The sequence below is a fragment of the Nuphar pumila genome, chromosome 3 (genome assembly GCF_984573655.1).
Source record: "Nuphar pumila chromosome 3, dmNupPumi1.hap1.1, whole genome shotgun sequence".
NCBI lineage: Eukaryota > Viridiplantae > Streptophyta > Magnoliopsida > Nymphaeales > Nymphaeaceae > Nuphar > Nuphar pumila.
The window spans coordinates 7,751,019-7,823,107 of NC_143251.1; the positions used below are offsets into that span (position 1 = coordinate 7,751,019).

The 72,089-nt window shown below is 38.5% G+C and overlaps 3 protein-coding genes across 4 annotated transcripts; 2 read left to right on the top strand and 1 right to left on the bottom strand.

Moving 5' to 3' along the window:
- Positions 1 to 10,056: 10,056 nt before the first annotated feature.
- Positions 10,057 to 15,181, top strand: LOC149841827 (O-fucosyltransferase 31-like). The gene is made up of 10 exons (XM_089998710.1): positions 10,057 to 10,369; positions 11,169 to 11,231; positions 11,470 to 11,551; positions 11,680 to 11,750; positions 11,876 to 11,964; positions 12,068 to 12,271; positions 12,636 to 12,900; positions 13,482 to 13,709; positions 13,778 to 13,975; positions 14,882 to 15,181. Exons 1-10 carry the CDS (start codon positions 10,247 to 10,249, stop codon positions 15,089 to 15,091), a joined length of 1,533 nt encoding a protein of 510 aa, XP_089854836.1. The 5' UTR covers positions 10,057 to 10,246; the 3' UTR covers positions 15,092 to 15,181.
- Positions 15,182 to 17,176: 1,995 nt separating this feature from the next.
- On the bottom strand, positions 17,177 to 28,179 carry LOC149841828 (mechanosensitive ion channel protein 2, chloroplastic-like). Of its 2 annotated transcripts, none has more exons than XM_089998711.1 (14): positions 27,735 to 28,179; positions 26,838 to 27,071; positions 26,674 to 26,733; positions 22,932 to 23,089; positions 22,135 to 22,258; positions 21,942 to 22,039; positions 21,728 to 21,841; positions 21,125 to 21,218; positions 20,534 to 20,683; positions 20,300 to 20,410; positions 19,439 to 19,606; positions 19,211 to 19,324; positions 18,268 to 18,324; positions 17,177 to 18,179 (listed from the first exon to the last, which is right to left on the bottom strand). In XM_089998711.1, exons 2-14 carry the CDS (start codon positions 26,916 to 26,918, stop codon positions 17,394 to 17,396), a joined length of 2,115 nt encoding a protein of 704 aa, XP_089854837.1. In that variant the 5' UTR covers positions 26,919 to 27,071; positions 27,735 to 28,179; the 3' UTR covers positions 17,177 to 17,393. The 2 variants fall into 2 exon arrangements, with proteins under 2 accessions (XP_089854837.1, XP_089854838.1); XM_089998712.1 differs by having other exon boundaries at positions 21,158 to 21,218; positions 27,860 to 28,178.
- A 23,693-nt stretch (positions 28,180 to 51,872) lies between these two features.
- Positions 51,873 to 66,204, top strand: LOC149841829 (putative disease resistance protein At5g47280). Its single transcript, XM_090000532.1, has 7 exons — positions 51,873 to 52,961; positions 55,766 to 56,466; positions 57,265 to 57,641; positions 59,105 to 59,457; positions 59,553 to 59,856; positions 60,137 to 60,847; positions 66,058 to 66,204. Exons 3-7 carry the CDS (start codon positions 57,516 to 57,518, stop codon positions 66,202 to 66,204), a joined length of 1,641 nt encoding a protein of 546 aa, XP_089856658.1. The 5' UTR covers positions 51,873 to 52,961; positions 55,766 to 56,466; positions 57,265 to 57,515.
- The last annotated feature ends 5,885 nt before the right edge of the window (positions 66,205 to 72,089 follow it).

Below are 72,089 nucleotides of genomic sequence, written 5' to 3' on the forward strand. Positions count from 1 at the left end.
GAAATAAGCACAAAAAGTTGGCATTACATGAAATTTTCTCTTTTTATTTTTAATATGTTAATTTGCCAACAAAAATGCTATAAAATAGGAAATTTAAATTTCTCTAAAAAATTTCGGTACCAGTTCTAAACTTTTGGCTCTTTTCCTTTAACCTGATCCGAAAAATTGACATGCAACTGCTTTCTATATATATTGTTGTCATTTTCAAATAACATGCAAGCTATATCCAGTACAGTACCTGTAACCCACTTGGGTTTGATGCGGCTTAAATTTGATCAACTTCCAAATCAGGCTGTCCAGTTTCAGTTAGGGGACCCTTTAGAGTGTGTTTGAATCACTGCGCCCGTCCACGTGATGCACTGAGCTTGGGCCTCACACACGTTCACGTGCCCACACAAACAAGTGATACGCTACCGTTTTGGCATCCATCACTGCACCCCATGAAACAGTTAAAGACAGATAGGCATGGATTAGGTGCCATCACATGGCACAAAATTTGTGCCTTAGGCACTTGATCGCCCTCCATCATGTCGTGGGCCCCACAACTGACAGGCCCTATCCCCAAGATGGAGGGTGATCAGGTGCGTAAGGCACAAATTTTTGTGCTATCATATAGGAACTAATCTTTTCATGACACAGATGAAAAAAATGAAAAATGATCGTACTATGCGACAAAAATGACGCATTTTCTGAAATGTCTTCAAAATTGTCAAATATGTCTGTTGTCCAAAATCATAAATACTATTATTTTTATAACCTTTTTAGCCCTCACACTTATCGTTTTCTGTGTGAATTTCCTTCATAAGCTATGTTTTGAGGTTTGAGTTTAAAAGAAATTTTGTAGTTGTTTTATGCGAAGTTATTACATTTTTTATGTGAAGTAACTCGAGTATTTGCACAGTTTGTCGGTTCGAGTTTGAAATAAATTTTGCATGTTTTTTATGCACATTTCTAAAATTTTTTATGTAAAGTAACTCAAGTATTTGCGAGGTTTTGATGTTCGAGTTTAAAAGAAATTTCATAATTTTTTTATGCGAAGTTATTAAATTTTTTATGAGAAGTAACTCAGGTATTTGTGCAATTTTTAGGTTTGAGTTTAAAAGAAATTGATGCAAGTTTTTATGTAAATTGATTCATTGACAAATTAATGAAATGAATGATTGTATGAGCAGGTTCATTTGTTAATGAATGAAATCAATTTGATTAATTGTAAATTTGATTGACTGTGAATTTTTTGATTCACTGTCATTTTTTGATTTATTGTAAATTTGATTCATTGTTAATTCGATCCATTTGTAAATTGGATTCACTGTCATTTTTTTATTCACATAAACTATTAAAAGCTAAAAATTGCAAACCTACGAAGTCTGTATAAACTCCGCAAATAAATTATTTACTTTGTAAATAAAATTAATGAAATTTTCATAAAAAATGTATGAACTTTCTTTTAAACTCAAACCTTTGCATAAAAAATGTAAGCACTTGCATAAAAAATAGCAAGCTTTGTTTTAAACTCGAACCTTCAAGTTGTGGCTGCACCAGCAGGTACAACAACTCTTTTGTTGGGGTTCTTCCAAGGAGAATGAAAGAGGAAGAAAGAGGAGAAGAAGAGGATAGAAAAGGAGAGAAAAAAAATGGAAATTGAGAGAAAGGTATGGGCGTATAAGGGCATTCTATATAGTGGACTTGACCCCACACCCAATAGAAAATAGAAACTTTCCTAATACCTTGGGCATGCTATCTTGACAAACCCATTTTATTTCAATTCTTTCCCTAACAATGTTAGAGAGAGGGAGAGAAGAAATTTAATTTCCGTCTTTGAATTCCTTCTCTAACTCCTCTCCAAAAACGTTAGAGAGGGAGAGAGGAAACCTCAAAGCTTCTCAACTTAGTTAGGATATATATATATATATATATATATATATATATATATATATATATATATATATATATATATATATCTTAATTTAGCTAGGGTCCTTAGCTAACTTTACTTAAATTACCTAATTAAGTAATTGAATTAATTAATTTTACAAAGAAGCAAGGTGGAGCTTCCCACCTTAGGGTGTCCCACACCAAGGGTCCAACTACTCAAATTTGTTCTAACTTAAGGTCCAATAAAAATCCAAATCTATGTTAACCTTGAAATTCAATTTCACTTTTTAATTGAAATTACATCTCTAAATTATATCCAAATTAACGCCAATTCCATATGCATATTTAATTAAGTTCAAATGTACAATCAATCAAATTCAAATGCACATTTATTCTGGAATTTAAATGTTTATTTATTCACACATAAATATTAAAACCAATATAAGACATAAAACTACATTTATATTTATGAGAAATTCTATGAAAAATTTATAGGTGCTACATCCTTCCCTTCTTAAAACGAATTTTGTTCCTGAAATTTGTTATACATGTTACTCAAATCACTGGGGGTACTTCTCTCGCATCGTTGTCTTGGGTTCCCAAGTACATTCTTCAAGACCGTGATGTTGACATCACACCTTCACAAGCGAAATGGTCTTGGTTTTTAACACATGTTTCCTGCAATCCATGATATTTACTGGATTTTCTTCTATGGTTAGGTCCTCCCGAATATTCACGGCCTCAAACTGGATCACGTGTGATGGGTCATGCATGTATTTTTTCAACATTAATACATGAAAGATATTATGAATCTACGCAAACTAAGGAGGCAACTCTATTTGTTATACTATTTCGTCGATCCACTTCAAGATCGCAAAATGGCCAACATATCTGAGACTTAGCTTACCCTTTTTACCGAATCCAAACACACTTTTAGTCGGAGATACCTTTACAAAGACAAAATCCCCCACCTTGAATGTAAGTTCTCTATGACGTTTATCTGCATAACTTTTTTGTCGATTCTGTGCAGTACGCAATATGTCTCGTGTCATTTGTACTTGCTGAGTATAATGTTGGAATACCATCAGTGATTCCACTGTTTGCTCACCAACCTCATCCTAGTATATTGGTGATCGGCAGGGTCATCCATACAAATCTTCGAAAGGAGCCATTCCAATGCCTGTATGGTAGTTGTTATTGTATGTAGGGGTGGCAATTTCTGACACGACTCGCCAACCTGCTTCTTAGGCGGGTTCGAGTTTGGCTTAAACGGGTTCATGTCGTAAATGGGTTGACCCGCCTAACCTGTTTATTAAACGGGTCGGGTTCGTGTTAGGGGTATGCCAACTCACCAACTCGGCTGACCCGTTTAATAAATGGGTTAGGCGGGCAGGTCAACCCGTTTACCCGACCCCGACCTGCCCGCCAACCCACCACCCGCCCGCTAACACGAAGCCGACCCGCCAACCCGTTTACCCGACCCGACCCATTTATTAAACGGGTTAACCGTGTCGTGTCGGGTTACCCATTTAATAAATGGGTCGGGTTAGTGTTTGCCATAGCAGACCCATTTAATAAACGGGTCGGGTTCGTGTTGAGGTATGCTGACCCGTCGACACGACTCGCCAACCCGACCTGATTGCCATCCCTAATTGTATGCAAACTCAGTTAGTACCACGTGTGTATCTCAATTATCCTTCTAATCCAATATGCAAGCTTGTAACATATCTTCTCAAGTTTGTATTGTTCTTTTCGGTTAACCGTCGGTTTGAGGGTGAAAAGTCATGCTAAACTTCAGTTTTGTGTCCAACGCCTTTTGCAATTGACCCCAAAATCGAGAGGTAAATCGTGGGTCTCGATCAGATATGGTCGAGGCAGAAACTCCGTGTAATCACACGATCTCTTTGATGTATAAATCTGCCAAACTTTTCATGGATTGTCCCTTTCGAATAGGCAAAAAGTGGGCCAATTTGGTAAGTCAGTCAACCACAACCCAGATATCATCGTGGTGTTTGCGGGTTTGAGGTAAACCCACCACAAAGTACATAGTAATATCCTCCCACTTTCATTGAGGAATCTCCATTAACTACATTGTTCCACTAGGTTTTTGGTGCTCGATCTTGATTTGTTGAGAAGTCAAGCATCTCAAGACATATCTGGTCATATAAATCAAATTTTATATTGTTATTTTAAGTCAAGAAAAAAATGAACTTGTTAATCACTAAATAATTAATCCAATATACATTCATCCTCTTTCACTTAAATACACATTTACACACCCTTTATATAAGGGAGTGAGAGAGAAAAAAGGAGAGGACTAGACTAATGGCTAGTTGGACCTCCTCCAACTAGCCATTAGACATAATCCTAATGGCTAGCTTGGTCAAAACAGTTTGACCAAAAATAAAATTTACAAAAATATTAGTCATTAAATAATGACTAACAAATAAACATTATCAATGCAAATTAAAAAAAAATTACTTATTCTAACCTTACAAATATACATTTAAGTATACTTAATCTAAAGATTAAATACCTAATAAATATACCAAAGGTATACCTAGAAAAAAAAAGGATACAAAGAAATACAAAAGAAGCACCGATAAGTATACCTTGGTAACTAAATCAAAATATTACATTTATCTTTACAGGGTGCCCCTCTCTTCCCTCCTTTGTTTTCTTCCCTTCTATTTCTTTCTTTCTAACAATAGCTATAAAAGGTTGACAACCCCAATATTGTATGAACTAGTAAGATCCCAACAAACCCCACAATTGATAATTTTTGATAGGATATCTGTTTAACTTTAACTTTTCCTAGCCATTATTCTTATTCCACATTTTGAAGAGGTTTTAAAATTTCTCTTTTTGAACTTATCTATTATCTAACAAATTTCTGTGTCATATGACTCTTATTTGAGAGTCAAGGCGCCCAGGACAAATTACCACTGAGAAATCTTTGAATTTTCACGACCACCTAATAGTCATGACTTCCACCATGATTCTATGCAAAATTTTGAATTTTCATCATATGTAATTGCCATTTAGACGAGCACTAACAATGCTTTGTTTTGAGATTAGTTACGTCTTTTCCCTTGTGGTGGTCTGTTTTCAGATTACTTGTGCATATTCAGCTTACTTATTGCTGGTCTTGTTTTCAGCTTAACAAGGGTTGGTTTCCCCCAGCAGAGACTTTTCTTAAGCGTCGTCTTATTCAGAAGCTAATCTATGAGCTTCATGAGGATCAGCCTGGGACACTTTCTCCTATGATTGCAACTGATTCTCATGAATCCACAGAGTTGCCTGAAGAGGTCTCTGAGAATGACCATACTGTGGAATTGATATTTGATATAAGTGGTCCAGTCCAGTGGGATCGTCTCTCGGACATCCATTTGGTTCTGAATTTGAAAAAGAGGTGTCTCTGAAACATTGGCATCCTCAACCTTTTCCTCTGGTCATGATAATAAAGAAGGTTCTGGTTACAGGGAATTTTTTGGAACAGGACCTAATGATTCATCTTCTGCAGACTTACAATTTCATCCTTTTCACCATAGTCTCCATGCAGCAATTGAGTCGTATCATGATGCAAATGGAGGTTAGTGGTACTGTTCCTTTATGTTCAGCAACGACTTTCTACTGGTTCATCTAGTGCTTGAAGGAACTGTGTTCATTGTGAAGTTGTGGCATGTTGCTGAAGATGATCTTTAAGCTAGAAAAGACTTCTTAATCACAAATTCTGCTGAACTTTTTCTCATTTTCTTATATATTTACTTGTTGGCAGAATTAAACCGATGGGGAATTATTTAGTACTTCATATTTATCCTCTGAAGAGGCTGACCATAAGCCAGAATCGTGTGCATTCTCTATTGAATCCAAAAACAGTTGCTTATTTGAAGAGCTGCAGGCTGATGAGCTCTGCAGTGTAAGAGGTCAGTGTTCAGTGCAACCTGAACATTGTAAAGATCGCTCTGCCTCTTGTGAGTCCTCACATTTCGGTTCCCAAAGGAAACTTCAATGATAAGCCACAAATCCATCAAGGCATTGATCCTTACTCACTTGGCCAGAGAGATGCGGACATGCCAGTTCGATCTCACCTGAGAATGGTGCCAGAGAGATGCGGACATGCGGACATGCCAGGCAAATGACACAATTCCTGAAAGCAAAGAGAGTGCAGATTCATTCTTCTCTTGCCCAGAGGCTGGGGAAAGGGAATGCATCTGTTGGAAAAGAACCTGAGTTCGAACCCCAAGAGAATGTAGTTTCTGCCAATATTCGTCGCCATCCAAACGTAGCTGCTGGGCAGGGTCAAGAAACCATTATTATTGCTGAAGAAGACCACACACACCAACTGCATCATAAACACATTAAGCTCATGCGCAAAGGTCGACAAGCACAGAATGTGAGATGTGTATCAGACATGTAAGATCTGTTTGTAGGTATTAGATTAGACCTGCTGATTTTGGCATGGAACTTTGGTTGTCAGGAGTATTAGGCCACCCGAGTCTGCAACAGATGGTCTTATGCCCACCTGGGTCGAGCACAAGATCTAGCCTACAAGATCGGGAGGTAATGAATATGATATTTCATTGTTAATTGTGGTTAAGGAAAAAGGACCCTCAGATGGTGGTGGCGACCTTTTCTCTTTCGTAGGTCAGGTTGGGCCTTATCACATTCAATCCTGACCGTTGATATCAAAGTTCAGATTCTGCCATGTGTCCACCAGGTTAGTGGAGTTTTGCCTTGTTGAAAATTTTCAGAATTGAAGATCATGTGGCGCAATCTGGACGACGGTATCAACAGTCAAGATTAGCAGATGATGGAGGCCCGTCATGTGCCATGTGACCTGATCTGCCATCTCTGCCCCATTCAGAGTGAGGATCAGGTCAGAGTCTCTCCGATGTCTTCAAACCACCATATCCGGGTTGCTCATGTCTCAGATGGAAGCCACAAAAAATTTCAGAGCCATTCATGCTCACGAAAAATATGGTATATAGCACGAATGAATGGTTGAAAAAACATGAAATTTTATGGTGGTTTGACGTCATTCACCACCATGGATGATTGGCAACAGAGGGACACCCAACAGTTTACCGTCAGGGGTACCCCTAACAATAGCTACAAATATCGGCTACTTTTTTAAAATCTTTCATTTTAGAGATGATCTACTGTCATCACTCGTTTTTTTTTATGAAGAACCTTCACAGAGAACTGGTCACTTAATGGGTCCGCTCCCTGCAAGGTAAACCCCGAGTGACATCACTGACACTCAAACCCTTATAGAGCCAATTAAAAAAACTCGCACACCATGGGAGTCGAACCTGAGACGAAGGGGTCAGTACCTTCTTCCCAAGCTCGCTGCCTGATCCCAGCGGGTGTCTTGTCATCACTACTTCTCATCTTTTTCCTGTTAAGAAAAAGTTCCTAGCCCTCAAATGAGGATGAACTTTGAAAAAACTTACCAACGGGGTCTCCGCTTGTTTGGTAGGAGCAGCTACCTTGTGTTGGGACGTTGCAGGTTCAAAACCCAATGGTATAGATGTATAACTGGTAGGGGTCTGCCTAACCCCACCTTGAAACAGAGCTTTGAATAAAACTATTGTTCTCTCTCAAAAAGAAAAAAAGAAAAAACTTCTGTTATTTCACATGTTGGCGCGATGCAACAGATGATCGTTCAGCGATACAACCTTTTTCTTTTCCTTTGTTTCTAAAGTCTTTTTTTCATCATGTCTAGGCCAAAGCTTCTTCTTTAGGTTGGCGCTTTTGTTTTTACCGGGTGGGAGGGAATTGTCTTTGGTATGAAAGAGAAGCATGTCGAGAATCAACCGTGCCTCATGTGGTTCCCACATTTTCTCGCGGGAAATTGCACCCCCCCCCCCAAGGGACCCCTATGAAAGGGATTTCGTACAAAAACCCTTCAGGGAGGGGAAAACCCTGATCCCTAGATCATGTTAGGTGGGGGACTTAAGTTCTAGTTGGGAGAAGGGGAATCAGTAAATGCCTAACACCCTTCCCTGTTTGGGGATCCAGATTCGGGGGACAGGAGGAAAAATGTCTAGTGGGATGCCAAAGGTTTAGATCAGAAACAGATATATTAAGATTCCGATCCAAATCAGTAAAAAAATTGCAAAACCTTCATCCTGGAGCTAAACCATTTGCATCCCTAATGCGTAGGCAGTTATTCTCTCTCCAAGTTCAACTACAACCCCACGAGGATGGCTTTGTTTGGGAGCCAGTGTTGGAGAGGAGACGAGAGAGGCGATGAAAGTGAAGAAAAAAATGAGTGATAAGAGTAAGTTGTCAACTACATCTTGTCACATGCAGTGGAAAAATGTCCTCCACTCCACCTTTCACATCTGCAAGCTCCTGGTTTGCAAACATCAATGAGGGTAAATTGGAGTCTTAATCGGGTGCAATATGATTGCATAAAAATAGGTGCATTAGGCACCCGATCGCCCTCCATCAGGTCTTGGGTCCCACACCTGATAGGCCCTGCCTCCGAGATGGAGGGTGGTCAGGTGCTTAATGAACAAATATTTGTGCAATCATATTGCACCTGATATTTTCAGCTAAATGGGATATAGGTAGCATTTATTAAGTCTCCATCTTTCCTCTCATCTTCAGCTCTCAAACTAGTTCACAAATGAACAATTGCGGGCATTTTAGTGTTTGGTCCACTAAAAAAATTGACAACTGAGTTAATTGGCATCTTTCAAACATAAATTATAAATGCACGTGGATGCTGAGATGAAAGCACCAGATCAAACCTCACTGGTGCACAGGTGTGCACAATAGACTTCATGCAATTCACTAGATCCCTTTTTATCTCCGGGTCGGTTCCCTTTCTCCCATTATACCACACGTCTATTCCAAAGTGAAAGAAAGAATGGAAAGCGTGGTCCTTACCCGAAATGGTGCTTTGGACAAACCCATATGGCCTCATAAATTGACTATTTATTTAAGATCTTAAAGGTTGCCTGCATGCCTTTGGGCTCGTGTACAAGGAGGTCTCTCACCCGAGTTTGAGTCACGGCATGAGTACTGTCTTCTGCACTTCCTTTAGGGTTGTCAGGAATACCATAAGACATGCAAAAGGTTTGGATCCAGAACAGCCAAAAGCATTGGGGATCCAATTCATAACAACTAAAATTTACAAAACCACCATTTAGGATTCGACCCGTTTACATCCCTAAACACCATAAGTACAGGAAGTTAAGACTAATCAAGTCTTCAATTTTGAGTATTTTTTTTCTCTCTCTCTCATATATATACCGTTTTTGTACCATGATACCTTGTGATAGTACACACTCTTGATTGTATGAATCTAGCCACCAAATGATAAATTTAACAGTATAGGTGTGTTTAGCATGGTTTATTTATTATCTTTGAATATTTTATCATGTCTATGTCTACTACGCTATAAGATTTATTTTTGAGATGGTGAGAAATTGATGGCTAGCAATTCATGAAAATAAGGTAATTTAAAAATTATATAAAACATCTTATTTGAGTCAACTTTAACATATAAAAAATAGCAAATAAAACATACTAAAAATCATTCAATGAATTTTGCTTTTGGAGCTTACAAGTGCATACCATCGTATGTTGGTGGTACAATAGCACTATAAAAGCAGACATGTATACATATATTAGTAATGTTACGGTGCGTATTATAAATCATAGTTGTAGGTGGCATCCTTATGGATGTACTTAACATAGTTTATTTTATAGGAATCATGCTTTTTGACATAAAAAAAGGCTTTTTAAGATATGAAATTTTGATACATTATGAGCCATTGATTTTTGAAAATCTTAAAAACCTACGTGTATCAGTGTATGGTATGATCACATGATCCAATACTTTTTTCAACTAAATAATGATTGTAGATCATATGTATTAGGTCCGATGAAAGAAAAAATCTCAATTTTTTTTAAAATTTAAAGCTTTTATTAGGTTGGAGTAGGTGCTCTGGGAGCAGCCTATCATTACTATTATATATATATATATATATATATATATATATATATATATATAAAAGTTCACTATTGAGTGTTGACCCGTCGGTGCAATTTCCAATCTCGAGCGTGCTTTATCCGCACAACTAAAAAAGAAAGGACGGTGAGTATTATCACCATCAGTAAGTCTTCACAGTTTCTTTCCCTTAAACACTGAGTGCTGTCTAACGTCGGTCCTTATTTCTTTGACTCGTGGGGAAAACTCCAGAGGCCCCTATTGTGCTGGATATGTGTGTGCCAGCTGCCCTATCGTCCTTACTCAGATCTGCCCACTACCCACCTCCTGAAACCTTAATGGGAGCGATGGGTGGTCCATTAGCTCTGGGTTAAGTTCTCCGTCTGCGAGGAAATCAGCATCAAGATGTCGTATGGACGGTATCAGAGTCAGAGTGGAGCTTTTGCCGGACTTCTTGTGCTCTTGCTGCCTGTTTTTTCCCCACTGCTCTTCTCCCCACTAGGCCGCGCATTGCCTTCTGTCTTTTCGGTATGTTGCTCTCCTCTTGTTTCTTGCGGTTTCTTGTTCGATCTTTTTATCTTTTTCTGCTTGTGGATGCCTTTCTAAAACGGTTCTTTTTCAGTTTGTCTTCTTTGTCTGTTTTTTCCTCTTTTTGTTGGTGGTAATCTTTTTTTTTTATCATAAAGAAGAACGCATGGTATTTATGTGATACATCTGATTGATCCCTTTTTTAGTGCATATCGTCTTTTACTGACTCTTCCCTTTGTTTACGATGAAGAATTCTGTGGTATACCATAAATAGTATTATATTTTTATTGGGTATTTCATATTTTTTTCTCTGAGCGTGATATTAAGCTGCAATTCATAGTTTATTTGTATGAAATGAGCAGGTTCATATGGTATTACATATTCTAAGGTATGGTCGATTTTATGGTGCTCATAGTCCTTACGCAGTATCAAGGCCTGCAGGGAGACCGTTTAGATGTTCTGAGTCTTCTTTCACATTGTTCATAACTAAAAAAAAACCATGATAGTGTGGTAAACGCATAACTGTATTAGAGGGAAAGCAAGGATTGTTCATTATGCGAATTTGATTCTTATAGTGAATTGAGTTATGTTGATTGAATGGTATCATGTCATGTAGACAGCACATGATTGTGGTGAACTTAATCTCATAATGAACAAAGGGCTATCTTTATTCTCAATGTTGCTTTGATGCGATCTGCATTATATTAATATTTTCCTCATCTTGTCTAATAAAGAAAGTGTTGTCTGAGAATTTAGTCCAGTTATATGTGCTTGCGTTTCTGATGAGAGCCGCTTGCAGGAATTGAAAGCGCCTAAGCCAAGGCATTTGCCTCTGATAAAAGATGCTTTGCAGCGTCCATCAGTAAGTAGATGATCTCTTCTTTTCCTCTGCATTCACGAAAAAATATGAGGCATACTTGCAGGCACACTTGCTAGAATGCAGCAAAGCTGAGTTCTTGTTTCTTCTTAAGAAAACGTTTTCAAGTGCTTTGGCATGACTTCTGCATTTACCCTAAAGCTGAAGCGTTCACATTTGATTGTATGTTTCTATCTTCTTTGGGCTAATTTCTCCTTTGCGCATTGGCCTGCGCACTGTCCAGTTGGATGAAGAACACTCTGGTCTGTGGTCTCCCCTGCCTAACCAGGGATGGAAACGTTGTGATAAATCTTTAACCACACAATGTAAGACGTTTATTTCAAGAACTTACTGTGTATATTTGATAAAAATTGATGGTTTTGAAAAATCTTGGTTTAAATGCACTCTTATACTCAGATTACATCTGATATGTTTGCTGTCTTCTTTTGTATAGCCTTGCCCACAAAATCACAGGGTTTTATCCAAGTTTTTCTTGATGGAGGTCTGAACCAGCAGAGGATGGGGGTAAGTTATCTGCATTTATAATATTGCCAAGTGATGGATGGATAGATTTAAGCATGTTTTGCACTTAATATTACCATGAACTGAGATATCGTTTTTGACTTGTGTTTGCTTCTTTTGTTCAAAAGATCTGTGATGCAGTTGCTGTTGCCAAAATTTTGAATGCAACTCTTGTGATCCCTTACATTGAAGTTAATCCTGTCTGGAAAGATTCGAGGTTATTGCTCTTTGTTTCTATTATTGTTGTTCCGGTGTTTTCATCAAACTGCACACACCCTTTGCATAAGCACATGGTCAAGGTTTTTGTGTAATTTTTGCAGCTCATTCACCGACATATTTGATATGGATCACTTCATTGATGTCCTCAAGGAGGACGTTGAAATAGTAAAAGATTTGCCTACCGAATTTTCATGGAGCACAAGAGAGTATTATGCCACAGGAATTCGAGATACAAGGGTTAAATCAACTCCACGTCATGCTTCTGCAAATTGGTATCTGGACAATGTCTCACCTGTATTGTGGAGGTCAGTGCAAAAATACATTCTTTTTGGTTTGGAGCGTCAGTTAGAAATATTGAACCATGATCCTTTGCACTAATTCTTTTATCGATTTAAATATTTAAAACGGAAGTTGTATTTTGAAGTGGATGTATATAGTCAATGAAGGGACGGTTATGTGTGTGGATACATGGTTGTGCACATGCCTGCATCTGTGTTGCAATGATAATGATGATATGACATTTTGTTCTTGAGAGCATAAATACACGTATGCATATGCAGCTGTAGATCATGCATGTTTGTATATGCTAGTTGTATGGGATTTTTTTTTGGGGTTGATCTGTATGTTTTTCTTGTTTCAGCAATACCCTGTATGTTTTTCTTGTTTCAGCCATGGTATTGCTGCTATTTCTCCTTTCTCCCATCGGTTGGCATTTGATAACATGCCTGCCCACATTCAGCGCTTACGTTGTAAGGTTAACTTTCAAGCTTTGACTTTTGTCCCCCGTATCAATGCTTTGGGAGAGACCCTTGTTCAACGCCTTAAGTACCACACATCCAAAAATGAAGAGGACAAGTACCTGCGAGCGACAACTGATAAAGTGGTGGATAAAGTTTCTGGAAAATTTGTTGTTCTACATCTTCGTTTTGATAAGGTATTATTTGGGCTTGTTTTTCAATCTTTTTTCTAATTAACTGAGCTTGTTCTTCTCTTTCTGTTTCTTCAAATCTGTCAATGTTCAAAACTCAAAAGTTGTTGTCTGCAAGACTGTGAAGGCTCACATTTAAAAGAACTAGGGAAGAACAAAAGCATAATCTATTTTCAGTCAACCCTAATCTACTCGATAAAATATCCTCTGAAATGAGAATGGCGGAGAAACACATGAACCAAGCACAATGCACTTATGGCATCAATCTACACCAATACAACATTTGAATCTTCTATGCTGGTTACATGTCTTGTAAACCAAGTTTAACATCTGAAGAATCACTCTCAACTGGAATGGGGTGATGGACTAGTCTCAACCAATCTGGATCCAATTATAAGATGGCTTGCCTCCGCCCCTGCTGATGGCAATGCTTATCTGAACTTTTGAAGACCAGCCTAAATCTTTGTCACCGTCAAAACTATCAGCAATATAATCTCACTAATCTCATCTTGGTACTCTAGTTATTTCTATGGTTAACAGAATTTTGATTATTTGTTTTATAACTTTCAACTCTATGCTCTGCCCAGGATATGGCAGCTCATTCAGCTTGTGATTTTGGAGGCGGTAAAGCTGAAAAACTTGCCCTTGCAAAATATCGTCAAGTGATTTGGCAAGGTAGAGTCTTGAATTCTCAGTTCACTGATCAGGAGCTGAGGAGCAAAGGACGCTGCCCTTTGACACCAGAAGAGATAGGCTTGCTGCTTGCAGCTTTAGGCTTTGACAACAGCACTCACCTTTATCTTGCCTCGTACAAGGTCAGGCCCATTCTTTTGAAGTTATCATGTTTCTGTTTGAACAGTGACCCTGACGATTTCCTTCACAGGTGTACGGTGGGGAAGCAAGAATCTCAGCACTCCGCAAGCTTTTCCCTCTGATGGAAGACAAGAAGAGCCTAGCATCAGAAGAAGAGTTGGCAAAAGTTGAAGGCAAAGCTTCTCTTCTGGCTGCAGTTGATTATTATGTTAGCATGCACAGCGACATATTTGTTTCAGCATCTGCAGGCAATATGCGTAATGCTCTGGTAATGTCTTCTTTTCATCTGTGAAGATAATTTTGATTGGTCTTTAGAATTTACAAGCATTTGTTCTATCATACTGAACTTTGGTTGCTTGATGTGATAGTTATCCAAAAATGTGAGTCTAGTCAGCTGCATGTGTATGTGCGTGTGCACACGTGTGCATGCTTGCAGCTAGTATCACAGATGGATTATAGTGGTGGTGTCTAAAAGATCATGCTAGGACTTTGATCTGGGGGCAGCCTTTGCAAATGCTAAGACAGCCGATAAATCACTGCCCATGGTGAGCTTTTCCTACCTATAATATGGGAGAGGCCGGATCATAGACATTGAATAATAGAGGTTGGAGGCGTGCAAGCACTAGGTCATTATACATATCCAATGATGTAAAGTTTCTTTTGTGCCCGTATTAGTGGGAGAAAGTCAGGCATGTTGTATGAAGCTACATAGAATACAACAGTGGCGTAGCATTCATGTGAGGGGGGGGGGGGGGGGGGGGGGGCAAACAGGGCTGTAGCAAAAAAAAAAAAAGTTGTGTGATGGTGGGGGGTTCGGGGGCAGCACCCCCGAAAAAAAAAATTGAGATAAAATAAAAAATGGCTATAATTATTAATAAAAATCTAGTTCATATGGACGAATCAAACAATTTGCTGCAGTCAGGGCTGGGCTGGGCTACAAAAATGGATAAAAAACTATTTCATATGGAATCAGGGCTGGGCTTTTAAAAATATATATATATATATTTAACTGTTTCGGGAGGCAGGACTGCCCCCCCCCCCCCTAGCTATGCCTTTGGAATACAAGGCAAATAAAAACATGAGGAAAACTATACGGTTGCGAACCAACAAATAAACATGAAGAATGGGTGCCTGATTTCTGTGATTCACTAGAGCTTGCTTGTTTGTGTGACAGGTGGGACATCGTTCTTACGACAACTTGAAGACCATAAGACCAAACATGGCCTTGATGGGTCAACTGTTTCTGAACAAGAGCTTGGGATGGACCGAGTTCCAGAAGGCTGTCATCGATGGGCACAAGGACAGACAAGGCGAGATCAGGTTGCGAAAACCAACTCAGTCGATCTACACGTACCCCGTGCCGGATTGTATGTGCAATATGTAACGTATTTGATGTCTATGGACTTGAGAAGATTATCCTGCTGTCATTACCTCTTGCAGCTAATAAACAGTATCTAGTAGGCTATGTTGTAAATCTCTCTCTCTCTCTCTCTCTCTCTCTCTCTCTCTCACACACACACACACACTAGAACAGAATCAGTCTGCCTTTAATATCCTCCAGACGATCATACCCTGTAAACACTTCTGATGAATACTACCACAACCACTAATTGTTCAACCATGAGCAGAATCTCATACTGCCCATACATTAACGTAAACCGATTCATCTGGAGACGCAGGAAGTTGCTCAGCACATTGGGGTGCTTGGGTTGCCATATGATGGCAATCCCAAGCCCTGTGGTTCTCAATCACAAAACGATGTTGGTTGTTCTTGCTGAGCTGATCAACTCCATGACAAATGAAGATTGAAGGCTTCATCGTGCTCAGGATGCTCATACTTAGTATGGCCAAGGGATGGTTAATTTCTTGGGATAGTGGTTTCGGCTTTAGATCCTTCAGTCTCCTAGCCGCAGAACCATCATCTCCAGCTGCTGGTTTAGCTGTATTAAACATGCTGAGCGAATGCCTTCTCTTGCCGGCCGAAGCTCTTGTCTCGGTGGGGAATCTTCCCCATGGCTGCCTCCAAACTCCTCTATTGCCAGTGCTGTTTCTTTGCACCTTGGCTTCCATTTTCATCTTAGAATAGGCAAACTAACTTGTCTTGAGCGGGGTGGGCAACGGGCCAGTCAGGCCTTCTAATGGACCGGGCTGTTGACCAGGCTGGCAGGCTGGGCCAAAAGCCCAGTTCGGGCCAGCCTGTTGGGAAACCCTGGCCCACGGCACGCTCGATAGGCCAGGGCCAGCGCCAAAAGCCTGGTTTGGGCCGAGCTTGGGCCTAATTGCCCACCTCTAAATTTCTTTTCATGTATGAGCTATATAGGTGTAAACATTTGTTAGCATCATGAAGTTTGATAATTAATACTGATAATGCCTCCTTGAGTGCTACCAAAAGGGTTCATTTTTGAGAAATCACATTTGATTTGAAGTAGCGTGGATGGGATTGCCCAACAACATAAGGTCCATCATTAATATATGAGAAAACCTCCCTAATGGATCTTGCATGCATTTTCTGGGTAAGATCAATAACTTGGAACAGACCAGTTAGCGTATTTCACACCTGGATATATATCCAATTGCTTGACATGGTGAAATCTTGCAAAAGAAAAAAAAAATGATGGGACGAGAAAGAACGCTACCCAAAAATCAAGAGCACTTACTCTAGCACAAGCATATTTTGAGGAATTATAAAACGATGAAGGCGATTCTCAGACATATGTGAATGTATATATGACTTTAAGTGCCAACATTTTCAGTTTTGTAATATTCACAAAAAACTACAATTCAGTTTTTTATGAGAATCAAACCTGCTATTTCTGATCCGGGAGCTCTAATGCTTGTGAAGAAAAATCTATGTGACATCGTTCAAGTCGTTGGTCTGGTGCTGAATGTGGTGTCTTTTCTTTTTTCATCCGGGGCAAGATATATTAATATTTACAACTATTTGGCAGTTAAGGGTATGATAGGATCTCATTTCATCAGTGCACGAATGGAATGGCACACATTTGCTTGTCTTTAAGTAAAGACATGCCAGAGAGACATAACATCATTCTGATAAGTTGATCTGCTCACTAGTGGCTGCAATAGTTGGACAATGAATAACGACACAAACCAAATACCTTTTTTCATAAAATAACTTGAAGATAAATGTTATTTATGCTAATATATAGCACCATACTATCTGGTAAAAACTCAAAAGTTGCAGACATTATTTACTAAACCGGAATGTCATTTCATGCTTTGTAACTAATTGAGTTGATATGAAATTTAATGTTTTTATTATGAAATTTCAGTGCATCCTAGGCTATTGATTTAGATTCTCTTAAAAAAGTTTGAACAAACGTCAAAATTCTTCATTTAGTGCACGCATCTCATTAACACACACACACACACGAAAATCATATGTACAGTTAGATCCACAAAAGATTCAATACAAAATAAATGATTCGTAAAGGAAAACTAAGCAGGTAAGAGATTGTAATGATTTTAATTTTCTGGGACAACCTTTTCCATATCACTATACTTTTTTTAAGAATAACAATCATATGATTTGAGGTGAAGTAATCATCAACAGCTCAAAAAAAGAAAAAACAAACGAAAAAAGAAAAACAGCTTACTGCAATAATCAACAAACGAATAAACAAATTTTACACATTGCAAAGTGCAAACCCATCATTGCACTACCTGTCCTATTCTCTCGAATCGCCAGCAGCAGTCCCTGGTGCTGCTGGAATCTGTTCCTCGTCTTTTCTGACAGGAGAACCATTCCCATTGTGGAAAGCTGCCAAGTCTCTCTGTTCAATCCCTTCCTCAATTGGAAGTGTCCTTTTAGACCCATCCAGAGCAACACCCAGTACAATGTTTTCCTCCAAGGCAGACCTTGCAGTTGTTGTAGGTGAAACAGATGCTTTCTCACCTTCGAGTTTGCCATGTAAATCTCTCGTTGCAGGTCCATCAACCTTCTCACTGCTATTGCCAGAAATTGGTGCCGATGGCTTCTCAAAGGGAGCACCAAGGCGTTTGCCATCCTTGGCATTTGAGACTGCTGAATCTGGACCTCCAGCTGTTGCTTTTTCTGGCTGAGAAACGGTTGATGTGGATGGCGCATTTGTTACAGGAATTCCATCAATTTTAGCATCCTTTGGCTTCCTGCTACCGTGCTTGTTCTCAGGGCCGCCTTGTGCCACACTATCTGAAGATGCTGTTTTGGATTCGGAGTTCAGTGGTTTAATATCCTCACCACTGGCACGAGCAGAACGTGCTTTTGCCTTATCATCAACGTTAATCTTAGATATTGGTTCAATCAACAGGAAAGGACGCTTGTTGTCTACTCCAGCCCTGGTGATGATGGTCTCAGCAAATGGGACATTTTCAATGTCAGCATCACCATATATTTTCTGAACTGTCCGAATGGGAGTAGCAAGCCGAGCACGATGATGGCTTATAACTCTAAGAAGATCGAGCAGTATTGCTTCCTGTTATCCATCAGATACTTTTAAAAAGTCTAAATAAAGGTAATAAGTAGCCTACTACAGCTCAGTTAAGAAGAACCGGACGTCCTACCTTGACACAGAGGTACTCCTCATAATGGGAGGTCTTCACAAAGCAAGATACAAGAATCTACACAAAAGCGGAACTCCCTTAGTTTCCATGATGCTTTGAGTGCAGTTAAACAAAATGGCATTCACAGTGGTAGAGGAAAAAGAAGAAATATAATATGAATTAAGAAGAAACAATAATTACAAAAAAATTATTCAAAAAAATGTAACCATTAAGCAGCAATTCTTTGATGATAACTAGTTGATAGTTTCAAGCTATGAAAATGCACAACTGGTTTTCAATAAAAAATTTATTATAATTACTAAAGTAGAAGTCTCAGAAAAGAGAAAATGAGGGAAGCATAACAAACTTCAGGAATCTTTTTGAATAAGAAAAAAAGAAGCATCATTTCAAGCAAGGAAAGATGATAGAAGATATACTAGCAAGCAATGCACTATGAAATGGTCCCTAGAAATTTATTGAATACTATATTCCAACTACTGGAATGCACGAAACATAATATGGGATTGCGCTGGAGGGGGAACAAAATCGTTTTAGTAGTGATAGGATCACTGGCGATAGATTCTGAAAAACATGCCACCATCATATTCCAGCCTCATTGACAAAACCAAGAGTACCTTGGACACAAGGAGTTAAAGGAGATTTTTGCAGAAAACCAATACAATAATATTATACACATGGAAGTAGACCACTGGGAGTATGCATTTCGAAACACAATAGGGCAGTGAAGCAAATTTCTGATTCCTCTTCATCTGAATAACATGCTCCAAGGATTTGTCTTTAAGCTTCCCAAAACAAAGCTTAAAATAGCTTTGTTAGAGAAAAAAAATAGAGATTCTAGTTGCAAAGTGCTTCTATTAGCCAGCATGGGATCAGTCAATTATGTCCACAGACAATATTAACCTAAAACCTCTGAGGACAAGGAAACTGACAGACTAGTGCATACCAAAAGAGCCTGATTTTCTGGATCAATATTGTCCAAGAATACTCTCCTATGCAACCTTTGCTGCTCCACTTGAGGATTTTTTGCCAAAACTTTCCGCATATCTGCAACAATATTCTGCAACAGAAAACAGAAACCCATGCTACTTCATTAGTAGAAAAATGATAAATATATGCATTCACCAATCAAAACTTCTATTATAATTAAATATGACAGAATGTCTCGACTCACATTAATTTTATTCACATCCAAGTGGCTGATTGCAAGGTGAGTTTTAATCCGCCAGTGAGTCTTCTGGCTGAGATTTCTTACCACACTTACATTGAACTTATGATTTGGAATGCGAACTGCCTCCCGATCCTCACCTCTTATGATAGTTGGTGACCACCAACCTACATGCTGAATGACAAAGATGAATGAATAATAAAAGCGTGAAATTATGTGAAAGATAACTAATGGATAACAACCATGAGTAATGCAGTAAACACAATATTCCAAAGGACATCACACATTTAGAAAAGTAAAAAAGGCAACTTCTACACTGTGTAATGAAACAAAAAATAATACAAAGATTGCCTCTAAGGGCTACAAGAATGCACAAACACAAAGAGACCACTTACTGATCAAATACAATCTCTCAAAAGAGATATACAAGCACAATCAAAAGGGTCACTTATGGACCTAATACACTCTCACAATGGAGAAACCACACACAAACACTTTTAGAGAGCAACAATATATAAAATATAATTGTATTAATCATAAAATGCTTAGGAAAGCATTAACAAACAATGGGGACGAACCCCCTTTAAATAGTCAAAAGGAGACCACAAGAGCTAGTCCAACTAGTCATGGGGCTAGCCCCAACAGCTAGAAATATAGCCATTGGGGCTAGCCCAACGACTAGTTGGGCTATTCCTAATGGCTCCAAATACAAAAATTATAAAAACGAAAAAACTAAAAACTGAAAAGAAAATTACATTACAGCCCCTACTAGGCTGACCCTATTATAAGAGTGAATGACTGAAATACCAAATATATATATATATATGTCAACACTATGAACGCAGACTCCATGTGAATTTTACCAACCTCGACTGTACCAGAGACTTCATAGCCTTCGATCTTTGTTTGGATCCATTCATTCACGACAAATGGTCTTGTTGCATGGATCATCACACTTGACAGAAAATTTGTGAATATCTGAAAAAGAAAGCAACAAAAGCATTTTCTGACACAAAGAACACAGTGATATAGCAAATAGCCCTGCACTGTACCAACTACCAATAAATAAACAACCAAGAAAAGGGAATATTTAGCCCACACCTCCCGGCCAGCAAGAGTCAGCAACACTGTTCCAAGACCTCCAGCAGTTAACCATTTCTGAGTTGAAAATCCCAGCAGCTCCATGAATAAGGAAACTGCTGCAACCCAAACTGCAGTGTACACAGCTTTTCCAGCAAATTGAAACCCCATCTGTATTAGATATAGGGTAAGCAATAATATATAAAATTTCAAAAATAAAGTGTCAATCCGACCGACCAACCAGTTTACATGTTAACTGGTACAACTAGAACGGTCACAAGGCAAAATAAATTCTGGTTCCAAAATGGAACCTTATTGTTTCTTCCTCACTCTGTCACAGATCTGAACACTTCAGCTAACATATTTATCCCTTTCTTACTCACAACCTCAACTCCCAAAAGCATCCCACACACACACACACAGTTCAAAATGACAGCTCGTTTTGTTTACATAAAGACCATCTAACCACACTTGTGGACTCTATTATACTTTTTATTTTTTATTTATACCACTTTCTGACTAAAAGAAAGGGCTATATAGCAATAAAAGATTGTAGATAAAGATGAAAAGCCACCTGAAAATGTTATATTATGGAAGTAGAGACAGACTAACTTTTAGTGTGCTAACTGTGAAAGATGGGCATACATTTTGAGGATCGTCTGAGCCATTTGTCTCCAAGAAAAACTTCTGTGTTTGTTGAATCAAGCTGCATAAGTAAAAGATACATAAGCATCCAGCTGACTATATAATTTATGTATATTGCAACACGGTCAGGGGAAAAAGGAAATGCATACATGGGAGAACTTATTTAAAAAAAAAGAGAGAAATTATATGCATGTAAATTCATGAGGTATTCTTATCTGTAGCACCATTGGAAATATTTATAGAATGCCATCTTTAACACAATGGCTGGTGGAAGAAAGATGATTAATCCTCATTTTATTTTATGGAATTGGTGGATTTCACATCCAAAAGTTCCCTCATTACAGGAAGTGCAGAATGTGGCAGACAAGAAAACACTCGCATGAAGACAAAACTAAACAAAAAAAAACTTTTTACTGCAAAAGAACTGCAGTAAATAACCTAATAACAATCATATATAAGCCTGAAACTTCTGCTCATTGACCATTTAAAATCAAGCATGACCAAGTGGTTGGGCAAAAGTAGATAATCAATAGCCAATAATCATTGTTTCTTTTAACTGCAAATGCACACCTTGAGAGACAATATGCAAATGCTAGCACAGTCGACAATGACCGAACAAAATTCAGAAGGCGCTGTTTCACAGCTTGGCTAGCTTCAGTAGGAAGAATTACTGGGTCAAGCACTCTGCAAGGAACAGCACTCTAATATTTAACTGAGTAAAAATAAGAATGGAATAATCGAAAAGAATCAAGACTTTTTTTGGACATAAGCTTCAGCATCCTACCTGCAGACAAATGTTGTTCCAGTCCATAACATCAAAGGCTGAAGATATGAGTTTAGAACATAATTTGTCCTACTCTTCCTCCAACTATTATCATTGCTCTACAGGATTGTTAAAGTATGTGAGCCCACTAACATGAAAATTAGAAGCATATATTTTCCTAACAACCATTAAAATGCAGACAAGAATATCTTACATGGAAGAAGAGGCAATGAACAAAACGCACAACTGGTCTTAGGCCCCATAGGGCAAAAGCAATGACACCGACTGCTGGGGCCAACTGGAGTAAATAAGGACTTCCACTCAAAGCACTGCATGACCTGCAAGACATCATAAAAATCAAATAAACAAGAGAGTTTTTTAAACCAAAAAAGAAAAAAGAATCCCAGAACTTTGAACTTCAGATATAGGTACCCAAATACAAACTCAGCAAGAATTCAATGATTAAGATCAGATCTAGCAAGTACTTTAAAGAGCTTTGATAATTGCCAAAATCACTAGAAGATTAACTTGACAAAATTCTGTACTAATTCAAATTTCAAAATTCAGTGCGATACAACCTCCATATACAAAATAAGATCACCTTTTCTATTATGAACCACGAAATCCAAAGGTCAGGAACTCAGGATTCAAAATACATTAGCATCTCAAACGAAGTCCATATCAACATAATCCGCGGATGTCTCAAGCGAAGCACGTGGTGCACGTTCTAGTAGCTCCTTTGATTTAGCGTAGGGAGGGTGGAAGGCTCTATATGACAAATAGTGTAGGGCTATTTGGTTTAGCTCTCTAACAGTCTATATAGATAGATAGGCGTGGAGGTTGCTCTATAGGAATTGATAGGCTTTGAGCTTTGGGCTATTTGGTTGGAAGCTATCTAAGTTATAACAACCTAGTGACCATCAAAGTTGAGTCAACTTAGTCAGGTTCCAATGCTTATTTCTTATAATATGAAAAATAAATGTAAAATACACACAAAAAAAGGATCATTACCTAGACAAAGCCAAAACAGCAGCTTTATAAACAGGAATCTCATCTCCCCCACCTTGCATGAAAAATGATTGGCAGGTGAGCACACGATAACTAGAGGATACAACACATATGGGTCGGTGAATCTGGTGCGAGAGATGCAGGCTCCAAGCATCCATTGTCTGCCAAATAACAAGACATACCTCTTCAAATCCCACTACTAACATCAACTTTGAGACCAAGAACAGGAGGCAAGCAATTTTATGTCCCATAGCAAGCTAAATTTGACAAAGTTAAATATGGGAAAGCAAATTGACTATATCAGGATGGGACTGAAAATTGCTTCTATCCCGAATGACTGGGTGCTAATCAAATCATATAAAGCTGCATTCCATTTGGTGACAACTTTTGTAGGTCCAATGAGTTATTTGGTCGATAAAAAAAAAACTTTATCATGAGCAAAACAGCTGGAGGCAAGTGAACCCCAACTTGCCAATAAAGCTGCTTCAGTATAATTGTGGAGTCTTCATAAAGCACAACATGCATCACAGACAGCAAAACTCAAAGGCTTGGCCTTTACAGACAAAGGCTTACAAATATGATATTTGCACAAAATGCTGCAACTTTTAGCCTATCCTAAAGTAGCAATGTAGATGTTTGAGTAAAAGTCCCACCAAGCGTGCATGAAATGTGGAACAAGAACTCCAAACAAAAACCAAAACCAAAACCAAAACCAAAACCAAGTTGCAATTACTTATCCACTAAAAGGGGTGGCTAGGCTAGCAAATTTAAGACATTTCCACAGCAAGGATAGTGATAGCAAACTAACTTTATGTTAAAACCTTTACTGCAGAATTTACACATCATTGAATAAAAAACCATGTTACTAAATATACTAAAATGTGGAAGAGGTCTGAATCTGTAATTGCCTACACCTTAACAAACTAATGATCTTTCACTTGTGACAAAGTTGCAAGGCAAACACAAGCCAAACAGAAGCATATGGAGATTTAACATCAAGGCAATTTATGGTGGAAATATACAGACTGGGATTGAATCAGATTGCTGAGTTTTCTAATTCAGATAGATCTCTCTCAAACGATATAGCCAACCAGAGGGGGAACTGAAAGAATATTTTTCAGGCCTGAAGATGCCACAGACTGTTAATATATATTCATCTTTATTGAGCATAAATGCTTAAGAGAAGCATTAAGAAAAATGGGCACAAGTAGTGCCATTATATACAAAAGGACCCAAGGCATAAAGCCATTGGGAGTTCCCATAGGAGTCATTGGGAGCTCCCAACGGTCATAAACTATGTCACATGGGTGCGGGTGCGGGGGTGCGGCACTTTCAAAAAAATTGGGTACGGGGTGCGGCAAAAAAAAATAAATAAATAAATATATATATATATATATATATATATATATATATATAAAGTCCAAAAGTTGGACATAAATGACCTTGGGTAAGGTCAACGCACCCATGGTCAGGTTGACCACACTGGGTGCCACACCCGCACGCACACCTGCATCGCGTCGCGTTGGCCAAGTCCCTGTGACATAAGTCATAAATGTGATTGCTAGGGCTCCTCCCAAGTCTATAGTTCCAATGACCATAAAGCCCCTACAATGCAATAAAAGGAAAAATAAAAATAAAATAAGAAAAATAAAAAAGCAAAACTGTCCCTAATAGACAACATCTATTACAAAAGACAAAAATACCCTTAGAGGGTATTACCTATTACATCTATCTCTCTCTCTCTCTCTCTCTCTCTCTCTCTCTATATATATATATATATATATATATATATATATATATATATATATATACACACACACACACACACAACTTAACACTCCTCCTCAACCACAAAAAGACCATAAAAGGCGTTTATTAAAGTGAATGACTTCCCATAAGAAATCATGCTTAATACCTTATGCACGAATAAACAATCTTATTCATCATGTAAGGCAATCATAAGTGCATAAGGATCAAAAATCAATATAAAAATTATTATTTTTCTTTTTATAAGATAGATCATAATTTGTAACACTTCATATGCTACTTTTAATATACAAGAGTAAAGAAAAAGATTAAACACAAGTTTAAGCAAAATTTTATAAGATCATACTTATGAAATACACACAACACCATTATTTTAAAATTTCTCAAATCATTTTAAAATATATGACAATTTTTCAAGAAAAACAAAACAAAGTTCAATAATAGAACAAAAGCCAACAAATGCTCAAGCATACAAAATTGTATATATATATATATATCAAATAAAACAAGTTTTTTGAAAAATTAGAATTCAGACATGATTTCAAAAACCATACATATATCTAATTTCACAAGATTAAACAAATAAATCTTATAAGAATAAGTCCAACAATAATAAAAAACATTCAAAGTTGTTTTTGTTTTAATAAAATAAAGGCAATTATATATATATATATATATTAAAGATTAAAGAAAATAAGTGTTTTCTCATGCATAATGCATGAAAAGGATAACACAAGAAATACTTAAAGATATGAGATACATACCGGGTTTAATTTTCCCTTTAATCCAAGCCACACAACAATCATGAATCATTCATGAAGCAAGAAACTTGAGAGATGTATGTGTTGGCCTTTGTGGCTTTTATGTATTTGGCTCATAAGTGACATTCCTATTTGTGTATGTGAACATTTGTAGCCTCTTTGTGGCATTGTGTGCGTGCACTTGTTGTTTCATTACAGCAGACTACAAAAAAAGGTAATTACATGGCAAATAGCCCATACAAGAGGAATGCATTCCAGAGGATTTATTGATTAACATAGGAACATGATGAGCCTGGATTTCTATTTTTTCTTGCTGTCGTATAGCTGATTAGATGCCTTGCTGTCGTATAGCTGATTAGATGCCTTGCTGTATGATCACATTTACAATGGTTCACTAAATGAAATGCACACTTGCATCCAGGCAAAAAGAAAAAAGAGTTACCACACACAAGTATAGCCATAAGTGAAAAATCCAGCACTGAACCACTTCAAATAAACAGCAGGAGCTAGTAATCAGATATTCAAAAAATTAAACAAATGCTTGGTGAACTGTCGCAGATGCACAACAGTAAGGCTCCACGGGCAGGCATATCAGTTCAGCTAGGTCTAGCAACGCCTCATCATTTGAGCCTAAAGAAATGTTTTAACAGCTTAAGTATTATTACTCATAGCTTCATGTATCAGCTGGCTGAATCTGGCAGATAGTGAGCTACATGATTGTACACAAATACAGTGTACAGCAAAATATCTGACCCCCCCCCGACATATCTATCTATATATCTATATATCTATATCTATATATATATATAATTACTTAACCATATAGTGTTTTTCTCCCTTTGAAACTAATTTTTCACCCGCTATGGTTTTCTTTTCTTTTTCTTTTTTGGTGGGGGGATAGGTGTGTCTCCTGGGTGTCTTCACCAAGTTACTAATCCAAAACATGTGATATATAGTGGCATTTCAAGCTTTTTTATACAAGATGCGGTTTAATTTTTCCTCTTCCTTTTTTGTTCCACGAGAAGAAAGCTGCAATCCAGGAGAAGATATTCAGTCAATCAGAAAGTTCCAAATTGAAAATGTTATATGTCCATCCAAAAAAAGAATGTGGCTAAGACCTCAAATTCCACAAGGCTTTCATTATAAGAAAAATACTAAAAACACTACATTAAAAGAAAAAAATGGTGGCCCAAATGTTTAGAATGAAGATGTTATACCGACGCCCGTGAAGAAAGAGGAAAACTTAATGACCTTGCACGCTCGTTTCCTGCCAATCTCTGGAGAATTTTCAATAGCATAGTCAGATTCAGCAAACTACAAAACAAACAGAAAGACATGGGCATGAAACACATAAAAAGCCATGAACAACCATGCCACATACCCTGAATTTAAAGGAATGTCCATGGTGCTTACAAACGCCCAATTCATAAGACAATTGCAAAGAGCAACTGCTGGCCATCATTTAAGAAGAAAAAATGTGGAGCTAATCGCTGGAAATCGACTCGCACTCCTCAATTTTGAATAGGTTGTATTCGTTCTACCAAACCAGCGGATTGTGACTACAACAACAAATGATTCCAATGTTGGCCAATCAAAGCAGCTACGAGCTGGAAATCTGCCAAGAAACGGTAGACTGCCGTTAGCCACCAACAACATCCTAAACTCATCCAAAAATCTTCACACTCTTCGCACACAGGAATCACGTATCAAAAGTAAAAAATCATGAAATTATCATGGAGGCCAAACTTTAAGCATTCATTACTGTCAATAACTCAAACCCCAGTCAGTGCCCAGAAAACAACCCAAATGCAGCAACGAAGTCTTATATCTCCATCAGTTTCTTCGCTAAATGAAGGACTCGCTGTAACCCCGCAATTTCTATTCAACTAAAACCATCAAAACTCCTTGAATTATTCAAAATTCGAGCCAAAATGAAGCACTTAGGTAACCAACATAACAAAATACGCACACTAACGTGTTTTTTTTTCGTTTCTGAATCCTTCAATGCCACAATTCAGTATTCAAGAAACCCAACCCTTGATGCCATGAGAAAAAATCACCATTTAGGACGTAAACCACGAATTCTTTGATGCGAAAATATGCAATTGAACATAAAGGGTGTCCCCCAAACACATCACCAGAACGAAGTAAAAACAATCGGAACGCTTCCACAAAGACACCAATCGATCAAACTGCAAGACCTTAGGATTTCCGTAACTTCCAAACCCTCCCCAAACCGCACAAAAACAATAAAAGAAGAAACCCCACAATCCCTAACCTGAATCACTTCCGACACATCCAACTCCTCACGATTTCTCCAGAAAAGCAAAAAGAAATCTTAAATCGGAAAAGCAAAAAAGAAGAAAACCCCAGAAAATACAGGAACGGGAAATCGTTGCTCACTGGCCAAAAGGCAATCCTATCCTCTAACGAAAAGGACGCTGGTGGTGGAATTGCCGGGAATGGAAAGACCAGAAATGAGAGCTTTCCCCTTGAGATGAAGGAAATTAATTCCCCGGAAGAGGGAAGAAAAAAGGGTCGGCGCCGTCGAGTTTGTTCGTCGCACGCTTTCTTCTTATGGTAGCAAAAACAATTGAGGTGTTTCCTTTTCCGTCTCTCGACAATGCTCGCGGGGGAAAACGCGAGGGGAGAGGTGAAGCAGTTATTACGGAACTCGCCCTGTACAATTTGTCAGCGTCGATTTTGTCACCAGCTTTGGAGAACGACAAGCTTCGCTACGCGTTTGTTTCATCCCCTTTCCTATCCTTTATGAAAGAAAGAGGCTCTCTTTCGTAGGAAATAGGGTCTTCTTCTTAGAAGGGATGAACAAACATGTACATGAGAAATGTGTGGTAGGCCCAATATTGTCAGTATCGGTACCGGCCCTGAATCATTGGCCCACCATTAAGCTGTATCGGCCTAAACAGATAATCATTCTGTATCGGGCAGAAAGTAAAAAAAATATATTACATGTCAGTCATAACGTGGCATGTTTTAAAACAATAAAAATAATACTAAAATAAAAATTTTAATTTTTAGTATTTTTTTTTTTGCATTTATTAAGAAATAGCCGATTCAAGGGCGAAGCATATTGATTTTCTGCATATACACATCGATACTGATAACAGTTTTGCTGTCAAAATGGGTTCAAACCTCTCCTCATGTAAAAACACTTTCTTTCCAAAATAGCCCTTTCAAAGGAAAGAGGCTTCTCTTGGGTGGACAAACCTCTTATTTCATGCCTTTCCTATGAAAGCGGCCTTCTTTCTAAAGAAAGAGAGCAGTGAAACACTCGTTGCTATGAGAAATATATGGTGAGACCCAATAATAAACTTAAAAAGCACTTTTTCTATCAAATTAGGTTCACCACTTTGCTTTCTCTATGTCTCTTTGAAGTGAAATTGGCTTCCCTTATGTAGGAGTGTGTACCAAAGTTTTCTTGTAAGCCTTGTTGATTTTGTTCTCATCTAAAGAAAAGGCTTTTCATGAGAATGATCACAGATTTTAAACAGCTCAACCTTCTCATGTGAAATCTTTCATAGGGGAGATACTAAAAGCTGAGACCCACTTTTCCACCATACCATGATTTGATGTTTGTTTCATTCAAGAAAGGATTACATCAAAATTGTTAGCTCAACACTTTTTCATGAAAGTTGCATTAGAGGCCCTAATTTTTTCCCTTAAAATAGACCCCATGATCATAGGGAAAACTCAAAATCATTCTTCCCATTTTCTAAAATCATCATTCCATTCTTGCTAACCATGGCGAAACCATTATGAAGGCAACTAAGCATCACATGAGGGAAAAGTGCTTTTTGTCCTAACATTTTGAAATATAAAGGATGATAAGGTCAGAATGTTTTTGGGACATTTCATAATATAGAGACCTTTATATATATATATATATATATATATATATATATATATATATATATATATATATATATAAGTTGGGATGCATTCTAAAGAACATAAATCCAATAAATGCTAACAAAAAGAGTCCGAAATGAAAATTGGGGCTGCCTTTTGCAAGAAAAAAAACTGCATTTTTTGCATGGCATAATAAAAATGGCAGACACTCATGCATTTTTGAGGAAGCTTACGATTTCCCATGTAATGCAAATTAGGGATGTAAACTGTTGGGATTCGGATTGGATATATCCCATACCATATCTGACTAATTGAATGTTGGCTCAACATATTCGAATTTGAATTTGGTTTCCGATGGTGAAAGGCTCATACTAAATCCGTTAGTAAATTTATTCTTTATTCGGATATCTATCAAATTCAAGTATACCAAATGCAACTAAAAGGAATAAAAAATCAGTCGGATATTGGATAAAATCCAATTCATTGACATCCCTAACACAAATGCACTTTTAGAAGGCGCTTGCATGACCAGACAATTTATCTTTGGACAAATGATGCCATTATTTAAGGACGAAAAATTCTGAATAAATAGTTAGACCCATGAGTCCGATTATTTATCCCTATTTTTTGGGGAAAAAAATCTTTTAGAAAACAAGACCATGCCAGTTTTCAGAGAAATAATTCTTGGGGTTATCTTGTCATTGACTGTAAACCCATGTACATTCTAGTGTTTAAAACGACCGCATATTTCCACAAATAAAAATGGAGATGGGATCAGTTCAGAGTCTGTTCTGACGGTGTGAAAAGATAAGGTGTTGCACAAATGTTTGTGCATTAAGCACTTGATCACTACCCATCTTAGGGACAAGGCCTGTCAGGTGTGGACCCAAGACCTGATGGAGGGTGATGGGTTGATTAATGTACAATTTTTTCTGCAATCATATTGCACCCAAACCGGACTGGTCAGGTGTGGGGCCCAAGACCCGATGGAGGGTGATCAGGTGCTTAATGCACGATTTTTTGTGCAATCATATTGCACCCGATCTGGACTCTCTGACGGTAATACCAACCAGTTTGGTTGTCCTCGATGAAGAATCATACAAATCGCCGAGGAACCGCAATCTTCATCGGAGATGATTTTGCGATGCCAATTTTTATGAAAAGTTGGTACCAATTGTTATCAGTATCGGTGCGTATCCGATATGCATCGTATCATCCTGTATCGATCGATACCACTGCAGGCCTGAATGGGCTATTTTTTAATAATTATAAAAATTATTTTTTAAATATTATTTAAATCTATTTTAATGGTTTTAACACTGATATTGACACATTATAAATTTTTATTATTTTTGGGCAGATACAAAATGATTCAATTTAGTATCAGTACGGTCGATACAGCTGAATCGGTGGCCCAATGATTAAGGGACGATACTGACTAACATTGGTTGGTACATTGCCAAGAATATGCCTGTGGATGGTTAATTATCATTTTGGCACTGTATGATTTAATTATTTTCTTGAAAATACCCTTGGATTGTAAAATTACTATTTTACCTTTAGTCAATTTAATTATTTTTCAAATTTTACCTCTAAGTTATGAAACTATTGTTTTGTCCTTGAATAATTTAAACATTTTTCGAAATATAGATTCAGATTAATATTCAGATTCGTTAAAAATATCCACTTAGATAATGTCCAAATCTGCTTAAAAGATCCAATCACTATTTGAGCATGAGAACAAACAAAAGATTTAAATCCTTATCTCACTTTGAACGAGCTTCTGAAACTGAATCTCATTAAGATTTGACTCAATTTCGATGGGCTTCAAGCTTAATCATAAATCATAATAAAAGAATGTATTAAACCTTTAAAAAAATCAGGTATTATACACTAGTACAGTTGTTATAGAACAAACACGACATGCATTCTATCTGTTATGTTCGTTCATTCCGTCCAAGTTTGTATTTTTTATATTTTTCTTTAGTTAATTTAAATAATTTATTATCTAATTAATCATAATTAATTGGAGAATTAACCTACTAAAATTGGTCAATTTTTGTCCCGATTAATCACGTCTTTTTTGTTTTGTCGATTAATCACAATTTATCGAGGAATCCACATGCCGAGGTTGATCGATTTTTTACCAATTAATCACGATTTGTTGACGAAGATATTTTCCAAGGAATTGCTGAGTACGAGTTTGGCTACTATGGTTCATACCATAGGTACTCAGTTTCCATTGAGGGACATCATCACATCAATGGATCGTGCTTGGGTCGGATATTCAACTGAAATCAGATCCAATGTAGTAACTGTCTTGGTTAGAAGCAGGTGACCTTTTACGGCAACTTGGCTTGACTTAGACTGGATTTCTGCAACCAGGTTTTCAACAATAAAAGAGCATTGTTTGAGCACTACCATCTCCCATGTGGGTAGGTACACAGTGACAAATATGGCAAGATTTATGAAAATCTCACGATACTATCGTCAGAAATTGCCTGAAAGTTTAAAACGGCAATTTCTTACGAGATTTATGACCAAACATAAATACCCTGATTTAAATGTGACATTTACATTTCAAATGGCTATTTATCATGAAAAAACCATGTATCTTTATTTTTAAATAATTTTTATTAATATTTTCTTATCAAAAATATTTTTTATATTTTTTAATTTATTTTTTATTACCAAAAAATGGGAGATTTATGATTTTTTTTCAAATTTTTGTGAGTTTTTGAAAAACGAGATTCTGCCATTTTTAACAGTTGTTGCTATGGGTAGGGATCGATAGTAAAGGATCGGAACTAAACCAAACATGGTTTGTTCGGGCTCAGCTCCTTTACCATTGAACCCAACCTGGGCTCAGCTTGTGCTCACGATTAGATGAGCAGAGCTCGAGCTTTAGCTGAGCCCTAGCAAAACAAGTCGAGCCACAAGCTGGCTTGTGTGAAAAAAAAATTGATCTTCAGAGTTGTTACCACTAGGTTTTAAACCCCAAACTTCTCTATTATACATGCCAAGTAGGGGTGTCAACGGGTTTGGTTTGGTTCTGACCCAGGTAGAACCAGACTTGACTTCAATTTTTGGGAATTGTATTGGGTTCGGACTCGGGTTTAATCGGACCCACCATAAGAGAAACCATACTCAACCCCAATAAGAACTACATAATCCAGACCCGGGCCGTACCTGATAAAAATAGGGATGGCAGTGGACCGGGGGAAAGCAAAGCCCCACCCCGCCTCGCCCCGTTTGAACCGGACAAGGGCATGAAATGAGGATGGAGGCGGGGATGAAGGTTAAAATCCATTCCCGTACGGGGATGGACTTGCGCTTTTCCTCGCTCTGCCATGTCCCTGTTCCGATCCCCGCCTCGCTCCATCCCCAATCCTTCTAAGGGATAACAATAGACGGAGGGAAAACGGGCCCCCACCTCGCCCTCGTTTGAACCAGGGATGGAGGACATGAAACAAGGATGGAGGCGGGGGGTGGAGGTTAAAATCCATCCCCTTGTTGGGATGGAGGTTCGGATTTTGAGACGGGGCGGGGGTGAAGACCTTGTCGCCCGCTCCCTCCCCGGTCCATTGCCATCCCTAAGTAAAAATACTATTTTTTTTTTATCATTTTTAAATTGAAAAATTGCAGGTCTTAATCAGAACTCGGTTCTGGCTAGGGTCTGGACAAATGAGCTAATGGGAAGGAGGGAGCCTCCCTTGAAAGTAGCATTTAAAAGTAGGTAATTATGATATTTAAGGCAAACACTAGGCCTTCCTTTTGGACTTAGTTGGCAAAAGGTGATGACACGGTTGACATCAAACATATTTGGATGCTAAAGTGGCTCTCTTCTTATGAAATACCCGGGTCTGCCACTACACTTAGGTGTTTCAAGAGAGTCGCATTGGAGGACCATGTGAGGGCTAAGACTCAGTCATGTACCGCTTACTTCTTATCTCAGGCAGGCCATATAAATCTGGTAAGGTTCAGCCTTCTCTACACTTCCCCGTGTTGCTCCACTTCTTGCTTACTTTTAGATTGCCCAAGAAGGTGGAAAAGTGCCTTGTTAATAATTTTCAACTCTTTATCTGGTCAGGTAAATACGAAGGCACTTTCACTTAGTGGCTTAGTCTACTATCTCCAAGCTTGGGAGTTCATAATTTACAAAATTTAAAACAAGGCCTTACTCGCTAAATGGTTGTGGGCGATCTGTAACAAAGAGAGTTGGATTGCAAATATTTTCATTAAAAACTATGGTCTTGGTGGATGGCCTTCTAGCTGGTCCGAACATCAAAAGTGGAATCTTAAAGCCTTCTTGCAAATATAATCTGACATTAATTTTCATTAATTTCAGTTTGCTGTTCCAACATATTGCACAGGTTTCAAACATGGGAGTGACGGGCATTTACGTTGAGGATGGGGTGAATCTTAAAGCCTTAAGAACGGGCGTTACAGAGTTTGTATTTAAATGCTGTTGCTGGCAAGCAAAAAGTGACCTATACTTCATCATGAGAGTTCCATTCAGTTAATATTCTGTTTAGCTGAGGGATAAAACCTCCCACTCTTAGATTCAAGTTTAGCAGAATCACTTCTGCAGCTACTTTTGGTAATAACCTGGTCGACTATATCTTTCTTGTTCCTTCCCTCTTCTTTATCTTCCTTTTTTGTAATGGAATTAATCCTTGTCATGGGAACAAAATAAATGTGGAAAAAATTGAATTGGCAATTCTTGCATGAAATGTTGTAGCTTTTCTTAGCTCAAGGATCTTTGTCTTGCACCCTTGGAAAATGTTCAAGTCCCTTCCTCATCTGCCATCTTCTTTATCCGAGCTTGAGGTCTACTTTTGCTACATTATGAGAGAAATCTCAAATGTTTCAGAACATATAGAACTTGCAGGAAACGATTCTCCATTATTGCTGCAATTTAATCAATGCTCAGAGCCTCAATGATTTGAAATCCTCGATAGCTTGATAGGATGCAGCATGCTGTCTTGATGAATAGAAGATGAGGCTTGCGGAGGGGAGATTTTTTTCCTTCGAAGTGTTTTAACAATAACCATGTGTCAAAGTAGTGCCAGTATGTCTGCATGTCACCATGACACGCATTCTAAATGGCGTGTCACTGTGTTATAGGGAAGAGAAAACCTGGACTGATATAAGCTTTTTTCTTGAACACTTCTATGCAGTGTTGTGAAAAGTGTTGAGGCTTAGCGAGGCGCTCCACCAAAAACCGAGGTGAGGCGTAAAGCGTAAGCCTCAATTTTTTTGAAAACTTAATATTATAAAAAATATATCTAAAAATATAAATTAATAAAGAAATACTTTATTGATTAAATAACAATCAATAAAAAATAAAAAATCTCAAATAAGTACTAAAAAATATGAGATTAACATATAAAAGTAACTAAAAAACTGATTACATAACTCAAAAATATATGAGATTAACCAAAAAATGTTAAAATATACTAATAAATTGATTACATAACTGAAATAACTGAAAAATATATGAGATTAACCTACAAAAGTTAAAATATATGAGATTAACATATAAAAGTAACTAAAAAACTGATTACATAACTGAAAAATATATGAGATTAACCAATAAAAGTTAAAATATATTAAGAAACTGATGAGTTGTGGAGCCCGATTCATAGTTTTTAACCTTACAGAAGGGGGGTCCGAGGGTTCCCCCCGGCGCGAGTCCCACTGTGCGGTCAGCGGTCCAAGGGGGCCGCCCCTGGCGGGAGGTTATAGGGGGGCAGCACCCTCCCTAAGATTTTTTTTTTAAATTCCGCAGCCCATTTCATAGGGGCGAAATTTAAAAAAAAAATCAAAAAATGGACCAAAATGACCTTGGGTGCGTTGACCACACCCAGGGTCGGGTTGACCACACCGGATGCCGCACCCGCATCGCATCAATGCGGGTGCGACACCTATCTGGCTGAATCCCTGTGACATAGTTGTTTGTTTTCTCTTTCAGGGAATTTAAACCCAAGATTACTTGGTTAAGATGCCTAATTTTCAGCTAGAACTTTCAGGCTTTATATAGCATGGGCACTTCTACTAGGCCCGATACCTATGATGTACCCATGCCAGTAATAGGTGGTACTCCTGACACGGATCAATCGGGTTTTTTATATAGGTCGACCCAGTTTATCCATCTTATAATCTGATCGTTGTGTGGTCTATGCTTGGCAATAGCAATGTAACTATATACTTGTTGATATTTGTTAGTTAACTATATACGTTTGACATGCTTCAGAATTTTAGTTTGTAATTGATAATCTAACTTCATATCTAGAACATTTTATAAAATATAAGATAATTGTATGTATATAAAATATATATATATATATATATATATATATATATATATATATATATATATATATATATATATATATATATATATATATATATATATATAGGAAACTACTGTCAAATAGAGTTCTCGAGCACATGCATTTAAACTTAAGGCAGACATTGTCCATCTGATGAATGACAATATATCATGGGATAAGTTCAACAAATGTCCTCTGCTGGTTGTAATAAAGAACTGGTGAAAAAATATGCAGCATGCAGTGAGGCGCGTACGCCTCACCTTGAGGCTCGCCTCGCCTTGAGGAGTACTCCTCAAGGCGTATGAGGCGTGCACCTCAAGGCTTTTGCGCCTTATGCCTGCGCCTCAAGGCACAAAGCTCCTCGCCTTGAGGCGAGGCACACTTTTAATAACACTGCTTCTATGTTAAAAAAGGAAGTGTCTATAAGTGTCAATGCCAGTGTCCAAGTGTCAAACACTGACACATTGTCCCTCCAAAAATGCAAGGTAACAGATTACCAGCCACTAATTAACTATACAATAAAACTCATCTACAAATGGGACTATCCACTCATTCACTTATCTTGTAAGCATTTCCACCTTATCAAAGGATAATCCATGTTGACAGCCTTATCGTACCACACTAAATTGCGGATTTCCTAGAGATAAAAAGAGAAGAGATATCAGATACCTTAAAATAGGGGCCTCATTCTTGGGGTTTGGACTTACATGGGGAAATTTTCAAAATGAAATGCATAAAAGGCGCCAAACCTTTGTTTATATAAAACAAAAACAAACTTTTCTAAAAGTTACTACTAGCCTATCTTGGGCTAGTACAATTAGAATATGTTCTTGGTCTTATATGTCAACATAGGCAATAAAGGCTTGTGAATTAGGTGGGTTTTGATTTGATATTTTCTCCCTCAATTTTTTTTATTGTTTTTTATTCATCCTTAAAATATGTCTTACATTTAGATTATCATCATCCCAAGTACATAAAAAATTGGTTCAACTTAGAAAAGAGAGTTGAAAGTTTCAAAGGAATGAAAAAAGAAATAAGTGACTAATAAATTTTTCAAGGACCTCCATCCAAGTCTTCCTATTTTCCTAGTTATTTCTACTTTACCACGTCAACCTTTCTTACAAGTCGTTAGAAGGCTGATTTTTTGAAGTTTAGAAAGTGTAAATTTAAGTGAAACTTCAAATTAGATTGATGATTCTTGTGCATGCTATGAGGGAATTTGATCTTTGCAAGTGCAATCTCTTTTTTATTGAAAAATTTACTCAGAATTTGCAGTCCTTTGGACTTCATTTTGCGACTTATTTTAGACTTTCGTTTTGCCTAATTTTTTTCAACTTTACTAGTCAATTTTAATTTATTGAAGATCTTGAAGTTCAATAATTGTTTTTGTTTTTGTTTTTGTTTTAATTCATTGATATTGTTAGATTGCTTACACGAATTATGTTATGGAATCCATAGTTAGAGACACTAGTTTAGTTGTTCATTACATCGATTTCTTGTTAGTAAATGAGCATATGTAGCTTAGTTGTAACTTAGCATGATGTTATTTGATTTATTTAGTGAGTTTAGAAGAAATCATATCATTTTTTAGTTTTTTTTTATTTAGTTGACTAATAATACATTATTTTTATACAAAATCAAAAGTTAACAAGACCTGAACAAGTCACCAAGTTGACCCACTCGTGTCACGAGAGTTACTAATGGACGAAGCGATTCTCGAGTCACTGGTTTTCGAACCATGCTATTAGATGAGCAAAGCCCTTGTGGGCCGGCTTCCCAAACCTTGAGTGAAGGTTTGGGAACTTCCACAACTTTAATGTGACGGCAAAAGCTGTAAGAAATGCACTCTAGCAATCTATCTTTTGGTCATAGAAATGAAGGCCTACTTCATGGATTTGGCACTTATGTTTTGACCGACCAAAGAAGACAAAAGGGGTCAGGAAGATGCATTTCCATTAAAACAATGCAGACTGGGCTGGCTTGGCCCAAGTCTGGGGTGTGCAGCTCGAGCTGGGTTGTAGCTCAATGGCTCAGGCAAGTGGTCGAAGGGCAGCTCAGTCGATGCCCAACCCTACAGTTGCAGACTAGTAAAACGTTATAAGGAGGATTTCCAAAAGTAATAATAGCAGAGAAGTGCCTAAAAGTGGTTGCTTTTGACTCTTTCAATTTCTCCTGCTCACGGTTTTTCGATAGGCTGTTTAGAGGCACAAATGGCCCTTCCTTGGAAGTGTGTGGATGGTTATTAAAACATTATACAGTTGATGATTCTTGCAACCCATTGGTGCACTGGTGTGTCTGTAGCTTTTAAAGGTGGGCCCCGTAGGGACTTCACCTAGGGTTTTCTTCAGTGTTGTGAGAGGCGTACGCCTCAGTACCTGAAGCGTACGCCTCAGAGGCAAGGCGCACGCTCAAGGTATTGAGGCGTTGCTGTGATGCGCCCCTCATCAACCTCCGACCAGTTGTGACCACCGACCACCAGAGTTGCTGTGCTGCAGCTGCTGCTCAGTCTTCTCCGACCACCGGACGACCCGCATATCCCTCGCTTCCGTACCAGCTGTGTGGGTGGTCCTTCTCTTACTGCCTCCCCTCCCACTGCTTCACTTCCATTCCTGTTGTGAGAGGCGTACCTGAGGCGTACGCCTCAGAGGCGAAGCCCAGGCTCAACGCCTCGCTTCGCCTCATCGCATTTAACAACCTTGGTTTTCCTCGCTTCGTCAAGGGTTCCTCGTCACAAAAAAAATAGTAGGGTACCACACTCATATTTTTAGAAGAAGCCAACCTGGGTGTTTACCTTAGGAGGTCCTACATTTGAGAGTCGGATTCTACCAGCTAATACAGCTTCGCCATTCAACATGAGAGGCATTTGATTTTTCTGCAAATCTGTGGTTGGAGACTAGATCGGGTGCACGATCAAGGCGTTTAATAATAACAACAACAATAATAAACATTATTAATATTATTATTAATTTGCTGTGCAACTGAGACAAGCTCAAGTCAAGTAGTTGTAATTTTATACGCTAGTGATAGGCATGCAATACATACCAATGCTCTCCATGGATTCCCAAGGCTTCGATTTGTTTAGGATTTAGAGAGAGAAAGACATAGAAAGAGAAGGGGAGGTTGGTGTTCGATTTGGCAATTTGGGGGTCTCTCCTTTTGCGATTTCATCTCGTGGGTATTCGATTTCTCTCAGGGATTCTATCGTATGGAGTGGGTGGTCCAGGCGATTCACCACTCACTGGAGAAGGGAGTTGGGCGCGAGGACTTATAGGGGCAGCTAGAGGGCACCAATCTTCTCGTCAATGCCTGTTTAGTGCTAACCATGGATCCGAAGCCACGGCTGCGATGGACAACAGAGCTGCACGAGGGGTTCATCGATGCAGTGACATAGCTTGGCAGGCCCGATAATTAGTTTGATCCCCATTTCTTCTATTTTTCTTGATTTTGGAAACACGCACCTTTCATTCTTTTCTCTTTTCTGGATTTCTCTGCAATTGTATTTGGCGGCAGTGTCTATATTTCTTAGCATATATGGCATTCACGAAATCCAGAAATTCCCACCATTCACGGATCTCCTTAATGTCATTTACCTTTGTTAGTTGTATGTACATTTGGTACTTTTCTTTCTTATCTTTTGTTCTTATCTTTTGCTATTACGTAGGAAACTTTACACGTTGTTTCTTCTATTTAAACATGTAATCAACCTGTGATTAATAAGAAAATACAGAGAAGGATTTTCACCGTCTCTTGATCCCATTCCTCTGTCTCTCACATATCATAGTTGCCTGTTTGATCTAACCTTCCAAACATTCTGCAGATCGCCGGACATCACCCCTATTGACTTGTTCAGTCCTTGGCTCAGACTGATTACTGCAGCACTGTCTACCGACACCCGCAGGGAACCACGGTTGGTTATTGTCATCGATATGTTGCAGCCCACCCATTTTCAACTTCTACGCTCTCTGCAGGTTTGTGTTTCTTCTGCGTTGTGTCAATGCAGAATCACATTTCTGCAATCTGTCCGAGCACTGATCAGAACTAGCTATCGTTAGTGAAGCACATATGTGCTTATTATCCATCGCTGCATCAAAAAACTATAGAACCACGTTTCTGCAATCTGTCGAAGTGCTGATCAGAACTAGCTATAGCTAGTGAAGTACATCTGTGCTTATTATCCATCGCTGCATCCTCAGCATCACTGTAGGTCATACTCAGAGCCATGTCTCAATCAAGCTTAATTGTTTTTTCACAAAAAAATCAAATCCTTAGTATATCCATCATTCAGATAACGTCGAGATGTCCTTAGTATCTCAGCATCTCACTAGTGACAATTTTACCATGTGGAAAAAAGCCATGTGCATGGTGTTGAGCGCAAAGATTAAGATGGCATTTGTCGATAGGACACTAAAAAAAATGCCCTAGCCCATACCGTTGCTGCATGGACTCGATGCAACGATACGGTCTTATCCTAGATCCTAAACTCTCTTCACATAGATCTAGCATCTACGATCATTTATTTCAAATGCACAACTGAGGTGTGAAAGGAACTTTGAGAAAGATTTTCCCAGTCCAATGCACTTGGAATATATCAAATCCAATATGACATCATTAATTTGAAACAAACTCATAACTCTATTGTTGTTTATTTTACCAAGTTGAAAGCAACATGGAATGAACTAGAACTCTACATCCACTTACCAACGAGTTTATGTGGGGCCTTGAAAGCCATTTAAGAGATGCGAGATCATGGGCCTTAATGAAAGCTACAACTCCATTCGAAGCCAAATGTTGCTAATGGACCCACTCTCAAGCATTACTCGGGCATATGCATTACTCATCCAAGAAAAGAGGCAATGAGATCTAAGAACAACACAACCATTTGAACCCATTGTTGCAGCCATTGCTCATAGGCATTTTAGAGATGATACAAAAATGAGAAATGAACGACCACACCCCAAGTGTGAACATTGCAAAAAAATGGGACACACAAAGGTACAATGCTTTCATCTTCATGGGTTCCCACCTCGCCAAAATGGAGTATCCTCTAATGCCAAGAATGATGCCCGAACGCATGCCAATGCAACAATTTATTTTGAGCAAAATGCTAATCAAACTGTCCCTCAAATCACACAAGACCAATATTATAAGTTACTTGCTGTTATACAACAAGAAAATATGACACCACAAGCTAATCTCGCAGGTACCCTTATTGCATCTCCTTGTCCCTTTTAAGAACATTTGGGTTCTGAATACATGAGCGATCAAACATATCACTTGTTCGTTGTCATTCTTATATTTTTCAAAAACAATATCGAATAGCCCTCCCATCAATCTTCTCAACGGATCTTCAGCATGTGTTTCTCACATTGGAGATGCGTACCTTACCCCGAACATCATGCTCAAGAATGTTCTTTGTGTTCCTTTCTTTCATTACAATCTTATTGAAATCCACAAGTTGTTTTAAGATATGAAATGTCACGTCTTATTTAAGCTCGACTCCCCTGTTTTGCAGGACCCTCACTCGATACAGATGATTAAAGTGGGTAAGGTGCATAACGAACTTTACATCCTTGAGATGAATGGCAAGTTTGATAGATTCGTTTTAACCACCAATTTGTCTTATCATTTATGGAATCACCATCTTGGTCATATATCCAATTCAAGACTTAATATTCTAATAAAATCTTTCATGATTCATGCTTCTCTTATCAATAAAAATTGTGACATTTATCATATGGCCAAACAGACGCGCTTGCCATTTTCAAATGGTAATATCTCCACTTCGGCTCCTTTTCAACTCATTCATTGTGACATATGGGAAAGTTATCAAACTCCTTCATTAAAGGGAGTTCATTTTTTTCTTACCATCGTAGATGATTATACTCGTTGCACTTGGGGTTTTTCTCATGCATCATAATGATGAGACTTGTAGCTTACTAAAAACTTTCATAAATATGGTTTATAATCAATTTGAGGCTAAAATTTTTAAGCTACACAATGGCCTGAAATTCTTTTATAAAGAAATCACCAATTATTTGGATCAAAAGGGCATCGTACGACAACATAGCTGCGTGGCCACTCTCCAACAAAATGGGGTAGTAGAACACAAACATCGTGATTTGTTAAATGTCACTCATGCCCTTAGATTTCAAGGAAACTTGCCTTTAAAATTTTGGGGGGAATGCATTTTAACCGTTGCTTACTTAATAAATAGACTTCCCTCCAAGCCTTTGTCGAAAAAAAATATATGAAGTTTTACACAATAAGCCACCTAATTATATGCATTTAAGAGTTTTTGGTTGCCTATGTTATGCTCATAATATCATATATGAGCATAAATTTGATAAAAGAGCTATAAAATGCATTTTTATTGGTTATCCATATAGACAAACTGAGTATAAAGTTTATGATTTAAAAACTCATGAAGTTTTCACAAGCCGTGATGTTCAATTCTATAAAAATGATTTTTCCTTCATACATAAAACTCCCAACAATGAGCCAGAGTTGGTACTTCCCCTACTTATTCACAACACTTGTGACAACCCGATCCCCTCACTCATGCCAACCCAAGAATCACTCGACACTTCATCGTCCAAAGTCCAGGAGGCATCCATTTCTGACCAAAATTCTCAAGCCATAAAACAACCTTATTGGCAAGATGCTATGCGAGTTGAGATCAAGGCATTAGAAGATAACCACACTTGGTCATTGGTGCCTCTCATAGCAGAAAAGCAGCCCATTGGTTGCAGATGGTTATACACGGTCAAACATAAATCTGATCGTAGCATTGAACGGTACAAGGCCCACCTTGTGGCAAAGGGGTACACCCAAATTGAAGGTCTTGACTATAATGAAACCTTCACTCCTGTCATTAAAGTAGCCATCGTTCGGTGTTTACTTGTTCTTGCCACCACCAAGAATTGACACACATATCAAGTTGACATCAACAACGCCTTTCTACATGATGACTTAAATGAGGAAGTTCATATGAATTTTCCACCAGGTTTTTCTTGACAGGGGGAGAACCTAGTATGCTGCCTCAACAAATCTATATATGGGCTTAAGCAATCCTCTATAAATTGGTTTTCAAAATTAATCTCTTACTTGATGGAAGAGGGTTTCCACCAATTAAAGTCTACTATTTTTTTTCTCCAAAATTGATGCGAATGGAAGCATTTTTATCCTCGTATATGTAGACGATATCATTATTATGGGAGATCATCTTGGTCATATCAACAAGCTAAAGGATAATCTCAATGCAACGTTTTGCCTCAAAGATTTAGGACCCATCCACTATTTTCTGGGCATTAAAGTTGCTAGATCAAAATAAGGGTTTTTTTCTCTCACAACACAAATATGCATTGGACATTTTGAATGATACAAATAACCTTGGGTCAAAATCCGTCAGTCTACCTATGAATCCACATCTTAAGTTACTCAACCATCAGGGTGATCCACTCCACGATCCATAATATTTGTAGTCTAAATATAGTTGAAAGCATGTAGGACAACTTTTTAAGAATGATATTGGTACTCGTTATGATATTTGTCTGAGAAATTGTTATGTTGTTTTCTTTCTATTTTTACTGCAATTTGGGGTTATTTAAGATTTTCTTTGCTGACACATTCTTATAATGAAAGCAAACCTGATCATGGTTCTCAATGAAGAAACTATTGCCATAGTTTTCATTTTTCTTTTAATGCATTAGGAACTATTTTTCTATTATTTAGAGGCAAAGCTTTAGGTACTTTTGAAGAGTTGGGGTGAGGCAAACCCTTACTAGTTATACAACCATACCATTTGGGGTTCAAACTAGCAACATCCCAACATAAGGTGACGGGCACTAGCCCCTGCCAGACACGCGAGGTCCTCGTTGGTTAGGGACGTGCAAAGTTGTTGAATGGATTTGCGAGTTTTTTGAGTGAAAAATGATTGAATTATGTTACTCATAAAGACTTAATTTGAGGAGGATTAGAATGCCCAAAATGAAGCACAACAGCCAATCATCATGATCGCAAATCTATGCAATAAATGCATTTTTATGTCAATGAAATGAATAGTTATTTTATTTGGTGGCCAGATAATAGACAACAATATCAATGAATAATACTCATACAAGAAATTTTCTTGTTAATCATCTTTTTTATTGGATGACAATTTTTTATTGTTAAATAAAAATTACAAATCATATGCCTGCCAAGTGACCTTTTTTCTCTGTTGTGTATCTATTGTTACTTGATAGTATCAACTTGTAAAGACCATAACTAAATAATTTTTTTGCATTAGAAAATAAATCATTTTCAACCATCTGTCTCTGATGTACAAATAAATTTTAAAAATTTAAAGATGAAATGGTATATATGATACACCTCTAATAAAAAGTGAAGGTCGTTCATTCAATCGACCCTAATTGGATCTCTGTGGTAATTAAAAATAACAAAAAAAAAAAACATCAAAAAATTGAGTAAAATTCATAAATAAGTTGTCAATGATCTATATTTTTTATTAAACTTCCAAATCCCCTACTTTTCATAGACTCCCCTCTACCTAATTAGAGCAAAATTCTCTTTGGATAACTGAGTTGTTTATATTATTTTTTTGTGAAGGTAAAAATTAACATTTCACTTCATCAGGAAAAATCTCAGTACAGAAAAATTGTTCGAAGAGAAGTCAACCATGAGGGCATGTTTGATCGCGCGGGACACTGCAGCCGCTTGGCACACATTTTTTAACAAACAATGAATGAGCGAACGTACAAAACGGCATCCGCCGCATCCATTTTTTAGCATAATTTTTGTTTGACCCCCTATTACGAAAAGAACAGGAACGAGGCAAATGCATATTAAAAAGAAAAAAATAAAAAAATGAACGAGCATTGGGGTACCCCTGATGCCCTCTCATTTTTGCCACCTCCCATCTCTAGTCCTTCCCCTCACATCCCCAACTCTCTCTTTCTCTTGGATTCATGCTTGGTCTGCTGTGTGTGCTGGCGAGGGCAACGACGTCGCTCAGAACTTTGTAGAGCGATCACTCCGAACGACTCCTTCCGCACCAGAGCAACCTACCTTTCTCTCCTTCCGGCATGTGTGAATTGATGCCCTGCGAGTATTATCTGGGGCAAAGTTCCTCCTCCAAGCACACGCTTCTTACCTTGGCTTGTTCTGCACGATCGAGTGCAGACAGATAGCTTCTTCAAGTCCATAGGTTTCTGTATTGTGAGTAAATATACTCTCTGCAAGGTGGCCGAAGAATCTGCGCTGCACCTATTCTGGGAATGCCAGGTCTTTCAGAATATCTTTAAGGTTACTTAGAATAAGCCGGTTGTGTGCGTGCACCAGGAGTCTTTCCTGGTGGATCTCTTGTGGGCCTCTCGGCCAGTTCATAGATGTAAAAGTTGATGGATCATTTGGAGAACTTGGTTGCTTTCTTCCTGGTGGGCTGTTTGGATGTCGCACAACAATGTTATTTTCAGGCAGAACACAGTTCATTTCAATAAGTTAGTAAATTATATTCTTGCGGATGTATATGCCTCATTACGCATCTGTCTCTCTGATCTTCAGCACCACTTGCCGCTAGGGCCTCTACTTCTGTTTTGTATTTTGTGCTCTTTTTTTGGCTTATGTGTTCTTTGTCGTTCTGGATCTTATTTGTTTTGTTCGCCGATTTCAACGTCTGTTGAACCTGTCATAATGTTGATATTCTTAGTTCCTCTCTCTCTCTCTCTCTCTCTCTCTCTCCTCTGCAGCCACTGAACAACAAGAACTCAACAACAAAAACCGGCAGCCGACGGTGAAAGGTCTCTCTCTCTTCAAGGAGATGGATCAAGGCATGAAATTGGAATTGCTATCTTCACCTTCTTCTACCAAGATTTGCCCACGGCCTCTTCTTCAAGAGCGGATTGTTCCCAACAACCCACCATTCAAGCCACATGTATACCTCTCCCCGCTTCTCTATATCGTTCTGTGTTTTTGAAATTTTTTGATGATTTTATGATGAGGATTTCCATGTTTTTACTTGTGCTATCTTGGTGGTGTTGCTCTTGGAATCATATTTCCCAACATTTCTTTCAATTTTTGAATCCAACTCCAGAATTTGTGATATGGGTTGTCATTTTTTCACCAATTTGTTGATGGGTTATCTTTTGGCGATAAGTTTTCAGCGTGTCCCCTGTTTTCCCTTAATTTTCCAGTGAATATTTTGATCTTTGGAATTGTATTATATTTTTCAGAGACCAAATTTATACATAATTGGTTGTTTGCATCAGATTTCGTAGATTTTTTTATTTATTTCTGGTTTCAAGACTGTCCAAGTTGTTCACACATAGTCATGAATATTTGCAACGGTCTAAACAAACATTGAACTTAGAACAGTTGTTACAGAACGAACAGAATCATTTTTGTTTTTCTGTTCGGTGATTTCATGAACAAGCCATCAAAGATGCCCTAAATGTCTTCGTGATCAATTTGGTTTACTTCTTATTAAGGCATTAGGGGGACTGACATTAGCTAGTATAAAAAATTTTCATTGAATTTAATTTTATCATGATTGAAATTTTAATTTAAACCTCACTTAGCTTGAGTGAGGACATGTGGTTGTACCAATCCTAATTTAATTAATATGCTGTTGTTATATCATTGCCATCCCACCCTCTTCCTCAAGGCGAACTAGGAGTTGTTCCGTGAGGATGGCCACTGTAAAGATTGCTGGATAAAGCCAGCGTGGCCAGGTCATCAATCGAGGTGCGGTTTGTTTGTGTAATAAGCGAAGATAAAAGCATTGATCCTAACTCCTTGTTTTCATAATTTTTACAACCATTCAAGACAAAAAAAATGTACAAAAACCCCTAAAACCTAAAGAAACATTCACTGTTCATGCTATTTAAAAAATAAAACTAAATCAAAAGCCTAAATCTTATGTAAACATCATTTATATATATATATATATATATATATATATACTAATTTAAAAAAAACTCTAAAATATCAAGCATTAGATCAAGTTTAATTGTTGAAATGAAAAAACACAAAAATACCTAACTGTTAATTTGAAGAAAAAACCCACAAAAAATCCTAAAACCCAATGAAATATTCATGACTCGTGCTAGTTTGAAAATTAAAACTAAATCGTATACAAACATCATTCATATATATATAAAATGTTCAACCCTATTAAACTGACATACAAACAAGTGCTCATCGATCGAGATGTCAAATACAACAACAACAACAACAACAACAACAACAACAACAACAACAACAACAACAACAACAACAACAACAACAACTACGCCTTCATCCCAAAACAATTGGGGTCGGCGATATGAACCAACAAAGAAAATCATTCTGGGTCTTCCACATGAATCCTTCTCCTCCATTCATTTCTATCCAATGCCATGTCCTCGGTGAAGTTCAAAGCATTCATATCCTTTCTTATCACCTCCATCCATGTCTTCCTAAGCCTACCCCGACCTCTTTTAATTAATATATTTTCCCATTTCTCCATCCTTCTAACTGGAGCATCATTAGGCCTTCATCGAATATGTCCAAACCACCGTAAATGATTCTCTCTCATCTTATTTTCAATGGGTGCAACGCCTACCTTATTACGTATCTCCTTGTTCCGAATCTTATCTTTTATTGTATTTCCACACATCCATCTCAGCATACACATCTCAGCTACACTCATATTTTGAATATGATGTCTCTTGGCAGCCCAACATTCCGTACCATATAGTAAAGCGGACCTAATAGTCGTCCTATAAAACTTTCCCTTCAACCGCAATGGCATTCTACGATCGCACAACACTCCAGTTGCACTCTTCCATTTCATCCACCCAACCTTTATCCTATGATTTACATCTCCATCAATTTCTCTGTACTTTTGAATGATAGATCCCAAATATTTGAAAGAATCATCCACCAGTATTTCTTGCTCACCAAGCTTCACTACACTCCCATCCCTACTTTGTTGCTTACTAAATCGACATTCAATGTATTTTGTCTTACTCTTACTCAACTTAAAACCTCTTGCATCCAATGTCTGTCTCCATAATTCTAACTTAGCATTAACCCCAACTCTAGACTCATCAATCAAAACAATATCATCAACATACAACATACACCACGACACATTTTCTTGAATTGATCTCGTAAGCTCATCCATCACTATAGAAAATAGGAAAGAGCTTAAAGCAGATCCTTGATGTAACCCAACCGTTATAGGAAAATTGGTTGTCACCCCTCCACAAGTGCGGACATTGGTTACTACTCCTTCATACATATCTTTAATTATACTAATGTACTTGAGAGAAACACCTTTCTTCGTCATTGTCCACCAGAGAACGTCCCTAGGTACTCTATCGTAAGCCTTCTCCAAATCAATAAAAACCATATGCAAATCTTTATTCCTCTCTCTATTTCTCTCAATAAGTTGGCTAAGAAGATGTATAGCTTCCATAGTTGATCTTCCAGGCATAAAACCAAATTGATTCTCCGATATCATGACAACCTTCCTCAACCTAGACTGAATCACCCTCTCCCAAAGTTTCATAGTATGACTCATGAATTTTATATCACGTTAGTTTGTGCAATCTTGTATATCACCCTTATTCTTATATAGAGGCACCAAAGTACTCTTCCTCCACTCATTAGGCATCTTATTTGCCCGCCAAATCTTGTTAAAAAGATTTGTCAACCATTCTAAACCTTTCTCTCCCAAACATTTCCAAGCCTCGATAGGTATACCATATGGGCCAACTGCCCTTCTAGATTTCATTTTCTTTAAAGCCTCTGTAATTTCTTTCTTTTAAATCTTGCGCATGAAGTCACGATTCATCTCATGAAAAGGGATGGAAAAGTCTCCAAGATCCTGAGCATGACTTTCATTAAATAGCTTATCAAAATAATCTTTTCATCTCTCCTTAATCTCCTCATCTTTGACTAAAACCCTTTGCGTTTCATCTTTGATACATCTAACCATACCCAGATCCCTCGATTTCCTATCTCTCATCTTTGCAAGCCTATAAATATCCTTCTCGCCCTCTTTGGTATCCAACTTGTCATAAACCTCCTTATATACCTTATCCCTCGCGTTCCGAACTACTTTTTTAGCTTTCTTCTTTGCTATCGTATACTTCTCCAAATTATCATTATCACGACTTTTACTTAGATTTCTATAACACTCTCTTTTAACCTTAATAGCTAATTTGACATCCTCGTTTCACCACGATGTATCCTTACCTAGCGGTGCACCGCCTTTAGACTCACCCAATACCTCCTTAGCCACCTTTCTCATGCCACCCGCTATCTTATTCCACATAGATTCTGAATCCTCCTCGAGACACCAATCAACTTCCTTAACTACTCGCTCTACAAACATTTTTTGTTTAGCTTCTTTCAGTGCCCACCACTTAATTCTAGGATCTATCATATGTTTATCCCTTTTGCGGTATTGTCTAATTCTAAGATCTAAAATTAAGACTCTATATTGTGTAGCTACACTTTCTCCCGGTATAACCTTACAATCGATGCAACAACCTCTATCTCTCTTTCTAAGTAGGAAAAAATCTATCTGACTCGTATTAACCCCACTTTTAAGTGTTACTAGGTGAGACTCCCTCTTCCTAAACCAAGTGTTTGCTAAGATCAAATCATAGGACAAAACAAAATCTAAAATTCTTTCTCCACTTTCGTTTGTTTCTCCTATACCATAGCGTCCATGGATACTCTTAAATCCATCCCTACTAATGCCTACATGCCCATTAAGGTCACCGCCGATGAAAAGCCTTTCTCCATAAGATATCCCTTGTACTACTCCATCTAAATCTTCCTAAAATTAACGCTTAATGGAATCATCTAAACCTACTTGAGGTGAATAAACACTAAGAATATTAATAATATCCGTACCTAATACTAATTTAATAAGTAAAATCCTATCACCCTTCCTACGGACCTCAACTACATTATCTATAAACTCACGACTCATAACAATTCCTACTCCATTCCTATTCCTATTTATTCCTGTATATCAAATCTTATATCCCCAAGGTTCATCGAGATGTCAAATGTAAAACTATAATTCACACATTTTTCCTTTTCTGCTTAGTACTATTGAACGTAGAGTTTTAATATGAGCAAAAGCTGTAAGAAATGCACACTAAAAAAAATCTCTTTTGTTTCATGAAAATGGAAATGGCTTACATCATTTGATTAGAAAACTTTGTTTTGACCAACGAAATCAGTACTTTTAGAAAGAAAATAAAAGTGGGGAAGAAGATGAATTCTCCATTAGAACAGTGCCCTTTCTTTTGTAAATTATACGAGGCAGAGGGGAGCCCCGTTTTCCCCTGTCCCGTGCCATCACTAGTGTAGTTGGAAATCAAGTGGTTGCTATACCATGAAATTAAATGTTGGACTTACAGCCAATTCAATATGATCAAGGCCCAGTGGCGGTTGCTCCCTGTCCCACAGCAATTGACTCTTAAACAGTGATGCATTTGCCTCGTTTTCTCTCTTTACAAAGCAAAAAAAAAAGAACCTCCATTTGAGGTCGGTGACTTTGACATCACAACATGTTCAACCCTATTAACCTGACATACAATGTAGTATGATAAACAAGTGCTCATTGATCGAGATGTCAAATGTAAAACTATAATTCACACCTTTTTCCCGTTTCTGCTTACTACAACTGAACATAAAGCTTTGGCTTTTGCCTTAATTGAAGTCAGAGTTGGAATTGGAGTCCAACGTGAAAGATCTTACAACCAATTCCAAATGTAAAAAAAATAAGAACCACCTTCATGTTGACCGGGTATCGCAGTCAGCAGGGCCGTACCTGTGTTTTATGGGGCCTGAGGCGGAAGGAAAAAATGGGCCCCCTATTAATAGTAGGAGTTTGGGGGCAGAGCCTTGAAATTTTTTGAGTCCTTATTAAAAATCAGGGCTTTAAAAATAGGCTCCTTGTTAATAGTAGGAGTTCGGGGTCAGCGCCTCGAAATTTTTTGAGCCCCCTATTAATTAATAATAGGAGTTCGAGGGCAGCGCCTTTAATTTTTTTTTTGCTCTTATTGAAAATGCAATCCCTATTAAAAATGGACCCCTAATTTTTTTTTTGGCCCAAGGGCCCTGAGGCCCAAGTCTCATTGGCCTCTTGACAGGTCCGGCTCTAGCAGTCAGCATTCACACTATAAAAGTATTTTCCTCTGCCCATCAGGGCTAGTTTTTTATTCGGTTTAGGCCTTGTTGCGAAAGATGCACACCTGCACCAACTCTCATCTTCAACTTAAGCACGTGTTTGATTCGCAGCCAGCTCTGGACAAGTACAAGATGTTCTGTCATGTTTTGTCTGTGTGTGTTCTTGTCCAAAACCGAACAAGGATACTTTTGTTTTTTCAAAAAATGTGTCAAGGGGTGTCTTGTCCTCTCTTGTTTCAGGGAAGATGCGCCCCCCCCACATCAAAAAGCAACCTATAAGGATATGTGGGACCGGTTCCTGCCCGTCCACACGTCCTGTGTTTACATGGGTGTATGAGTTCCACACATAAAGTGGACTGTGGACACCAATGTTATCAATATCAACCCGTATCGGCTGATATGCATTGTATCGGCCAGAATTTCGATACTATTCAGGTTCGATTCAGCTAATTTTGAATAAATGTAAAAAAATACGAAAATATTTTTTAATTATTTTAATAGTTTAAACTAGTGTCACGTTATGATTGGCATGTAAGGTTCAAGCAGCCGGGCGGCTACTCTTGCTATATTTTTTAATTAAAGAATTTTCCATGCCCCTTTCGTTTCTTAAATTTTGAAGGGCCAACCATAAAATTTCCATGCTTTTTAACGTTCACGAGAATCCGATAAGATTAAGTCTGATTACCAATTTGAACCCGAATCTGATCGGGTTTTGCAGTGCAATACCGAGTTAAGACACGACCCATTTACACGATCGGATGTAAAAGAAATTTACCAAACCCGGTTAACCGAGTTCGGGTGGGCCGGATATCCAAGTAAAACCCGTGCCATTTGCATCCCTAACAGAGTTCTCCAAAAGAAAAATATTTATCGTGATGGAATGGGCCGTATACACAGGGCCATGGTGGAAGGAAGAAGGTCAATGCATTGAACGATTGGTTCATCCTCAGAGCACAAAGGAATCGGAGCTTCTAAATCAGAAGAACTCTGTACAAAGGAGGTCAGATCTCTCTCTCTCTGGCCTGCTGCTTTTGCATCGACGTCGGTGGGAGATTGGGAGTTTCCGGCGTCCAGTCACCGGTGAAGGAGCGGAACCCTAGGGTTGTATTTCTGTCCCTTCCGCCGCGGCGTCGCTCCTTCTTCCCCTCTTCCACAGCGCTGATCGATCTTTGGTTGCCTTCCTTTCTCATCCAGCTGCTGCTGTGGACCTGAGGTTTATCCGGTGTTTGGTGACGACGACTCTCGAGTCAGTGTATCATCCCTCCCTTGCCCAGCTTTTCTTCCCTTCTCCTTCGACGGCTGTTGTGGTTTTGCCGGAGATTTGCGCCGGTAACCAGCCACCGGCGATCGGCGTTTGCGATCACGTTTTGAAACACCCATGGGAATTTCCTCTGTCTTCTTCCAACGCTGCTGAGCTGCAACACCCCGATGCCAGCGATGCGGGTGAACTGCTACCGTCCGGTGAGCGCCACCCTTCTTCTTATCTCCAAGGGCAAGAACCAGAGGGTCGTTTGTCCCCAATCTCTCTCAGCCCTCGCTTCTTTGCCCTAGTTGTAGCCTGCGACCGCACCTGGAGGCTCTCTCGATAACCCTCCCCCCCTTCCCTTTCCTTTCTTCCTACACTCTTCCAGCCCTATCCTGCTTTTTCTGGTAACCCCTGCTCTCATAGACGCCGGAGAAGTTCCGGTGACTCTTAAGCGTAGTGACCTCCGCAACAACACTGTCCCTCGCCGGAGCAACAATGCTGTCCCTCGCCGGAGCTGCATTGGAGCCACCATCGTCCCTCCTCCTCTGCTGTGGCGCCCCTAGCTAAGTGGGAACCTCAATCACCCAACCTCCTCTGCAGTGACGCCCTTCTTCGTGCGGGATCCACCATCGCCCGACCAACTCTGCAGTGACGCCCATCGCCGCTCAGGAGCCATCGTCGCCAGACCTCCCCTCTAGCTTCGCCCTGCTTTCTCCCGACCTTAGGGTCATCCTCTGCATGGTTGTGCTTCACCGCAATTGGAGCCAACACCAGCTGTAATCGCCCACCATCCCTCAGGCAGCAAGTTCTTTGGCGTTTTGAAAGGTTTTATGACGGCTGAAACCATCCCTCCGGCGGCCAGGTGCGCTCTCTCTCTCTCTTCTTTCTTCCTCATGAGTTGTTCGGTGCGTGTTTTTGGGGTCTTGCTTCTGATCGCTCTTTGAGAGCAAATAAAGGGCCCTCTATATCATTCATGATGCTCTTAATGACTGGAGCACAACATTCGTCCTTCGACGGTGGGGTTTCGATGTTGAGTTACCATTCAGACTCAAGCATCGATTATTTTTCAATCTCTCGGATGTCTTCGGTTCATGCCTGGATGCATGCTCTCTTCATACCTCGGACGTCAGAAAATTTATCCGTTCCGTTAAGAGAGAGCCTCTCGAAGCCTGTTCTGTCATGGCGTTGCTTGACCCGCCTTTCTTTTTTCGGAAGCTTCCACATTGGGTCGTTAATCGAAGCTGGCAGCAGGTTCAACCTTCATGGCAACGCTCCTTTTGTGCCCTCCGCACAAGATCTCAGTTACGTTGCGTTAGACCAGGAGATTGGTGGTGCGCTTCATGTTTTTCTCTAAATTTTCAGAAACACTTTGATTGCCATGGGTGTGGTTCATCTTTTCTTTCTCGTCGTCATTCTTTTTGGAAGCGAAGCCGAATAAGTGTTCCTCACAACCATTCAACCAGGAAGTCTCTTGACTCCTACGAATCTCCTGTGTTGGGGAGCCACTTTGCCTGTCAGAGTTCTAAGCGACCTTAGCGACATACTTCTTTTTCGCTATGGGTGCAGATTGAAGATCTTTAGGAGCCGAAGATTTCTCTTCGTGCCATCAAAATTGAGACTATCTGGGTCCCGGTCTAATTATCACATGCTCTGCCCAGGCAGTTCACCAGAAAATCATTTTCTACTACCGCTCTGACTATATCATCTACACTTCCGGCGTACGTTGCCAAACCTAGTACGTCTGTTCGACTTCTCGTACCTCGCTTTCAACGATCGTCGAACGTACTGTCAGGGGGGACCATGATTTCTGCCGCAACTGGTTTTGATTATTATCCTATCGGTGATAAGTCCATTATTATTTCTCATGCTCATGCCAATCATGGTTTCTGCCTTTCACGACTGGGGCCCATTCTCGAGGTGGATTGACAGCTTGGTTAAACAGTCATGCAAAATGTGGGAAAAAGGTCAATTTTGCCATCGTCCTTCATTATTTTTTCATTAAGGCGTTTTGATTATATGATGGTTCACATTATGGCGTTTAAAGAAGTTGTGCTTACAGTTTCCAAGTTGGTGTGTGTTGTGTCAAGCTGCTGAAGAAACTACTTTTCATTTATTTTGGTTCTGCCCAATCTTTGTGGCCCTATTTAATAGGACGTGGAGATCTCCTAACGTAATTGTCAAAGAAGAGTCTTTTGCGCTTGATTTGATCTCTATTCTCATCTCCCAAATACGAAATTCCAAACAGCAGGGTGTCTTGGGATTTGCCGCCTCACCTCTCATCTCCCCATCTCCACTCTCATCTCCGGCTCCCAAACAAAGTCGTTGACTGTTGGATGCGTGGAAGCCCCGCAATAACAGGATAGTGTTTGGATGCCGAAATCCGTCCAAATTGGACCAGATTATAAACTCAGTCTCAGAAACCCTACCCAAATTCGGGAATGAAATTGTTCTTGGGATTTCATCGCTAACGAAAAAATTACGGGTTTCTATATAAAAATGTTTCCTTGAAGACTTGGTAATTTCTAGTCAATAGAAGGAACTATAGAATATATGAAAAGATATACGAAAAGTTGATGGATTCCACTGAAATACACAGAGAACGAGGCATTTTTATGGGACCTACCAAACGACAGACGCTGGGATTCTTTTCTCCCAAGGAAAGAACCCAAGAATCAACGTTCTGATTCCCTTTTCCACGGTAGGCGGAGAGGGGGCGGTAATCGGATTCCCTTTCCGCAAACACACCTTTGGGAAAGCGGTCCGAGTGACTCGGGGATCTTAGAAAGATTCCATATCATCAAGATATACTTTTTGGGCGCTCAGAGAGTAGGTGCTCCGGGAGCACCCTATTATACATAGATATATAGTCACTGTAATAGGAAAACTGAAAATATGAGAACTAATGTGTGAACCCTAATTTTTATAATATTTTTTTTTCTTTTCTCTTGAATCTTACTCTGCTGATGTGATTTACATTCTTGGTTTTATAAAAAACACGCTCTTGAATCATTTGATGCATAAATGAGATTTTTTTAAGGCTTTAAAGCTCATATTTTCATAAACATTCAAGCATTCAAAAATTATATTTTTTTTATAGAAAATACATGATTCAATGGTTGATTCCTAGCAAATTCATCATGCAAAGCACATCCACATGATTAGATTTGCAAAAAAAGCGTTAAAAATGCCCATATTTCCTGTTCTCATATTTCAGTTTTTATATTCTAGTGATATACATATTTGTGTGAAAAACATGGGCAAACGTCATGGTTTTCCAAAATCTCTAGTTGAAACTTAAATGGAAGACGTGATGTGGGAGGAGGCTTCCTCGCCGCGGTCAACCTTGTCGGGCTAGCTAACCCAACACTAATCTCGAGGTTTTACGCTGCTGGCACGGTGACTACTGTAGGTAGGAAAGGCTGAGCCAGCACGACCTGGTTTTGTGCCGGATATGATTTCTTCAGGTTATAGATAAATAAAAAAATAATTCCAATAACGTATATGAAAATGGATTATTGGTTCTGAAGTGGATATATTGACCGCTGGAAACAGGCCGTTCAGATCCCGAATTTGTTGACTGCTTATAAATCACTAGGAGTTACTATTGGGAATTGAAACGTCTCGCTAGCTAACTCGATTCTTTCTTTTTTTTTTTTAAAGAACCAGCTAGCTCTAGCTCGATTCATCCTCGCAAGTCTCTGGCGAAATCAGTTTAGTTGCTTTCACATCCATAAATCCAAGCCAGATGGCAGGGACATTACTTGGAGGAGCAGCACTAGGTGTCCTGTTTCAAGAGTTCACAAATCTTTTGAAAGAGTTAAAAGGTTTTCGAAAACAAGCTGCAAAGCTCGAGGCTACAGTGAAATTTTTTGAAAGTTATATTAAAGATGTCACAAAATTGGATGAAGAATTACAATACGGCAGCAGTGTGGATTCAATTGCTGAAATACCTCAGGAAAGGGAAAAGATTGCAAAGCTAAGCCTGCTGTTGAATCGTGGGAAAGAGTTGGTTGAAAAATGTACCCAAGTGTCGAGATGGAATGTCAGGATGAAGCTCATATATTCCCACAGATTATGTGAGTTGGATGGAGATTTGGTAAGCTTTGCCCAAATTGATATGCAGTGTGGGATGTCGAAGGACATCAAAGAGATTAAGAAATATCTGTATCGGGAAAGAAACATGAGCTATGATTCTGTTCTTGCTGTGCCGAAGCCTCCACGACGAACTTTTGGTCTGAACGGGCCGCTAATAGAGGTGAAGCATAAGTTGCATCAGACAGATGTTTCTGTTATTGGAATATGTGGTTTCGGAGGATGTGGAAAGACTACTTTAGCACTAAAGCTTTGTGAAGACGAAGGCGTTAAAGGTACAATTTATTTCAACTTTGATTCTGTCAGTTAACATTACTAATGATAATCAAATCAACGATACAGGAGAAAATAAGCAAAAACCATAGATGAAAACAGATGCACCCATCTTACGATCCACAAAGTGAATCGATGCGTGCAGCCAAGTCTTCCTCTCTCAATGACCATGGTGAACAGCCCATGACTATATATGAGCTTTACTTGTAATTATGGAAACAATAAATGACATATTTATTAGTCATACTGCAAAAATATTTATTTAAAAAAAAATTGCAAAGATATTTGTAGGTTTATATTTAAAAAATAAATTGCTAAGTTATTTGTAGATTTATTAGACACATAAATTTGTGAATAACATGTTAATAATAAGTGCATATATGTCTTGTGAAAATGCATGAGCAGTCAATCATTTTTAAGCAGCATCAAGTCATATGAGACATTTTAGTGTATTTTAGATTATTGACTTTTGCAGCTGTTGGAAAACATAATTACACTTTGCAATCACATGATTAAAAAAAAAATTGCTTACTATCCATATAAAAGACGATCCACAAAGCATTAGAAAAAAGAAAAAAATTGCAAATCAGTAGGATCTGTTAGATAGTAATGGTACGAGCAACTTGAGCAAACGTTATCTTAGTAAATGTGGTAGTAAATGAACTATTTCTTTCCAATAAGACTTCTTTCCAGCCCAGTGGATTGATACCCAACGCGATGTGCGCTAAAAATAACAAAATATTTGTTTTTTGCTATCGGAATATACTGCTGACCACCCTTCTTCGTCTTACATTTTGCAGAAAAGTTTGAGATTGTTTTTTTTACTATTTAGAAGTCGCCCAATTTGGTAGAGGTGGTTCGGACGCTAAGAAACGTTGTACAAGACAGAAGAACAAACCAGAAACCCGTTCTGATAGTTCTTGATGATGTTTCGTCCAAATCGGATCTCGACAATCTCATCATCGATGGAGGGGGCTTAATTAAAACCCTGGTCACCTCTAGAGAAACGTTCAGTAAGTTCCAATGGAGTTATCAAGTGGAAGCACTGGAGATGGAGGACGCCAAGCTGCTCTTGCTTGGCCATGCCCTTTCCCCACGTAAAGACCCTGAAGATTTGAATGACGAGCTTTTGTCAAAAGCAAAAGATCAAGGCTTGGATGATGAGCTGGTGGAGAAGGTACGTATCCCATCTAGTTTAGCAATTAGCATTAGTGAAAAGCCCACAAGGGCTCGGCTCATCTGGTTGGGGCGACTTGTGAATGCCGCCAAGTTGACTGGATGTCACAAGCTAGAAACCCATTGGTGGCGTCGCTTGCTGCAAGGTCGAAGCTGAGTGTACTCCCGGGTGGGCATGGAGGACCTTAAGGGTTTTTCCAACCGGAGGGTGATGGGGTATTTTTTTCCTTGGATTAAAAAAAGATTGGCACTGAGAAAAATGCAACCCCATCGTTCACACGTATAACTATGTTAGACCACAAGCTAAACAGCCCCTCCTCAATCCTACATTTCTCTAAGGTCCTATTATTGGGGAGGGTATGATAGCTAGTAACTGATGTGCTTCCCATACATTTTTGCCCTTAATATGAAAAAATGAACCCTACATCTCGAGGCTATCCGATTTAACCTTTTGCCCTTAATACGAAAAAATGAACCCTACATTTTTTAAATTCCTATATTGGGCATAGGTTTCCTGAAAACTGTCAAATAGGGACCTCAGTTAACATCAATCATTTCCGGACTTATGGTTTAACCTGAACTAATATTATCAGTATCATTGCATATCGGACAGTATCGACCGATTTGCATCATATCGGCAGAAAATCGATAAGTTGCAATCATGAATCAGCTATTTTTTAATAAATGTAAAAAATACCAAAAATAAATTTTAATATTAATTTAAAATTATTTTAATGGTTTTAAAACTTGTTACTTTATGCTTGACATACATAATAATTTATTATTATTTTTAGGCCGATACATAATGATTCACTTATCGGTATGGTATGGGCCGATACAGCTGAATTCGGTGGCCAAACGATCCAGGGCCAATACCATTACTGACAACATTGACCTGAATACGTACGGTAAAGGTAGGGTCTTGTTAAGCATTTTCAGGAAAACAAGAAGTAGCAGCATAAACGGTTTTGATTCAGGTCTAATGGAGCCAATACCAGTTCCAATTAATCAGATATTCACTAAATGGATTCATTTTTGGATGGAGAAAAGCTCATAGAAGATCTGATTTTTTTTACACCCAATCAGAGTCTGATCATGTCCATCAAATCCAGATATCTATCAGATTTGATAGCAAAATACCAAAAATATTAAAATCCAATAATAATCAAATATGGTTTTGGCTTACTGAATTCAACTAAATGGACTTAAATTGGGTGGATATCAAATAAAATCTGATCGGTTGGGATCCCTAAACAGAGGCCCATATTAGGAATTTCGTGCTTCTGATGATGCCTGGGTAAGAAGGTTTGGTTATTGCGGCTCCACTTGTCCACCTTGTGATGGGAGGTTGCAGGTTCAACACCCCCCCCCCCCCCACACACACACCCAAAAAAAAAAGAGACTTGATTATTGACCCTGTACGTTTTTACCAAAACGATAAAGCATTCTACTATTCATTTGCAGATAGTGAAGTGTTGCAAAGGTCACCCCCTAGCATTAAAAGTGATAGGGACCTCATTGCAGAGAAAAAACGAAACAAAGTGGAGAGAGGTAGCAGAGAAACTTGAGCAAGTGGGCCACATCTTTCAAGGCTACACTGATATCCTCGACTGCTTGGCCATCAGCGTATGTGATCTGAGTGAAGAGACGCGCGAGTGTTTTAAGGACCTGGGTTCCTTTCCGGAGGACAAAAAGATCCCTGCTGCTTCTGTCATTGACATGTGGGTTGAAACCCGTGACCTAACTGAGGATGGGGCCTTTGATGTTCTCGATGAGCTTTCCAGCAAAAATCTTGTTACTCTTTTCCGGAGAAGAGGGTATGATAGATAGTGACTGATGTGCTTCCCATACAACGTGCTCACATTTGCATTACTTCTCACCACTGATAAGTTTCTTTTCAATGTTCCACTAGGAATGAGGTTAAAGACATTTATACGAACTACAGCGACCTCTATGTGGTTCAGCATGATCTGCTGAGAGAATTGGCAATCCACATGGGCCGTAATACTAGGCTCATCATGGACAAGAAAGAATCAGCTCTTCCTGAGAGTTGGAAGAAAAAAGAGAACACAGTCGAAGCTCAGATTGTTTCCATACATACTGGTGAACAACACATGTCAATTCACACTTTTCTTTTTCTTTTTGATGACGAGGAACCCTCGCCGAGAACTGGGTCACGTATGATGGGCATGCCCTCCTATGAGGCAAAACCCCAGGTGAAGTCACCGACACCCTGTGGGAGTCGAACCTGGGACGAAGGAGTCAACACCTTCTCTCCAGGGCCGCTGCCACTCGGGCAGCGGTCTGGGTGGGTGATGTCAATTCGCACATGTAGTGATTAAAACTTTCTCACATCTCTTTTTCATGAAAAGTAACTTTGTTTGATCTGTTTGTAGGTGAGATGAAACACGAGGACTGGTTCGAAGTGGCACTTGTGCAAAAGTCCTCATATTGAATTTCTCAGCTGATTCTTATTGTTTACCTCCGTTTTTGAAGAGAATGGAGAATCTGAAGGTTCTCATCATCGCAAATCACAGTGCACAGCCTTCAAAACTAAGTGGGTTGCCTCCACTGGGCTCCCTAAAGAACCTCAGAAGGGTCAGGTTTGAAAAGATATCAGTCCCTAATTTATCTACTGCTGCAGTGCCATTGCCAGAAGGGGCCACATTTCAGTTTCCAAACCTGGAGAAGCTATCAACGGTGTCTTGTTTGTTTAACAAAGTCGACAACAGTTCTGCATTTGATATCCCAACCATCTTTCCTAAATTGACAGAAATCGAAGCAAACTACTGCAATGGTTTGGAGAAATTACCACCTGGAATTTGTGAGGTCACCAATCTAAAGAAGCTTAAGATAACAAAATGCCCTGATCTGAACGAGTTGCCACACACAGTTGATAAATTGACCAAATTGGAGGTCCTAAGCTTGCACGCATGTTCAGCACTGAAAGACCTGCCAATCTCAATATGCACACTCCAAAACTTGAGATTTTTGGATATTTCTGACTGTATGCAAATTGAGGCACTCCCCAAAGATTTTGGCAATTTTTGTGGCTTGGAGAAGATCGACATGAGAGGGTGCGCAGGTCTGGAACCGCTCCCTGATTCCGTAGAAAAGATGAAAGGTCTCACTGAGGTTGTCTGTGATGATGATACTTATCGTCTCTGGGAGCGTTTCCGAACTTCTCTCAACATTTCAAGGTTTGATGTGCGCAAAGAGAAACCGACATTGAAATTTCTGGAATAGTGTCTGCTTTACTGCTTGATGCATACACTTGTTAATTCATGAACTCATTGTGAGCGTGGAAAATTCTGCTGGTTGTTCCTGTATTTGCTTCTTTTTCATTTTGGAAGGCACTTTGGGGATTGACTTCGATTCCACCCTTCTAATAATATTTACTATTGTCAAATGAAGCTAGGGCAATTTGTTTGTGTTGAATAACAACAATGTTAGTGTTGGGTGTAAGAAGGAAGTGGAGAGCCAATTCAAAAGAAGAAACCTGGGCTGTTTTGAAAGAAGTTTGGTTACGATGACGTGGAATAGTCCCATATTTATGGTGTTTGAGTTTGTTGTGAGCTTTATAAACCACATGTAAACTCATACACTTGTTCCAAAGAACAAGGGGTTGGGATGACTACCACACACACGTGTGCGCCCACTGTGCCCGGTCGGGGTGAGCCGGTTCGAGTTTGGGTAATCCAATGAAGACCAAAGTATCTTTTTGCCCAAAGTTTTTGTGCTTATTTGGATTTTTTAACGGGTCACGACTCCTCGTAGTTCGTGCCCGTTAATGGCTCTTCAGATTCTGTTAACGAATCTCGACTCTTTGGATTTCGTTAACGGGTCTCGGCTCCTCGAATTCCGTAATGGATCCCTTCCACATTTTCGTAACCGTTCGTGGGTTATAAAAACGTGGTTAGGGCTGGGGTTACGGATATGCTTTATGCATTGTTCTGAGGAAGAAAGGCTCTGCGATTTCTCTCTTTCCCTGTTGCCCTCTCCCTCTCCTGAGTTATCCCGAAAAGGGTTTTTCTGCAACATCGGTTCGTAGAGGCTGTTTTTGAAGGATGATCCGTCGGAGTGCACCGATCCTGATCGTTGCGGTGATCGTTGCGGCTATTGTATCCTGGATAAAGGACGTCGGACCCTGTTTGCACTGTATGTGGAGGCGAATCTTCTCTAAGGGGAGTACTTTCGTATGCCTTAGCCTATTACATAATCTAAACATGTATATGTTGTTTTCATTATTTTCTTTGCATCTGTTTGTTCATATGTTGTCGTCTGGATTTTGGTTTTACGCGGAAATCAGCACGCTTGCTCCCTGTTACTGTTTCGATCGACTGTTAATCATGAATATCATACTTATACATGTTCTGATTTCTTTCATGTTGTTGATTGCGAAACTGTGTGATCCGAAAAACGATCCAACAGTTAGGTGTCAGCTATGCCCGTTCTCATTCAATCGTCTCTCTCTCTCTCTCTCTCTCGTTTTTAGTTTTGTTTCTCTACTCTCCGCTTGTTTGGGGCCTGTTTTGCGTTGTCGTCGGGTTCAATGTTTGTTCACCCTTTTCCTAAAGTTGATGTTTATAGTTAGTCTCTCTCTCTCTCTCTTCTTAAAATGTCTGAATGGTGTCTGTTATATGATAATTCTTGCCGATGGAGTCTGGTTTGCCAATAGGTACACACTTGTTGAAGGTGGAGGGGATTTTCTTGGGTAGGAACTTCCACAATAGTAATGTGAGCAAAAGCTGTAAGAAATGCGCTCTAAAAAATCTCTCTTTTAATTTATGGAATTGGCGTACATCATTCATTAGAAAACTTTGTTCTGACCAATGAAATCAGTACTTTTAGAAAGGAAATAAAATTGGGGAAGAAGATGCATTCTTCATTACAATAGTGCCCTTTCTTTTGTAAACTATGCATTCTTTTCTCAGAAAATTCATCAACAAAATAGAACAAAAATGTGTTTGTGGATCTGATCCATATACTGTCAGACTCTAGTTTGGGTTCAAACTTGCTTTTGGATGGATGATATTCTGTCGGGTATATCATATGGGTCAGATCAAATTTGATCCCCTTTGTTTTATGTACAAATACAAGCTTTTAACCAATTTTTACTAGACCCAATACTACCATATGAAATTTCAATTCTGATCAAAATCTACTTCATCAAATATGTTTCTAAGTAAGATCCAAATTTAGATTTCAATTTAGACTAACATGATACCGCCCCTATATTTTAAGATAGAGACATGCACCCTTTTCCTCAGGCTGGGGTGCAAACGACTTGGATTCAGGCCAGATCCAAATCCAAATTGTAAACATTAGATCTGAATCTAGATCCATATTTGAATAAGATTCGAGGAGGTTAGATTGAATCCGAATCCGAAATGCATGTTGTAATATTGGATCGAGAAAAAAATAGAATAAAACATGCTTTTTACATGTTGAAAAATGTATTCCTATCGGATTTTGATTCGGATCAACCCCAGATCCTGATTAAAATGCTGACTTGAATCTAACTCGAATCCGAAAGTGATCCGATTGAACAGGTCCAAATCCAATTATAATCCAGATTCAAATTTTACTTAAAAGAAACATATCCTAAAAATTATGTCGAATTCAAATAGGATATCCAACCATATCCTATCCGTTTGTAGCCCTACCTCTGGCCATGTCCCATCTTCGGCCATACCTACACATCCCCTCCAACCATTCCTTGCTCTTTGAGGGCAGATTGTGATTGCACAAAGACGTGCTGCTCCGGCTTTGCTGGGTGAGCCACTGCACCTTGGTCTTTGCGGCTGGAGCGCCTTCTTCAAGTAGAAAAAATACTCTGGCCAAGTGCACTCTTCTATTTTCCTTTTTCTTAAAGCTTTGTTTGGGAGCTGTGAATTGGGGGTGTTTTGCCATTGCTCTTAGTGCACTCGTGCTCTCTGCTGTTTCGGAGCAACGACGTTATCAAAGCACTGCAAGGTGATTGGAGTTGGCAGCCCCTTGCACCACATTTGAACACCTTGCGAGCTTGACATGGTCAGTCTTGGGTTAAGTGATTAATAGCTCATCTTTTCTTTATTGGGGGTTAGTAAGACTTCTTCTTCTTTTTGTTAAGGGGTATTTTGGATTTTTGAGCCTTAATAACAAAAAGGAGAAAATGTGAGTGTTAGAGTTACGATTCCAGAGAGTTCCACCAAAGTCCAGTTGAGGAAAATGACTTCTAAGAGTCCGGATGAAGAACAAGATAAAGCAAATGTCTTCCCTAAAGATCATGACAATTTGGTTGAGAGAAGAGTGCACAAATCGTCTAGTGTACATACAATTTTATCAAAACTTAATGATAAGGATGCTAAAATGTTGGCTAAGACTAGGACTCCTTATTCTTGTATCACATTAGTTATATTGGACTCTCAATGCAACACATATAAAGAGAATAAGAGAGAACCTCTATTTGTGAGTTAGAACAAAGAGATTTTATCATGGACGTAGGTTTATAGCAAACCACGTTAAATCGTTATATGTCTGTGCAATTTCTTTGTTGTGTTTTATTTCCATCGTGTAAGTGTTGGTTCGTTTTATAATTTCAGAGCCATGCATCAATGGCAAGCTCAACCTTGTTCTCCAACAATACTCAACAGCCCAAAAATCAGTCAGAGGCTTCAAGTAATCTCATGATTTTACCCTAACCGAATTTTCAATCCCGCCTTTATCATTTTTTAACCACCAAATTAACGACCGACAATTACTTGTTATGAGAATCACCATGTTTTCCTACTTTGAAATCATATGACCTTATTCGTCTTGTTGATGGGTCTAAGTCACGCCTTAAGAAATTCAAAATAAATTCAGATGAAATTAATCTAGATTTCATATTATGGCATCATCAAGATCAACTTTTACTCAGTTGGATCTTATCATCGCTATCTGAATCTATCCACATTCATGTTGTCAGTCTCTCCATGTCTTACGAGGTCTGGAGTTCCTTGAAACTTGCTTATGCTGCTTAGTCTCGAGCCCAAACTATGCAATTGAAAAATAGATTATTTGAGTTAAAGAAAGGCACTCAAAGCATTGAAGAATATATTCAGGATACGAAAAGAATCTTGCATCAATTGGCAGTTGCCGACAAACCAATTTCTGAAGATGATTTAATGGCTCACATTCTTCATGGCCTACTGTTTGAATTCAATTTGTTCTATACGGCCATCACTACTCGCATCAAACCTATAACACTTAATGAACTTCATGGACATTTGTTGATTCATGAAGCTCAATTAAGTGAAAATGAGTCGGTCCCTGAAGTGACCATTTCCACGGTCAATCTCACTTCCCGCCAAAATCAAAATTAAAACTCGAATTGGTGGGGCGGCTATCACGAGAAGAGTAATGAAAATTGTGGTACTTATTGAAGGTGAAATAAAGGCTATTTTATTCAACCTTGAAGTGAACAAAACTATGAAGGGCTTGTGAATTCATCAAATATAGTTATTTGTCTAGTGTGCGACAAACCAGGCTACACATCAAGGAAGTGCTTTCAATACGCCTTACTCTATCAATCAAACTCTCTACAAGCCTATCATGCTACTTTTGTGATGTACAGTGATGATTCTTGGTACCTTGATTCTGGTGCAACTCATCACATCACCAATGAACTTAACAACATGTTCATGCACTCTGAATATATTTTGGTTCATTTATAGGGTTTGGAATAAAACTAACTTTCAACATATCCTGACTATAGCCATTGATATATATTTTGAGTTAATTTACAAGTCAAACTCAGATAAAGGAAGAAAAATTCAGAAAATATGATGATTTTTTAAGGAGGCCCAGTGTAAATCTAATGTTATTCCATAAAAGATAAGAATTTTAAGCATTGTCCACATTTTAACTATGACCATCAATGTGGATCATTTGCTTAGGATTAATTACCTTTTATTAGAATGGTGCACGTGTCATTCGTGTTTCACCATGGTGGATTTTTGGAATAAAAAGGAAAAATAAGATGAAACAAGTAATTCTAGAAAATATGCATGCTCATACATTCTAATCTAAGCTAGAAAGTAAAATTTCTCATTAATATCTAGCTATTACAACCTTTAAACTGAATTTGAAATTGAAGTTAACATTCCTAAGCTAAAATAACATTTTCCACTTACTTCCTGTAAAACAGAGTTAGTATAAGGCAAAGATGAAAAACATAGAAGATAATGAAAAAAAATATAATATCAACGGGCCTATACATGTCTATATGAACAGGATATATATATGAAAGGTATATACATAGGCAAATGCATATAGAATCTTTTTTTTTTTTTATGAAAGCCTACATCTTAATGAAGATGCATATGAAATAAGAAGTGAAAAGGTAAGATGTAAGTGAGGTTTGGCAAAATGGGTGTGTGCAAGTGGGGGTGTAGGACATCACAGCAACTGTTGTGGATGTGAGGTACTGGAAAGGTGCTAAGAAGGTAGAAGTGAAAGGGGAAAGTGGTTTGGAAAGTGAACGTTATGTGACAAGTGCGTACAGCCAGTGTGGTGCAGTGAAGAAGGTGGAGAGGGAGTGAAGGTTAATATGCTGGAATGTGGTAGCTACCAGGTAGGGGCAGATTGCAGGAACTAAGATGCTAATGATGAGGTGTATGACAGTGATTCTTTGCACTGCTACAAGGGTAGGAAAGTTACAGCAATGCTGGACACTGTTGTGACTGTGAAGAAGCTATAATGTTGTGCACCTGGAATCATTTGAAATGAGGCTAAAAGGATGTGGGAATATTGTAGCAGAGATACATGGTGGTGTTAGGTGTATGAAAAAGTGATGTTGGGGATGTTGAAAATGCAGGTGAGAGCTGGAAGCTAAGGTGTCGAGTAATGTAGGATATGAAGGCAATATGAATGATGTAGGAGGTGGTGACTGTGGCAAGTAGTGTACAGGTGGACAATGCAGTGTTGCCGTGAAGTGAAGGGTGATAGTGATGAATAGTGTAAATTGCAGGAAACATAAGTGTGTGCAGGTGGGTGTTGTGTGATGCAAGTGGTGAGTTGCTATGGAGAAAGCAATAGTAGATGCTGAAATGATATAGTGAATGTACTTACCAACAACAAATATGTGAGGGTGAAGTGTGTGTTGTTGTAACAGGTGATGATTTGCAGCAATTCAATTTCCATGACTGGAGTCCTGCCAATTACTTCCAGCAACACTTGTAAATGGATCTCAATAGCATCAGTGAATTGATTTTGACAGTACCAACAGGTTGGTTCCAAACTGCGTACCTAGGTATTTGCTCCATAACAGAATATACATGTATATTTCAGAGTGTGTATATAGCTTGACATGTAGGAGGACTGATTAATATGCAAATGTGAGCATACGTGGAGGTGCAATACCAATAAGCACATATATACATACTGAAATAAAAGAATTTGAATTTATAACAAGAATTTAATATTTTTACCCTTAATCCAAAAGAAACCTGGAGGAATTCCTCCACTCCAATTCACAATTCATATAATGGCATATATCAACTTTGGTATGACAACATAGATACAGAAAAAAAAGGGTAATTTACTATATATCATACCTTAGGGGAGGCAGAAGAAAAAGAGAGAAACACTTCCAGCATGCCATCGTTTTATGGATATCATGCCTTTCATCAAGAGAATCTGAACCTAAGCTCACCTTAGCTTTAAGGAAAAGAACCAGCAACTGATTACAGAAAATAAGACTTGAACAAAACTTCATTCTTCCTACAGAACGTTTGGCTGATATCCACAGATTAAAATCAAACACTTAAAATTATACCATGATTTCCAAGTATATTAAATACTATCGGGATCTGAAGAAATTTCTTAACATGTGCAGAGGAAATAGTTGAGGGTTTTATTTTGATACAAAGGGCACAATATTATAGGATGATGCAGAGGAATCACTGTGGACAACATACATACGTCCTCATGATAAAAGCATGAAGTAATCAACATGGAACAATTATCTTGGAAGTTTTTTTATCACGTATACTCATGATCCCCAAGAAAAGGATGGAATAAAGTCAGAATCTGTCTTTCCCCTTAAAATGATATCAAAATAAACCATCAAATTCATCTTAACCCAGCATTTTGCATAATCCAATAGCCGATAGACTCTTTTGATTACTTACACTTAAGCAATTGACTAAATAGTTGACCAGAAAGGCCACAATTATCCTTCCCCTTCAGCAGCCAGAGACCAGAGTATTCATCACCTACATAATATGAACTTTGACTACAGACTCCCAGTGATCAGAGATATAAAACAACATTCCCACAATGAATCATAATGAATTTTATAGCAGGTGAAATAAAATTTTGTGGCAAATCAAGGCAAGAAACTATTGATAGAAGAGTCAATAAAACTTTTCAAAAACAAAATAGTTTTTTATGATATGTCATGGTAAAATCTAATGATAATTCAGATGAACAAGAAGGTCTTTCACGGTGGTTCAGGTGAGGCACTTTGCAACAAATCCAAATCTGGTCCTAGATCCTCTGCCGGGAAGAGCCCAATAATGACTGAAGGGCAAGTTCAGCTGTAGGCCACAACAGAGTTTATGATGTAGGCAGAACAAAGCATTGTGAATGATTACAATGACATGCCAAACTGTAATGAGAGGTTGGCCTAAGACGATCATCACCATTACCCATTCTTTCAGCAATGTTTGTTTACAGTAAAAGAAAAAGAACATGCATTCTCTTTAATTCACATATGAACCCATCAAAGGGGCGCCAGTTAACCGGATCATTGAGAGAGATACACAAGCAGTCGAATGAAAGCATAATATAACCACTTATGTTCAAGTCATCAACCAGCCATTACCACCAAATAACCATCGATACAACTAAAGAAATATTTGCAACCAATATTCTACAGAGAAACACACAGGGGAAAACAACAGAGAAAATAATTAAATCAATGAGCCATAAAAATCTAAAAGGAAAATGCACGACACTTCAGAAAATCTAAAGAAAACGTCAACAGAATACAGAAATGATATTTTAACAAGAACACAGCGGAAGTGACAACAATGAAACGGGCATTATAAAAGCAAGAAATCAAATATATACAGATAATCACTATTAACAAGAAAACGAACCCAATCAACAAAAATCAAAATGCAGGCTGATTTATCATAAGGAAACCAGAATTCCTATGTAAATAGGGAATTGGGATAATAGAATGAAATCAAAATTTGACTCAACTATGGATTAGAATGCAATATAACGGCAGGATAAATGAAAAGAAAGGAAAATAAAACCAAAAAGAAAAAAAATGTTGGAATGAGGTCATTCTGTTGATATTGCATATCCATAGACCGAATTTGCTATATTCAAATCGGGATTATGGCGGATGCATTAATGGGACAAAGTAATAAAAACCCGAAGAAAATGTATATATATATATATATATATATATATATATATATATATATATATATATATATAAAGGAAGAAAATAAAAAACTACATAGAGGAGAGGGAAGGAAAAAGAGAACCAAAAAAATAAGATATGAACAACAAAAGAAAACGTGATAAAGAGAAAAGAATTTTGCAGAAAATCAAAAGAAGGTTGAAGCGGTTACTTACCTGTCTTACTTGTGTTGCTGGAGCTGAAGACCCTTCGATCGATCAAAAAAAGAGAAATTCTAAAGAGAAAGTAAAGGGAAAGAGGGAATGAAGAAAAGGATTAGAGTCGGTGGTGAGGTGAAAAGTTGTCTGTGAAGAAAGAAGCACATGAAGGGGTGAAGAAGAGGTGAGAATGAAGGGAGCCTTCGGCTCATTTTTATAACGGAAAACTGTTATGGATTTTACAATAAGGGTCCCCTATATTTTTCAGAAATTTCAAAAGAAGGTTTTCAGGAAAAGAGTTTTTCAAAAAGGGTTTTTGGTTAAGAAAAAAGAATAAGCTATTTTTTCTAATTTTGAAAGAAAACCCCGAAAGCATAAGGGAAATATGAGAACTTTTATCAAGCGGGACCCAAAAGAGGTTTTTAAATGATTTTTATAAGATATTCGTTTTAAAATTATAAGTTTTTTTTGAAATAGGGTTTTTTTATAAAATACATGATTTCTTTCAGAAAATGACCCCCGAAATGGATTTGGATCCAAGATTTTGAGAAAACGAATTGAGACTGGATCCAGATAAAACACCCGATAAAATTCAAAAAAATGATTTTTTTAATTTTTTGAACAATAAGAGATCCGGGATCAGAATTGGATCCGGATATCCGATTTGGATAAAAAATTGGGTCAGAAATAAAAATTGAATCTGAATTCCAGTGAATCCGAGAAATGAATGGATTTTTTATTAGAAGTTGACCCGATTATTCAGAAGATGTGAGTCAGAGGCAAAAAGAGAATTTTAGATTTTTTGGAAAATTTGGGGTGTTTACAGTGCACCCGGTATTCCATGTGTGCAACCTCAAGCAGTTTCATTTAGACGATGGAGATCCAGAACACAACATGTCACAACGCGCTCCGATCATGCAGAGGGCCCTGGCAACACAACGGGCCGAGAAGCGCCTCAGTAAGATTCTTCATCACAAGGTCAACTACTTGGGCGAAGCGAAGAAATATCTAGTGCAGTGGGAGAAAACAGGGAAACCAACGTAGGAGACTGCATTCCGAATGAACAGCCGCTACCAGGTTAAAGTCAGGGTTTACCATGAAACAAATGACGTCGAGGACGATGCATGATTTGAAAGAGAGAACATATTCCCTTGCGACTTACATTGTAAAGTTGTGTTTAGAGTCTGTTTTGTTTTTGTTGAGTCCGATGTAAGCTGCCCAGTTCAGATGAATCAATACCCCGAAGGGGCAACCCATATACTTGAATTGTAATAGCTTGCGGGCAAAATTGTGAATGAAGTAAATGCGTTGAGATTTCTTTAGTTCACCCTCGTTGTGATTGCAATTCTTCTCCATCTATTCTCGCTTTCTCTCTTGCACTCTTATTACAAGCTTTCGCGACTGGCAAGCAAGCTAACGAATAGGCTTGCGGCGGTAAGAAAGGACTGTCGCATCGTGCTGGTTCATTGAAAAAAATAGGCCACCCACGTAGGTGACAGCTATACCAGAGAAATTAAATGTTGGGCCACCCATGTTCTACTTACAGCCTATTCAATATGATCAAAGGCCCAGTGTGACGATGATTGAATTGAGTGGTTGCTCCCTGTCCCACATCCATTGAATTTTAAACAGTGATGCATTTACTTGTTTTTCTCTCTCTTTAGAAAGAAAAAAAGGAACCTCCATTTGATCGCGGTGACTTATACAACTGGAGAATCCCCATACCTTAAAGCCTCCAATACAATTATTCCAAATATGAAGATTAAAAGAAAGAAGGGAAAGAAATGATCCAATCAAAAAATTCAATTTTAGTTAACTCACAACCGCCATAAACACACTTATTGCATTTATATTAATACTCTACCTATGAACTCATATTTATTATCAAAGCTTTTTACTCAACAAGAAATATATATGTCCTTTTCCAATGAGAAAAGACTTACATGGCTCTAAGTGTGGGTGCCACGGCCTGGGTCAGCCCTCCACGACCCGAAGTTGAGCTTATAAATTGGGCCTAAGTTCGACCTGAATCGGTATCATAAAAGACTTACAAAGGTATTATTCTTAATTTTTTATTTGGCTTAGGCCTTGTTGCGAATGATGCACACCCGTACCAACCCTCACATTCAACTTAAGGACTCGTTTGATTCGTGGGCAGATCTGGACAAGTACAAGATTTCCTGTCATGTTTTGTCTGCGTGTGTTCTTATCCTTTTTTTATTTTAAAAAATGTGTCAAAGGGTTGTCTCCTCCTCTCTTGTTTCAAGGAAGAGGGCAAAACTCCCACAGACATCAAAAAGCATTCTATTAGGATGTTTTTCCACCGGTGTCCTGCCTGTCCACACGTCCTGCATTTGCATGGGTGTATGGGTCCAACGCATTAAGCGGACCGTGGACACCACTATTCGCGCAATAATCAAACGCGCCCTAAGTTATCTGGTCAAGTGTGCGGAGTCCCTTGTCCGCTCTCTAATTTGAGTATATATTATGCTGTAGGTTCCAAATACTGGGTGGCTACTTGAAAATAAATATTACTTGAATGATATTTAAAGTTGGTCAGGTTCAATCAGGTGAGCGGCTACTCTTGCCATATTTTTTAATTAAAGAATGTTCCATGCCCCCTTTCGTAAATGTCTGAAATTTTGATCGGATGCCATATCATAAAATTTCCATGTTTTTTAACGTTCACAAGAATCCCTGAATGCCAATTCTAGCCCGAATCTGATCGGATTTTGCAGTGCATTACCGAGTTAAGCTGCATGATGAAGCACCACCGTCGATCACCCATCTCAACAATTCTGAAGATGGAGACCACGCCCATAGGGGAAATGCCAAGATGGGTGTTTGGCAG

Bases quoted from the DNA above. Each gene is read 5' to 3' on its own strand.
- LOC149841827 (XM_089998710.1), top strand. From the start codon at position 10,247: ATGTCGTATGGACGGTATCAGAGTCAGAGTGGAGCTTTTGCCGGACTT. The intron at 11,965-12,067 runs GTTATTGCTCTT...TAATTTTTGCAG, and splicing joins CCTGTCTGGAAAGATTCGAG to CTCATTCACCGACATATTTG. The intron at 12,901-13,481 runs GTATTATTTGGG...TGCTCTGCCCAG, and splicing joins TACATCTTCGTTTTGATAAG to GATATGGCAGCTCATTCAGC.
- LOC149841828 (XM_089998711.1), bottom strand. From the start codon at position 26,918: ATGATGGCCAGCAGTTGCTCTTTGCAATTGTCTTATGAATTGGGCGTT. The intron at 20,411-20,533 runs GTGTGGGCTAAA...TTTCTTTTTCAG, and splicing joins TGACTCTTGCTGGCCGGGAG to ATATTCACAAATTTTCTGTC. The intron at 18,180-18,267 runs GTAGGACGTCCG...GATGGATAACAG, and splicing joins AGGAGTACCTCTGTGTCAAG to GAAGCAATACTGCTCGATCT.
- LOC149841829 (XM_090000532.1), top strand. From the start codon at position 57,516: ATGGAGGACGCCAAGCTGCTCTTGCTTGGCCATGCCCTTTCCCCACGT. The intron at 57,642-59,104 runs GTACGTATCCCA...ATTCATTTGCAG, and splicing joins ATGATGAGCTGGTGGAGAAG to ATAGTGAAGTGTTGCAAAGG. The intron at 60,848-66,057 runs GTGCGCAAAGAG...GTGGGGGTGTAG, and splicing joins TCAACATTTCAAGGTTTGAT to GACATCACAGCAACTGTTGT.